This window comes from Sminthopsis crassicaudata, chromosome 1, assembly GCF_048593235.1.
Source record: "Sminthopsis crassicaudata isolate SCR6 chromosome 1, ASM4859323v1, whole genome shotgun sequence".
In the NCBI taxonomy this organism is placed as follows: domain Eukaryota; kingdom Metazoa; phylum Chordata; class Mammalia; order Dasyuromorphia; family Dasyuridae; genus Sminthopsis; species Sminthopsis crassicaudata.
Genome location: NC_133617.1, coordinates 221098735 through 221170823, shown reverse-complemented (window position 1 = coordinate 221170823; position 72089 = coordinate 221098735). Strand labels below are relative to the sequence as shown.

General features: G+C 35.0%; 1 protein-coding gene across 1 annotated transcript; it reads left to right on the top strand.

Annotated features, from left to right (window-relative positions):
- Positions 1-16204: 16204 nt before the first annotated feature.
- APCDD1 (APC down-regulated 1) lies at positions 16205-69550 on the top strand. The gene is made up of 5 exons (XM_074274894.1): positions 16205-17208; positions 30415-30598; positions 39197-39728; positions 64162-64483; positions 67459-69550. Exons 1-5 carry the CDS (start codon positions 17151-17153, stop codon positions 67908-67910), a joined length of 1548 nt encoding a protein of 515 aa, XP_074130995.1. The 5' UTR covers positions 16205-17150; the 3' UTR covers positions 67911-69550.
- Positions 69551-72089: the final 2539 nt, after the last annotated feature.

Sequence of the window (72089 nt, the reverse complement as noted above, 5' to 3'; positions counted from 1 at the left end):
TTATGTTATGTTGTGTGTTAAGGTCCCAGAAAAATGCAGGAGATTTAAGGTTATGGATTCACATCCATTCAAAAACCATATCTCAGCCCCTCCTGACAATGTATTTACTTTCATTCATCTGCCACAGTGCACAATTAGTTCAAAGCAAAGGCAACTTATGAAATAATCATATTAAGTAAATTAGCAATAGATGATGTTCTTCAAAACCCTCCATAAACATTTATTTCATAGAGGGAAATGTGGACATATCTAGGAAATAAATATGTGGTACTTATCTGCCTTAGAGATGAATTGAATGTAGATGCTTTAGGAGAGAACAGTAGATTTAGGAATTTTAAAAGTGTTAAGAAGATATGTCAGAAAAAGGATTTTGGATTTCTAGACCACAGTCTAAAATATAGACATTATTGAAAGACCAATAAGAAAGTATACTTAATGATAATTGGTCAAAATATATTTTCCTGGAGTTTTGTGAATCTGATCAAAAGGGCTTTAAAATGTAGAGAGAGGGAGAAGAAGAAAAAAATTTGTTCTTCAATAAATAGAAAAAAAGAGAACTCTAATTCTAAATGTAATTATGAAGTACCATGGGGAATGACTACTTGGTGACTTAGTGGATATATTGCCTTGACTTGGAGTCAGGAAGATTTGAGTTCAAATCTAGCCTGATATACTTATTAGCTGTGTGATCCTGGACAAGTTACTTAATCCTGTTTGCCTCAGTTTTCTCATCTCTAAAATGAGCTAGAAGGGACAGTCAACTACTCCTGTATCCTTGCCAAGATAACTAAGTGGAGTCATGAAGAATTACACACACCTGCAATGATGAATAACAGTAACAGAATAATTTCTGTAAAGATACGCATACCTAGGATGTGTAAAATTGATATATACATTACATGTATAATTTTATTATAAATGTATGTATATACATGCACATATGTATATATTACATATATACATGATATATGTTGTTGTGTCCTGCTTTCTAGAGCCCCCAAGTTGGGGTGACAAAATGTACTGTTGCTTTCTAGTTTTCTGGTACTTGGCACGACTGACACAGTGTGATCCCACTAATTGAAGCATCTAAAAAATGCCACCTTCTAGTCTTAATTCCTCTTGGATTTGGGATTGGGGCAAGAGTTCCTTCATGATGCTAGGGAACATTTTCAATGAACTTTCACCTTCCTGATTTATATTTTGTGGATATTTGTATTCAGGTAAAGGAATATTAAGAAGGAAATTAGAATGTGAGGGCATAGGATAAGGAGTAATAGAGTTGAAAATGAAAGTTGTCTCAATAGCTTTACTTGTTGTGAGATAGGATCCAGAATTAAATTTATATCCCCAAGTTTATATGCTATGTACTGGACTTGCCTTCTTTTGGTTGTCTGGTGCCTTTTTTAAAAATAGCTTTTTATTAACAAAATGTAGGCAAAGATAGTTTTCAATATTGACCCTTGCAAAACCTTATGTTCCAAATTTTTCTCTCTTCTTTCCCCCCACTCCTCTCCTAGACAGCAAGCAATCCAATATATATTAAACATGTGCAATTCTTCTATACATATTTCCACATTTATCATGCTACACAAGAAAAAAATCACATCAAAAAGGAAAAAAAAAAGATAAAGACAACAACAAAAAAAGCAAACAACAATGAAAAAAAGTGAAAATACAGTGTTGAGATCCACATTTGGTACCCAAAATTTTCTTTCTTTGCAGAGGCTCTCTCTTTCACAAGTCTGTTGGAATTATTCTGAATCACCTCATTGTTGAAAAGGGCCATCAAAATTGATCATCACATAATCTTGTTGTATATGATGTTCTCTTGTTATTGTATTAAATTCACTTAGCATCAGTTCATGTAAGTCTTTCTAGGTTTTTCTGAAATCATCCTACTGATCATTTCTTATAGAACAATAAATTTCATAGCATTTATATAACATAACTTATTCAGCCATTCCCCAACTGATGGTCATCCACTCAATTTCTAGTTCCTTGCCACTGCAGAAAAGACTGCTGTATACAAAGATTTTTACACATCTGGCTCCTTTTGCCTTTTTAATGATCCCTTTGGGATACAAGATTAGTAGAGATACTGCTAGATCAAAGGGTATGCATAGTTTGACTTGATACCCTTTTAGCAAAATAAATGGCCTTATTGCTTGTGATTTTGTGTGTGCTTTATCTACTGTTGTTGGTTGTTAGTGGTATGGATAAAGTAGCATCAGATCTGGGGGATGAAAGTTCAAATGACGGCTCTGAAATTTAGTACTAGTGTGAATTTGTGTAAGACATTTCACATCTCTAGAACTCAGTTTCTTCTTCCATAAAATAAAGGAGAGGGTGATGATCTCTAGGGTTCTGCTCAGCCCCAAATTCTACATTTCTATCATTCTCTGACCCATGCCATATTGAGTCAAGATTAAACTTGAAAAGGCATTAGCAATGCCAACCTTTCCCTTAACCCCAAAGTTTAGAACTTGCCTCAGTATCTTTCTCAAATTCTTTAAGTTCCAGCTCCTAGAAAAGAAGAAAAAAAACCCAAACTCTACAATTTTCAAACTTCTAGCCTTGAAGTAGCATAAAAATTACTAGTGATTTTCATATTTATTTTGTATTTAAAAATCACCTTGGAAAGAAGGGATATAAAAAATCAAGAGAATTCCAATTAAGAATTAGGATAACAATGTGCCTTCTTTTTCAATTCCTGCTCTGTCACTATTTCTATACACTAGAGTACAATTTTATCTGGACCTGCTTTAATAATACTAAAGAAAATGATGGACACAATCAGCTATACCCAGAGAAGGAACACTGGGAAATGAGTGTAAACTGTTTGCACTTTTGTCTTTTTTCCCAGATTATTTTTACCTTTTGAATCCATTCTTCCTGTGCAACAAGAAATTTGGTTCTGCACACATATATTATATCTAGGATATACTATAACACATCTAACATGTATAAGACTGCCTGCCATCTAGGGGAAAGGGTGGAAGGAAGGAAGGGAAAAATTGGAACAGAAGTGAGTGCAAGGGATTATGTTGTAAAAAATTACCCATGCATATGTTCTGTCAATAAAAAGTTATAATTACAAAATAAAAAATATTTAAAAATTTAAAAAATAATACTAAAGAAACCTTATTTGCATAACTCTCCTCATTGATGGAGAATGAGGAATGCTTCATTCCTATATGAGGAGCAGAATTGGCAAGATCTTGAGAGAGAGTAGATCCTAGATTCTTTTGTTTTCTGGCATAGAGACAACATGATGTAATTCAGGCTTTCTTCAGAGAAAGATTTTTGAAGGAGGGTAAACCATCACATATACCTTAAACTAGCTAACATTATTAATTAGGATTCTTATAATACTAGATAATTTCTATAATCCCATGTTTTAGTTCCCCTTTTCTTCATTACTTACTAGCTATATGGCCTAGAATTAGTCATTTAATTTTTCTAAATGTCAGTTTTTTATCTATAAAATGAGGGTACATCATAAGATCAAATGAAAATTTGTATTTATCAAATGAAATTTGTATGTATGTATACAGCTTTGTAAACTTTCAGATCTTCTATTACTATATTATTATTGTTATTACTACCCTGCATGGAGGTTATTTTCCCAAATTCATCCTTCCATCAATCAATAATTTATTAAGTGCCTATATATTCTAGATACTATGCTAGACAGAAGGGATAAAAAGACAAAAATGAATTTAGACATTTCCTCTGGGAGCCCACATTCTAGTGAGGGCAGAAAACATGGACACACATAAGTATATAGAAAAGAAGTATGTAATTGGTATTACTGCATTCAAGTTTGGTCTCTCCATTCTGCTTTTTGTTAATTCACTTCAATTAAGCACTTTTATGAATACTGATGTTGCTGATCTTCCTTTTCATTCCCAATGAAGATTAACCATAAGATAGTGCCTTTTATCTGATGCTATAATTTGATTTACTATATCTCTGTATCTAAAGAATCAAAATGCTCAAATAATAATTCTAAAGATATTATTTCTTATTATGTGGATTATGGTCCATGATCTCATTGGTGGAGATCTAGTGTTGCCCTTGGATGGGAAATATGGCTGATAGTTATTATGGATGAAACTGAATGACTTCCTAACTCTAGCTTCTCAATTATGGAAAAAAGTGAATATTTTTCTTGCATATAATCTTTCTATTTTGGTCTTGACTACAGGCTTCTTAAACTTTTTCTACAGGTGACCCCTTTTAACCTGAGAAATTTGTACATGACCCCAGGTAAATAAGTATATAAAATAAAATATAAAATAAAATTTACTGATAATAAATTATAATTATGTAAAGCCCACATTCAGTTATAAGACCCCATATGTTTCACCTCCCACAGTTTAAGAAGTTTTAGTCTAGAGCTTAATGTCATTTGAAACCTTTTCTTATAAGCTGTTGAAGAAATCTGTTTACTTGAAAATTTTTTTCTCCTCTTGACAATTTATGTGACAATGACATGTGACAGCATGCAGTTCCACATCCCCAATGAACTTTTTATATTTAGTATAATAATTATAAGTAAATACTTAGCACAATTACAACAAGTAGATTCCCAATATGGGTAAGATATTGCTCTGTGCTGTGAGGCAATATGGGGGTAGTAGAAATAATACTAATTTTGGACTCCGAAGATTTGAGTTCCTGTCTTATCTTCTAACATTTACAGTCAACATGATCATAGGCGAATTGTTTCACCTCAATGAGTCTCAGTTTCCTCATTAGGAAAAAAAAATTAGAATTAGAGTTGGAAAAAGCCTTACAGATGAACTAATCCAACTCCCTGATTTTACAAATGAAGAAACTAATAACAACAGATCACATAATGGAAAAAAAGAAGTTTGTAAATGTGATTTTTCAATAATATAGAAAAATATGTATCCTATCTTCAAGGAGTTTACAATTGAACTGGGGAGAGATAAATCAATGGTTTTCCAAGTAAAATGCATGACATAATACCTAACCTATTTATGCTTTATATATTGATTCTGAAAACAATCTATGGATCTTCATAGGGATCATTGGATATTTATTCCAGGCTGAATATCAGTTCCCAGATGACATATTCAGAGATTTATTTAGAAGCACATACATTGTTAAAGACCTAGGTTTTACTTCCCTAGGTTCTATTTTCTTGTGCAATGCAGCACAAGAGCGACAACTGTTTTCTACCAACACAGCTACTTTGTAAGAAGTTGTGTCTACACAATATTCATCAGTTGAATGAAAAATTAAAAATCCAATTAAATACTTAGTTATTTCCAAACATTTTAATGTTTAGTATGTAGGATATAATTTATTCAATTCTGTTGCTTCAGGTCCAGGATTAAAATAAAAAGAGACAATTATAGATCAACTAACAGTTTATAAAAGTTGGTTTACTTAGCCATTGAATGGAAAGAATAATAAATAAGACTACGGCATCAGTTCAGGTAGACACAACCCTGCCTTGTCTCCACATGAAAACCTGTCTAGTCAGCAGGGTGTGTTAGATGTGGTGAGTCAGATGGCAGTGGGGCATATGCCAAGTCTAAAGGGCACTTAGTCTTTCTGGGTTGGCTTTTTATACCTTAGGTGACCAGAAAAGAATACAAATTACTTGATTCTTAGCTTTTTGGATACATCAAGTCTCAGAGACAGCTTTTTTGCCTTTTAAGGGAAAGAAAAATCCCTAGCCTAACTTACGTGTTGGATATTATGCCTTCATAGACAGTATAAAACCATCTAGATGAATGTCTGATTAAAAAAAAAAATCTTTCATCTTAATTAGGTAAATATTCCAGTGATGATCTAAAGGAAAGAATACTGTATTTAGAATTAAATTCTACTTTTGACTAAGAGATGTTGGTAAATCCCTTACCTAGTCTATGTTTTAGTTTTCTCATGTTTTCAAAAGTGTTTAGAGGTCAAAGAAATAGATTTCTAATTAATAGCATTTTTAAAAAAGGAACATTAGTGTTTATGGTTAAGGGGTTGACTTTTGTGAGAGAAGTACTGTCAAAGATATTATTAATGATATGGTTGATTAGAAAAGGAAGTGAACCAGTCATGTGGAAAGAGAAAGGGATAACAAATGAACAAGCCCAAGTCACATAATGGTATCTATAAGAATTTAAAGGACCCTGAAGGGGAAACACTCAGTTGGAACATGGCTGAACAAATTAAAGATACAGTTTCAGACTTTCATAAACTCTTAGATTTTATGAAATCCTATAGAGTGAAGAGTTGAGCACCAGAAGAATAGCTTATATAATAAAATTATAAAGACAAATAATTTTAAAAGCTTCGTTCTCTTCAGTGCAATGATCAACTGTGATTCTAGAGAATTATTAAAGATTATGCTATACAACTTGAGAGGGCTGCATATTGATTAACTCAAGAAGCACAATGAATATACATTTTTACATGGCCAATTTGGAAATTGCTTTGTTTGATCTTGCATATTTCTCCCCCTCAATTGAAGTAAAGTGGTGATTAGGTAAGAAAATATGCTTGTTAACTGAAAAATAATCTTTTAAAAAACCCAACAACAACAGAAAAGATATTAAACTAACCAAAAAACTTCCAGAATATTTTTCTCTTGAATATATATGGAAGATGAGGCAGCTAGGTGGCGCAGTGTATAGAGCACCAGCCTTAAATTCAAGAGGACCAGAGTTCAAATCTGGTCTCAGACACTTAACATTTTCTATCTGTGTGACCCTGGGCAAGTCACTTAACCCCAGCCTCAGAAAAAAACAAACAAACAAACAAACAAAACAAATATATATGGAAGATTTAGACAAGAGTTACTCAAAAATGAGGAGGCATGATTAAGTTGTGATAGGTACCTTTGGAAAGACTACCTACATTGATAAAATAATCCATCTATTAAAGCAACATATTAGAGGCAAACCATGATACTATTAACATATCTCTATTGGTAATTATAAAGCTAGAGGGAAAAATGTCACTACTTAAATGGATTTATAACATTGGAAAGTTGGCTTCTCCATCATTCTAACATGAACCTTATCATCTTGGCATTCAAACTTTATCTGTACTATCTGAATGGAGGGAAGAGTAGAGACAGCTTCCCCAAACATCCATTTAATAAGGGACCCTGGGCAGCCATCTTCTCATTTTCTCACTTAAATATACTTCTTTGTATTTCTCCCTCATACCTTTATGACAGATACCTTCCTTTCCTCTCCCTGCTTTTCATCTCCCCTTAGATTCTTGAAAGTAAGGACTGTCCTTTTTCATATTTGTATTCCTTGCATTTAATACAATCTGGCACTTAATAGGTGCGTAATAATATTTATTGATTGACTGAATGATGGAAAAGAAGAATTTACAAAATGAGAATATAACAACTGAAAAATGAAAGTGATTATTTTTTGGATCCATTTTTGGCAAAAAAAAAAAAAAACAAGATGATATAAATGTCTAGGGCAACTGTTGGTCTTCAAATATATCTGTCCCACATTACAAATTATGTCATGATAAATCTTTAATTATCTAGAGCCCTTATGAAATAAGTTTTTCCAAATATTTATCCTTTAAAACAGCAACTTTTTAAAATTTTATAATTATAAATTTTTTGACAGTATATATGCATGAGTAATTTTTTATAACATTATCCCTTGTATTCATTTTTCCAAATTTTCCCCTCCCTCCCCTAGATGACAGGCAATCCCATACATTTTACATGTGTTACAGTATAACCTAGATACAATATATGTGTGTAAATCCAATTTTCTTATTGCATGTTAAGTATTAGATTCCAAGGATATAAGTAACCTGGGAAGATAGACAGTAGTGCTAACAATTTACATTCACTTCCCAGTGTTCCTTCTCTGGGTGTAGTTGTTTCTGTCCATCATTGATCAACTGGAAGTGAGTTGGATCTTCTTTATGTTGAAGATATCCACTTCCATCAGAATACATCTTCATACAGTATTGTTGTTGAAGTGTACAGTGATCTTCTGGTTCTATTCATTTCACTCAGCATCAGTTCATGTAAGTCTCTCCAAACTTTTATGAATTCATCCTGCTGGTCATTTCTTACAGAGCAATAATATTCCATAACCTTCATATACCATAATTTACCCAACCATTCTCTAATTGATGAACATCCATTCATCTTCCAGTTTCTAGCCACTACGTAAAGGGCTGCCACAAACATTTTGGCACATACAGGTTCCTTTCCCCTCTTTAGTATTTCTTTGGGATATAAGCCCAATAGCAGCAATGCTGGATCAAAGGGTATGCACAGTTTGATAACTTTTTGGGCATAGTTCCAAATTGCTCTCCAGAATGGCCAGATTCTTTCACAACTCCACCAACAATGTACTAGTGTCCCCGTTTTCCCACATCCCCTCCAACATTCATCATTATTTGTTCCTGTCATCTTAGCCAATCTGACAGGTGTGTAGTAGTATCTCAGAGTTGTCTTAATTTGCATTTCTCTGATCAGTAGTGATTTGGAATGCTTTTTCAAATGAGTGGATATAATTTCAATTTCATCATCTGAGAATTGTCTGTTCATATCCTTTGACCATTTATCAATTGGAGAATGGTTTGATTTCTTATAAATTAAGGTCAGTTCTCTACATATTTTGGAAATGAGACCTTTGTCAGAACCTTTAACTGTAAAAATATTTTCCCAATTTGTTACTTCCCTTCTAATCTTGTTTGCATTAGTATTGTTTGTACAGAAACTTTTTAGTTTGATGTAATCAAAATCTTCTATTTTGTGATCAATAATGATCTCTAATTCTCCTCTGGTCAAAAATTCCTTCCTCCTCCACAGGCCTGAGAGGTAGACTATTCTCTGTTCCTCTAATCTGTTTATGATCTCATTCTTTATGCCTAAATCATGGACCTATTTTGATCTTATCTTGGTATATGGTGTTAAGTGTGGATCCATATCTAATTTCTGGCATACTAATTTCCAGTTTTCCCAACAGTTTTTTTTCAAATAATGAATTTTTATCACAAATGTTGGTATCTTTGGGTTTGTTAGACAGCAACTTAAAAAAATTAACCTTGATGGAAATTTTTTCTTTTCAATGTATGTATTTATTTAAAAATAAATTAAAATTTAAAAAAATTATCCTATGCCCCAACAAAACAACAGGGAGGATTCAAAATATGTAACAATAAATTTCAATTTAAAAGAAAGCATATATAATAACAGAAGATATTGTATTGATAACTGTCCATCTTTTCTTTGCTTTTTTGTAGATTTTCTTTTGTTCTCTGCTGTGCACTTGGATGGGAAGATTTCTAAAATAAACTACAACTCTATTTGAATATATGCTCATTAAATGTGAAAAAAAGAAGGAATCACAGATAATATTGACTAACCTTTTTATACAGATAGGGAGAAGAATTATAGAAGTGACTTGTACCTTATGCAACGAATAAATAATAGAGTGAGAATTCTATAGTAACCAAGGTCTTCTGACTCTGAATGCAATGCCCTTTCTGCAATATTTCATTTTTGACTTTTTATGTAGACTATGCCAAACATAATTGAATTTTTCCTGGATGATTCAGGGCCATTATTAGGAAATCATTTTATACACCGGGCAGCTTTTAGGCCCATTAAATTGTGTTGACTGCTTGTCCTGTGCACAGTATTCCCTGATACCTGTGATTTTTCAGTATCTTTGTCATTTTCTTCCTTTTAATAGCTTTTAAATATACTTCTTCACTTCCACAGACTGTCAGCTATCACTTTCCATGGCTGTCAACAATCCCACCTCTAGCATCTCTTGTAATAATCTATAGTCTTGGAAAGCAGAGCACCAAGTATGTTAAAACTGCAATGTAAATATGAGTGGATTTGTAGTGAATGATGGCCTATGTGATTCTTCTTGATCCAAACTGTATGTAACTATTGTGATCTATAATTTGATTCTTTAGAGGCCTGATTTGTTGACATTGTGGATCTTATATTCTGGATAGCTGAAATACAAAGAAGCTGTGTTATCATGCATATATCCAGAACTGGTCTATATGTGTATGCATATATACATATACATATATATATATATATATATATACATACATGAAGATAAACACATTAACCATTCATACATTTGTATAAACATATACATAATGAAATCTTGATATTAGAAGGAATTCATTATCAAAAATCATAGTTCACAGAAAAATGGAGCTAAAAGCAACCTTAGAGAAAATTTCGTTTCACCCCCTATTTTTACAAGTCATTATCAATTAATTTAAAACTTAAAAAGTCTTGGGATCCTTTTCAGTTAACTAGATAAGTAGCAGCAGTATATTTCTATCTAAGAATTAAAACAGAAACCCCCAAATCTTAAACTTCATGTTAGCTTAAGGATGTTGGAAGATTTTTAATACGTTAAGTGATTTACTAAACGACTCACACAGGGAGTTATGATTAAAACTCAGGTTTCTAGGAACCCCGAACCCATTGTTCTTCCCTTAATATCATAGTATCACTCTCCCCCTCCCCGTTACTCCTTTTTATCATCATTATTAGTATTAGCAGAAGCATTAGCATTTATAATAAGGTTTACTAAGCACTTCCCTCACAACAAATTTGAATGATGGACCATGCAGATATTATTCTTTCCATTATACAAATGAGAGAACTGAGGGCAAGTTATTTGATCCATGGTTATTTAATTAGTAACTGTTTAAGCAATTTATTTAGGTCTCTCCTGAATCCAAGACCAAGACCTGAATCCAAGATCTTTCCACTACACTGAACACCTAATTGTTCAGGTCACTAGCCTAACCACATATAGAGTTCACAGAAATTAAAAGTGGCTTTCCCCCCAGATTTACCGTCAGTGAGCTAGAGAAAGATCTTAGCAGAACCCTTTCTTAAAACTGGAATCCAGTAGCGCTAAGAGGAAAAAAAAAACTTTGAAATTTCCATTTTTAGAAATAGTTATTCTAATCAATATAATTTCCCCTAATCATTAACTTTTAAAAATTATTCACCAAATCATTCATCCAATCTTCTATTCAGCAACACTATTTATTGATCATCTACTATATTTAAGTTAATCACAAAAAGTATAACTGAAAATAATGTCACTGACTAAAGAATACTATCACTCTCAATGATGGACAGAAACAACTACACCCAGAGAAGGAACACTGGGAAGTGAATGGAAATTGTTAGCACTACTGTCTATCTACCCAGGTTACTTATACGTTCGGAATCCAATACTTAACATGCAACAAGAAAATTGGATTTACACACATATATTGTACCTAGGTTATACTGTAACACATGTAAAATGTATGGGATTACCTGTCATCGGGGGGAGGGAGTAGAGGGAGGGAGGGGAAAATTTGGAAAAAATGAATACAAGGGATAATGTTATTAAAAAAAAAAAAAAGAATACTATCACTCTGGCTAATTTTATCTGACGGATTCTTTAGAGATTTAAATAAGATAATTTAAAATAATTTCCTCAAGGGTTTAGCATCAACATCCAGCCAATTTAGTTGTTTTCTAAGAATCAATCCCTTGCTTTATTCTGCCTTGCCTCATGTTTTTGATGGAGGTCTTTTTCAAAGACCTGTAACACTCTTACTTAAAATAATTGGATCCATTCTTCAGAAGTCTCTTGGGCTCTCTTTAAAATGTAGCTTAATGTAACAATTCTTATTCCTCCAGCCTCTCACTACACACTGTTGAAACTAGAATGTAAGAGTCTACAAGTGGGTTTCCACTAGTGTTGTGTACTTGTAGATTTCAACTGCCCTAATTGCAAAGTCTCTTTGTTTCCTAAGTGCAACTTAGTACAAAGAGGATTCAGTTGCTTGTCTATAAAATTAAAGGATGAGACTAGATGGTCTTTAAATTTATATGGAAGAACTGATGATCCAATGGAATCAATTGATTGCCTTTTATGCTTCTCATATGACTAAAAAGGAAATCATGTTTTCTAAGCATAGATTTAGACTTGGAAGAAACATTAGAAGCAATCTAGTCTGAGGCCTCATATTTTGAAACTGAGCCCCAGAGAGGGGATTTTTCATTGTAGTGCTTTGTCAATTAGTTAATGATTGCATTATACACAGATGTAAACAATAACAATAGATTATACTTTGTATAAGTTAACTTATTTCCCCCTATTTTACAAAGGAGGAAGCTGAGGCCTAGGGTATCAAACTTATTTTTCCAATACACCCCAGTGTGTGAGTCAGGATTTGAATTCAGGTCTTCCTCAGTCCAGTCTAGCACTTTATCTACTATTTAAGATACCAGACACTGTGGTCCTTTCTCTAAATAAACTTCAGCTCTACTGCAGAGAGCACAACTCATGGACTGGCCACATTTTTCAAATGACAAATGCACGGTTACCAAAAAAGATTATTTTTTTGGAGAACATAGCAAGTGTTCACAAGGTGGTCAGAAAAAGCAACACAAGGATACTTTCAAGGTCTCTCTTAAGAACTTTAGAATTGATTATATGATACAGGAGACACTAACACAGGACTGTTCAGCCTTAGATACTCTCATCAAAGAAGATGCTGTGCTCTATAAGCAAAGCAAAATTGAATTAGTTCAGAAGAAATAGGAGATGCTTAGAGTTAGGGAAGCCATCCCGAATGTTCACAGGGACTATTTGTGTCTGACCTGTGACAGAACATTGCAAGTTTATATTGGTCTGATCAGCCACAGTAGATGATGGCAATTTTGGTCCCCTTGGAGAATGAGTCAACAACCAATCATCTGTTACACCAGCCCTGCCACAGAACAGTCATTTGTTACTGATATTGTGTGAATTCATTAACAATTTTTCCATGCTCAACTATGATTGATAAAAATACATGTGTAGAAAGAGAATAGGTTGCTCATTGGATGGAGCCAGGAAAACCTGCCTGAATTTAAATCCCACCTCAGACACTTTACTCACTCTGTGATCCTGGGCAAGTGTGCTGTGTGACCAAAGAGTAAACTCTGATTGTCTAAATATACTGGAGAAGGAAATGGCAAACTGCTCCACGATCAAGAAAATCCCATGGACAATATTGGCATATTGAGGTAACAGGTTCACAGAATTGGAAATGGCTAAACAATAACATAGTTTGTAGGGTTTTCAGAACCCTTTTACAATACAAGTTCATCTATTTTTCGGTGAAACTTCTATCAGCAAATTATTAATTTATACCTGTAAAATGGTACAGTGGATAAATCATTAGGTCTGGAGATAGGAAGAACTGATTTCAAATCTATCTTTAGGTACTTATTAGCTGTGTGATCCTGAGTGAGTCACTTAAACCTGTTTACCTCAGTTTCCTATCTCTAAAATGAGTTGAAAAAGGAAATGGCAAATCACTTTAGTACCTTTGCCAAAAAAAACCACAAATAGGGTCATAGTTGAAGGGAATGTTTATAGGAGCAAGCAGTTTGGATATTCTGGTAACAGCTTAATTCAACTTAGTTCAACACTTAGTGAGTAGATGAAAATTGAAAAGTGAAAAATAATAGAACATTAGTTCCTTCATTAAAAAGTTTACAAGGAAGGGGCTAGGGCAGAATAAAAGATTTAATATGTACCCAAATAGGTAATGTCATAAAATTTGAGGAAGAGATAATTTGGTTAGAATAAAATATATAATACACTTGAAAGACTAAATAGGGATAGGGATAGGCTCTAGACCTTTGATCTTAGTGTAGAAATATTACCTAGCATTTTTACTTGATGGCTATTTTCATATTTTAATAAAAATGCTGAGGTCATTCACATTTGGAGCATAAAAACTCCTTTACTTTAAATTTAAAACCTACTTAGTTCTTGAGGAATATTCAAGTTCCACAAACTGTATTCTGCCTCCAAAGCCTAGCAATACTCTTGAGCAAATTATCAGGAACAAAAAAAGTCAACTCCAGAAAGACTTAGCAGAGCAAGACTAACTCAAAGTAACGTTGATGCTAATAGGCATTATTATGATTACCATCACTATGTGCACACATTGGGAGCCTTTCATCTTCAAGCTTTGCAAACATTAACACATTAATTCTCATAACATCCTTATGAGCAAAACAGATGGCAAGTTGTATTATACTTTATGTTAGAGATAGGAATATTATAATGATGGTAATAATAACAACAATAATACATCAAAATTTCAATCAGTATCAAATTACTGGCATACCAGAAAAACAAGGAAAGGTGTCTGGAATGGGTCTGCAAGAGATAAATGAGTTTTCTTAAAGAAACAAAAGAAGTTTAATTTTTCCCCCCAAACATTTTCTCAACTATTTTCATTGTGTGAAACTACTGGGCTGTCACTGAAGCCTAGATAGTTCTTGAAGCCTAAGGAGATTAAGGGTTTGAGTCATTCCACTGTTCAAAGAGGCAGAAATCACACTGGGGAAACTGGTACTTTAAAAAGATGTCCAAATTACTGTTGCATTTATTTGTGAAGAAAGCCCTGGCCAATTGAGTGCGATGAGTATGTTCTGGGAATGCTTGTATGTTTCATGGTAAGGAGATGATTTTCATGCCATATGATAGCAATCCTCTTGCAGCAGTGAGAATGAATGATAGTTAAACTATCCTAGAAGCCTGTCTTTAAGTCAATCACTTGTTATAGGGTCATAAATTACAGTTGGAAAGGACCTTAAAAGGCTAATGGTCCAACCCCTTTATTAAAAAAAAACAAAAAAAACAAAAACAAAAACAAACAAACAAAAAAAAAAACTGATGCCCGAAAGAAACTTCCCAAAGTCTTCCCAATAGTAGTTAGTCCAAGTATTATTTGAACTCTCAATATTCTGACTTTCTAACAAAGCTCTTTCCAGAATACTTTCACTAAGTGAGAGGATGTTGAATTAAAGTTGAACTGAGTTGAATTAAGTTGCTATCAGAGTACCCAAACGCTTGCTCCTGCAAAACTGTTTGCCATGCTCTGGGGAATTACGAAATGAGTAGAAAATATAGTTCCTGCCCTCGGGGCTTTTATGAAATAGATCATAAGTGAATAACCCCCTAATACAAATAATGTATATACAAATTCCATTCATTCACTTAGCAAATATTTATAGGGAGGGGTTCTTAAAGTCGAAGGCACAGGGCTAGACAATGTAAATGGAGGTCTTTGGGACTGATGCAGAAGCCAGGTGAGTTTCCCAGAAAAGAATTCTAAATGGACTTCAGAGGGTTCGACAGTGAGTTTTTCATATCTTCCAACTGATCTTTAAAATGACAGATCTATGTTTTCAGGAAGGGGGAGGGGAAAAACAGGCTCATGCTGCCTACACCTTTCTCTCCACAGGTTGGGACCTGTGACATAGGCTCATGTGCTTACTAGAGGAGCCGAGGTACTAACTTGTGGTGGTAGTTAAGACATGCTCTATTCCTGCTAGAATCCTCAGAGCTCCAGCAATCACACTCCTGAGTTCGTTCTCTGTCTGTTTTTGTTTGTCCTTGTTTCTCTATTTATCTCGATTTGTCTTTTTCTTCCCCTCTGTCTCTTGTCTTTCTGTGTCTGTATCTGTTATCTCTGTGTGTGTGTGTCTCTCTGTCTCTATCTGTCTCTGTCGGTATCTCTTTCCCTCTCTCCCCTCCCCATACCTTTTCATAAAAACAAAACAAAACAAAACAATAAATATCCTCAGTCAGATCAGATATATGATTTTCAGCTTTGGTAAGTCAGAGTTGAATTAGCTTTGGACCACCTTTCTCCCACGAAGAACACAAACCAGGATCCTGCCACTGTTGGGATGAGAGGGAAAGTCTACAACTTAGGTCCCCTACAGAGTCCCAGAGCATAGGGGAGATGGGAGGAGGAGGGAGTCATAGAATTTAGAGCTGGAAGGGATATTAGGAAGGGAGGACAAAACTTTGCTTCCTACAACAGCGAGGCTGGGAGTGCCCACCAGCTTCCAGCAACTCCGGGGGACTGGGACGGGGGCGGAGCGGGCAGCTCTTAGAAGCTCCGCGGGAGGCTGGGCAACCCGGAGACAGGAGAGGGGAGAGGGGAGAAGTGGGAGGGGCTGTCCAACCCGCCCTTTCAAGTCTCTCTCCCTCCCTCCCTCTCCCTGGCGGCAGCTGGGGGAGATGAGTGGCGCTGAGTCGCCTCTTCCCTGACCCCTCCTCTCCCCCCTGCCCCTCCTTCCTCCCCCTGCCTCTATTGCCGCCGCTGCAGCACGGGAAATATGAAGAGTAGGTGCAGCTGCAGCACTGGTGGTGGCTGCAGCGACTGGGCTCAGAGAGCGGAGCTGGGCAGAGGCGGAGCGCGCGGCCGCGGACGCCCTCCGAGACACCAAGACGCAGAGGCGGCTACCGGGGTTCGGAACCGGGAGGACTGACAGGGATACCAGCGGTGGTTGTAGACTCCGAGAAGTGACTGCGGCGGCCCCTGAATCTGCGCCTCTCTGAGTGCGCAGTTCCTTCGCACTGCAGCCGCGAGTCCTCCATCCCCGGCCAGTCACTGACCCTGTGACAACCCGAGCTCCTGAATCCAGTCCGGCGCTCCACTGCATCCCCCAGACCCAACTGTGGGAGATCCACCGAGACATCCCCCAGTCATCCCGCTGCTGCCGCCTTCTTCCAGGCAGACGGAGATGGAGTAAGCGGTCCCCGCGCGAGATCAGGCAGAACTTTTTTGGAAACCCGAAGCGAAAACTGGAAAGCCAAGTTTCTGAGAAAGGAAGAAGGAAGCGAAGAGGGGACACTGTAGGGAAAAAGCCATCCAGAACCTCGACTCCGCCGCTCGCCCCTTTTTCTGGGGGCCCAAAGCACCTCCTTTGTCCACCGCCTCGCTGCCTCTTCTGCAGCCTTGAACGCAGCCCCCCACCAAAAGCCTGCGCTGCTGATTGACCCAGGACCCTCCAGGGGCCTCGGCTTGTTGATCGCAGCTCTTCCAGCTCTCTTTCATCTAGCTTGTCAAGTTCACCCAGAAGGGAGTAGTGAGCTTTTCTTCCGGCGTGGGGGTGGAAGGAGGGAAGAAAACGCCAGAACTTTAGCATCACTTTGATGCGAAGAAAGCCCAAAAATTGCACTGGAAGAAAATAGTTACTGACCATCAGAAAAGAAGAGGACAGCCTATTGGGCTCCTGGAAGAGGAAGTGAAAGGGAGGAAGAGGAGTTGGTATAGAAGAAAAACTAGAAATGTCCCATCTCTATTTCAGCCTGGTCAGATACCTGTTCCTGGCCCTCCTTTTACATGGTGAGTGCTAATATTCCCTCTTCAACATCTCCCCTCTCTTTCTCCTCTTTTCTCCACCCCACCCCCAACAAACAAAAATACTGGTAAATATAATGCTCATTTATAATAATTAATTAATTATCCATGATAACAGATATGGTCAAGCTAGGATATAGAATTATTTGGGAATAAATCACAAAAGTATGAATTATTCAAATTACTTAACTTTCCTGGGGCCTCAGTTTCTTCATCTGTAAAATAATAGGTCTGGAACACATGGCCTCTGAGAAACTTTCTAGCTCTAGTCTAGACCTTTCCATGGTCCTATGCTAGTTCTGAAAGGCTCTAGGAAACCTCCAGTTTCTGTCACTCCCACTTTTCCTGCATCCATGTGAGGATTCCTTAAGTCTTTGCTGCTTGAGTGGTAAGGCAAGCTTGTTGACTTCCCCCTTTCTTTTTACCTCCAGGGTCAAAGAGTTTGCCAAAATTTTGGCAAATGTTCTTATTCCTTCTTTAGCATTTTCAACTATAAGCAGAGATGCTATAATTAAATTATGTGCCTTGTGGTCATTTTTTAAAATGTTCCAAAGCCCATAGAATGACTCTTACTGTGGTCCAAGTTTTTTATGGGACTCTAAAGAATAAGAATGATCTTTTATGGAAAAAAGTTCCACGTGCATTTTATCTCTAAATTTCTTGGAAAAGTATTGGTTAAATTATTCATTTTGGTTCTAAATGATAGCTGCTCATTTGATTCAATTCTTAAGTGCCAGTGTTGTTTCAGATTTCCAGGCATACGCATTTCTGAAGTCTTTGAATGCAAGTTGAAAGTAGCAACACATAATTTACCCAATATTTACTCATCCAAGGAAGGTCTTACAGAGATTATCTGAATTTAAGGTGCTCTTTTCCTCATGTTCTGGAGTGATTTGATTTCATTAAATTTTCCACACACCCAGATGAGCTTTGCCAAAGGATCCTAGGCTTCAGCTCAGAAATATTATTTGCCTTTTGGAGGCAAATTCTTTGAGGAAAATTGGACAGATTAAAAAAAAAAAAAAAAGATCAGAATTACATTATATCCCACAAAGTAGCTGCTAGAGCAATATTGTTTGACATAGCAGTAGCAATAGAATATATTGGTAATATTTTGGGGTAAAACAGCTTGCTGTAGTGTCCTTGCTGAATAAGCACACTGCTCTTGACAGAGGATTTGCATTTGAATCCAAATTCTGTCATTTACTAGATATATGCAGTCACTAACTCACTGAGCCTCTGTTGTTTCATCCAGAAAATGGGGATAATACTCATAATACTTAATTTACAGGGTTGTTGTTAGAAAAGTGTTTTTTAAAAGTGTATGTTATTATCTTTAGGATCAGTTCTTGTTTTGCTTCAAAAAAAAAAAATGCAAAATACTGGAGTGAAACACCATGGCTGGCTTGCTGCAAGATGTGTCTCTAGGGGTACTCATTCCTCTTCCTTGTTAACAACTGAGTTACATCACTGGTGATCAGTGGGTATATGTGTAGGTTGTGATTATCATCCAAAATGAAATTATTTTTATCAGGTTTAGGGCAGGAACCTGGCCCTGGAGAAGATGTAGCTCATCTTAGAATCCACTGAATTCTTGGAATCACAGGAAAATGCTTTAACTGAGTAGGTAGATGCTTTCTTTATAGGCAGCCTGCAGACTGCCCAGCTTCTAATGCCATAGGCTGTGTCAGGCTGTCTACTTAAGCCAGACCTTCCTTATAGCCAAGGTGTACTTTCAGACCCAGTGATTTGGAAGTTTAAAAGTCAGAATAGAAGTCTTGCAGTTAGAGGGCAAAAGAGAGAAGGTATAATTATAGGGTTGGACTCCCAGGCCCATCTGCTTAGAATTACAGAGCAGTTTTAATCTTTGGCTGAAACATGAAACAAATCAGAGCCAATGAACAGATCAAAACAGCAGCTGCCACCAAAAGAGAAAGAGAGATGAAACAGGGGAAATTGTCCATTTTCTTTCATCTATAGTTATATCTTGTGAAGGAAAAAAAAAAAAGCATTCTAATGACCTTAAAACAAAAGAACATGGAAAGTTAGCTGGAGTTAAACACTTAAAAAAAAAAAAACACAAAACATCATTACTAATTGAATTAGAAAAGTAATGAATGACAGAATACTTACACTTGCTGCTTAATTCAGGCATAGCATCATTTCCCTGCTGCCATCTTTTTTTAAGAGGTAAATATTTTTAGAGTTACCTGACCTAACCAATTCATGGCTAGGACAGAATATTCTGAAATTTCTTTGAGCATGATGAGTGACCATAGGAACTCAGATGATACTTCAGATTATTTATGTTTCTCTAATTTCTATATGAAGATGTATCTTATGGTCCACATCAAGTTTCTTAGGACTAGAAGATAAGACAATCTTAGAGAAGTATAAATCTTATTTTGAGTGAGAAAGAATCAAAGGATTTGAGGTCTAGAAAATAACATGTAGTCCAAGGGTCCTTAATATGGGGTCTGTGAAAAAATTTTTGATCATTATTATAGTATAGTTGCTTTCCTTTGTAAGCCTCTCTCATTTTTTTGTGTATTTAAAAACATTATTTGTATAAGGGGCCTAGGTCTCACCAATCTGCCAAAGGGAGTCCACAACAAAAGTTGCTCCTTATCTAGTCAAATCCCTTTGATAAGATTCAAACCCTGGTCTTCGGACTATAAATCCATTTTTTTTTTCTTACAGAAGGCAATTGGAGGAAATATTTTGTAAGGGGAAGTAATACTTGGAGTTGTTTCTATTTTTGAGAGAAGAAGGATTAAAAGAAAAAGAATTGCAAAGCTATAGTTAAATGACAAAGGAGATTCACAACATGTCATGCAATTCCAAAAGGAATCTACTTTGGACAAAACTTTAGAATAACCATAATTGATCACATAATGCTGTAGATATATCAATAAGAAGTAGAAAGAACAGGCACAAGGAATTTGCATAACTTCATGCTGAAATGAGAAAAATGATCATAATCAATAAGTCTATATACTTTCAGATGGTATTAGATAATAATTGAGATACAGTGGAAAAATGGAACATTGAATTTCTTATTTTTATTTTGTTAAAGTATTTTGATACAAAACAGGTACCAATCTGTCTTGTACTTTAAGGAAGGTTTTCATGTGTATAGCATATACCAGTCCCACTTTGGTATCAGGGATTTTAGAAAATTTTTTTCTTTGTGAAAGGAATCAGTTATGTAATGGTGCATGCATTTTTAATAAATTAACTCAAATGCTTTGGGAAGAAATGCATTTGGGAAACTTGGGCAACTGATTTTTTTTACCTGAATTCAAATCTTTCCTCCCCAAATATAGGGTTTTCTCATAATGTTTTTGAGGATGATTTTTATTCTGTCTTGTAACTTCAGTTGTGAGAATTTGAAAGTAGGTAAAAGATTTTATAAGGATAAATAGGGAGGTCATAAAGACATTTACATGTAGATGCATGATTTTAGGTTTTAAAATTATTCCTCCTTGACTAAGCCACTGATAGATTGCCTCATGACTGTTTTTTTCATGTTTTAGGGGGAAAATTAAAACCATCATCCAAAAACCTTTCTTACCTACATTATAGTAAAATATGTAATGAAGAGATTATAATTCATTGTTAATTTTTCTGAAAGTTTTTTTAATCTGCAAATTTAAGACCCAACTTCAAATGACAGCATATTTATCAGATTTATTCTTCCATTTGATTAGTGATGTGATTGCATCAGCTAATTCAAGTCAATTCATGATAATATTACAAATGTCAGGAACTCTACTATCAGGTTCTATTGTCTTTTAAGAGGTGGAGGTTGAGACCTAAGATTGTGCAGTGATAGAATCAGGACTACAATTTAAATCTACTGGTTCATAATCAAAAGTTCAAGATAACGAATGTCAAGGAAAGTATGTTGCTAGAAGTTGCCCCCTCTCACTCTTTTCTCAGCTAGTGTAAAAAGTGTAAAAGTCTCAGATGTTAACTTCTCAAATTAGTGAGCTCCAGGATACTCACATAGTTGATTTGTCTGTAATAGAAAGATTTGATTCTAAAATTTGTTACTGATATTGTGAGAACCTCTTTTTAAAAATGGTTGTTATTGATAGAATTGATTCACTTTTTTTCTGGGAAATGAAGCTCTTTATTTAATTTCATTCATTTGTGTCTAAACTTCCAACTATTTCTATGATGACAACTTGACTCTAAAAAAAAATTAAAGAATATTAAGATAAAGGTTTAATAATTAGGGCAAAAAGTATGGCAAAATTTATAGTTTATGGATTTGGGTTTGAATCTTGGCATTGCTAATTATGGTTTGTGTGATCTTGGGCAAGTCAGTTAACCTCTCTGAGTTACCTCATCTGTAAAAGAAAAACAGTAGGCTAGATGATTTCTGAACATCCCTTGCCCCTTGAGATCCTATGTAATTGCTGGAAATATAGTTTGCTGGAAGAATTTCATGATGCTAAGAAAATGTTTTCTTTCCATTCTCTGACCTTTTTTAGAGCAGTAGGAAAAAATGGTGTGAAAACTTAAATATAAAGATAAAATGACCAAAAGCATAAATTTCATGAAAAATCTAGGTGCAAGGTTCTTGTTTTAAGCCAGTGGCTTAGCAGAGACAACCAGAGACCTCCTTCTCCTCTCTCTGCAAGATGAAAGAAGAGGTGGCAAGTGTTTCATAATTACATTCTGGTTTTGAGCTTTGAGCATAAAGCAGAAGTTTGATTAAATTGGCAGTTGACATAGTCAATTTAAAATATCAACAAACTATATATGAGTCATCCTAACGTATATTCATGATTTTTATGTTTCTCAAATGTATGTGTGTATCTTTGCCTCTCTGCAGATCAGGGAAATGAAGATAAGGAAAATATCCAGGTTACTAAAGCAAAAAAAAAAAAAAAATTGAATGAGGGAAAAGCAAGACTGGACCTAAATTGATCACTCTTCTCTATATGTTGCTTATGTGTTTAGTTCTCTTTTCAGTTAACTGGTAGTGAAAAACCACATTGTGTTTTTCCCAGAGATCCCATATAGATAATGGTTCAAAATGATTAAGCCTTTAGATTAGGGATCCCCACTTGGTTCGTGAGTAGATCTATTTTTTAATTCCCTGAAGCTTTGCAATTGCTATGGGGGAGAGAAGTGGAGAAATAGTAAAATTCTTGGAGATAGAGATTGCTAAAAGTAAAAATCATTATGTAGAAAAGAGAAAGAAGGGGACTATTGCTCCTCCCTTCCCCCTGCTGGAAATCCTAGCAAATCACAGCAAGCCCTTTTCTGGAAAGGAAAGAGAAGGAAGGGTTAGTGCCCCCAAGAACTAGTTTGAAGATTTACCAGGAGATACTTTGGAGTTTATACTCACATATCTCCAGATTGGAGTCTTATATATTAAAAACCCAAGAGAACACCTGATGTACAGCCAAAATCAAAGTAACATGTGATTAGTATCCTTTTTTATGATTTTTTTTCTAGCAAAAGAAAAAAATCAAAGCTTTTAATGGTGACTTCACAAGAAATGTGTATTCCACTATACCCCACCCTCATAAAGGGAGTAAGGAAGAAATGGAGAAAAAAGGGCAAAAACAGTTTTGTTTATCCCTGTAAAGATGAAAATTAAAAGCAATGCCAAGAAACTATAGTTAACTAGTATTATCAGAATCACTATTTTCTATTACACTAAAAATGAAAAGCCCTCCTAATATTTATCTAACAATTACTACATCAAAGTATAGTTTGTGGTAATAACTTTATTTAATTGAGAGAGCAATTGCATGGATAAGTAATTACCTATATTTAAACTAATCAGTTACATTTTTACATGCTAGAAAGTTTTCATCTTTCAGACAAGTTTTAACTTGAAATATAGCATGGTTATAGTAGAAATAGAATCGTATTCTTAACATATATTATTTACAATTGGAGTTTCACAAAAGATAATATGTTAAAATTATAGTTCATATTCACAGGTTTTTCATTAGCCTTTTTTTCCTCCTTTTATCTTTTCAATTACTTTTTAGAAAATACTTTATTTTTTGCTTTCATAGCCTTTACCTATATGGATAAATATAATAGAAAAAAGAAAATTCAGACAATAAAAATTGCTGTTCAAAAATGTTGAGGTTAGAAAGTAGAATGACCAAAAAAGGATGTCCAAATTAATTAGACTAATCAGATTGATTAGACTTTTTTCCATTTCTTACTTATATAAACACAGCCTTTTTAGAGATACCTGCCCTATGTCCCACAAAATCTCTTCCTTTTACCCCCAGGGGAAAAATGAGCACAATCTTTTGGGTGTCAGTTTACTCATATCATGGATGAGAGGATCACAAATAGGGAGTAGTGTTTACTATTGTTAGTGTAGATCAAAGAGAGGGGTTGCATGTGTATCATTTGTGGAATAAGTATGCTAAGATCAGCTCTCCACAGCCATCATCTGGTGAATTTAGGCAGTGTAGACAGCCCAAGTAATTCAAAACCTAATGTTCATTTGGTGCCTGGTCTTATGTTCTGACAAGGTGAGCTCTCTTTTTCTTTTTATGTGGAACCTTGTCTTTAAAACTGTTATTACTGAGAACTTCTGCTCCAGAAATAGAAAGTTGTTGTGATCCTAATTAAGATAATTTTGGCAAGATTTAAGGTGTTGGCAAGAATAATCTAACCCCTAAGAGTAAATCACTTGCTCCTGTAAAGTGAAACAAATGCATCAGAATGTAAAAGTATCATTTACTGCCTTGAAAGTGGTAATTTGCTAAGTGGTAGGTACCCTTATGCCCTAAAGACTTCATTTGCTTTCATAGCTTTTATGCAGTGTTGCTCACTCTGCATAGGAGCAAGCCTATTACACATACACCAGAGTTTCACTACAATTCTCTCCAGCATCTATTTCCTGAGACTTAATTGTACTTGAGACTAGTTTTACAACAAGATTATTTGTGTACTTGGTTGGAATCCAATTTGCATCCTTCGTGAACCAAATTCTATTTTATGACAAAGTGTTGTAATTATTGTTTAGTATTTACATAGTATTTGATATTTAGAAAACATTTCACTGATATGTTTTATTAATTATTCCCCATCATACCTATAAGGAAGACTACTATTGATTTTCCCACTTTATAAATGGGATGAGGCACAGTAATATGAAGGATCAGTTGACTGAAGTCATGCTATTGGCTAGTATCTTACAATCCCTTCTTCTCTGAGTATTGCTTAGTCACTTTTCTTTGTCAAGAATAATCCATAGTAAAGTTAAAAAATTCCAGAATCAAACCTTTACAGTAATGTAGCCGACTAAGCACTTTAACCTATACATGTGATGGTTTCCTCTTACATTCTTTACTGTCATAATAGAGGAAATAGAATAAAGATAAACACATTAGATTAAAACAAACAAACAAAGAAAACAAGCAAACAAAACCCAAACTCAAGTTTGGATATGTCCTCAAGTTAGCACATGCCACCCAGTCTCTAGTGCTTTTTATATATGAAGTGGCTGTATAAGGAAAATGAATATTCAGATTGAAGAGCCTGAGGCACTGCTAGATTCCTATCATCAAAGAAAGATGTCTCTAAGAAGGCAGATTTTTAACAATCAAACTGAATGAAGTTTTTGGTTAACTCTTAGTTAACAAAAAAATTCAGTTAACTACAACATCTCATACCCTGAGCATTCTAGTTAACTATTTTTAAAAACTAGATAAATATATATAAATATGAACCCATATAGAGTAACTTCATTATTATCAGGTACTCTTTAAGATTTGGAGGCAGAGGATCTAAATTTCTACTATAAAGCTATGTCTATCAAGTTAGGGGCAAAGAATAAGCATTTATTAATTACCTACTATGTGTCAGGCACTGGACTAATCACTTTTATAAATAGCTAATTCCTTACAACAGCCCAGAATCCTGATTTATTATTTACCCCATTGTATAGTTTAAAAATTGAAGCAAACAATAATTTCCCCTGAATCACTCAGTACCTAATGCCATAATTGTACTGAGATCTGCCTGTCTTTGGGCCTAATGTGCTTGAACCACTCGATGCTTCTATTATTCAAAGACTAAAAAACTAAATACAGAGATAGGAAAAAAGGTAAGATAGAATGTTTAGAATGGACTTGTCTAGTTTGTTAATCAAAGACACATTTATGCCTACATATCTTGTTTATTAGAAATATTTCCTCAAGTGGGAATCCAGAGGTCTTAGATTTAGATAAAATTCATCACTGATGTGATCTATAAATAATTCAATACCTGATTCTTCAGAGCAAAGCTTATAGAGTTCAAGGATTTCATGTTGCTATGCTTAACTTCATTGTTCCTTAGATTAATGCTTTTAAAATGAATTTTCAATTCTCTGCCATTTATAAAAAGTCTAACACCTCCTACAGCTGCTTTCCTTGTTTTCCATACCATTACAACCAAGTGAATATTTGAAGATGAATGTTGATGACTAAATGAATATTGAAAAGGTAGTTAGGACAGTATACTTCATATGATGTATTACAAGCATCCTTTCATTAATTTGAACTACCGATTTTATTCCCTTGTTAATGATGTGTTGTTGCTGTTGTTTTTTCAAATAAAATACTTAAACTTCATTTTTAAAAAAATTTACTACTGTCACTTCATAGTAGGTAGTAACTTATAGGATGCTGGGCCTAGAATCAGGAAGATTTGAGTTCAAACCCCCCCTTGAACATTTAGTAGCTGTGCTACCATGAACTTATTACTTATTGTTTGTCATAATCCACCGGAGAAGGAAATGGCAAATCCCATTTGATATCTTTGTCAAGAAAACTCCAGAGAATATTGGTGTGCTGTGGTCTATGAGGTCACTAAGAATTGGAAATGATTGAACAACAACAAAAACTTTATAGCATTGATTTGATATTATTTTGTCCTGCCTACTAAACTTGAATTTCTTTGATGTTATTGTTATATTGATTGGGTTTTTGTCCATGTTAGAGCCTCTGAATAGGAAGAAATAAAGACGTAGTTTCTCTCTATCTGTCTTTCTGTCTCTCTTGATCTCTATGTGTGCATGTCTCTGTCTCTGTCTCTCTCTTTGTGTGTGTGTGTCTCTCTCTGTCTGCCTCTCTCATTCTCTTTTTCTCTTGCTCTATCCTTCTTCCTCCTCTCTTCCCCTCCTTACCTCTACTTCTCTTTTTCCTTTTTTTCCTATTTGTATTTGACTCATTTGCCAAAAAATTCCTGGGGAAAATTATATAATGAATTATATTATCTCAGAAATGAGCTTCAAAGATTTCTCCCTCAGTTAACTGGTTTCCTTCTAATTTTAATTATAGATGTTTGTACAAAAACCTCTTAATTTTATATATTTCCTTCTGTCCTTTGCTCTCTGCCACTTCTCCTCACCATGCCCTTAACATGGAAGAGCAGCATAAAAGAAGGAGTGTACTAAGCATCAATGGTTAATGTAAATAGCTTCTGTTCTTCTCTACTGCTTTGTTCCTTTCCCTACCTTCCCGCTTCAGTTAAATTATCATGTATTTCTGGGCATCTCCTTCTTTGACATCTTTAGGATCAGTGATTAGCAGGATGTTTTCTAGGCATTTTAGAACCTCTCAGCTATACAAATACCCAACTTTAACCTCTAGATCTCATACCTAGGATAAAAGGCAACTAGATGATAGAGAGGATACATGGCTGGATCTGGAGTTGGGAAACCTAAATTTGACTTTAGACATTGTATGATTTGTGTAAAGCTGGGTAAATTACTGAATCTCTGTCAGCCTCAACTTATCTATACAATGGGAATAATAAAAATAAGAACAACTACCTCTCAGGGTTGTGAGGTTCAAATGAAATAAAATTTGCAAAGTGTTTTTCAAATCTTAAAGTACTACACAAATACTAGCTATTATTATCAATATTATATCTAAATACCTCCAACTGATCAGATTAGGGTTCATAATGAATCAGAGTTCATACTTTAGTATCCTATCCATGGAATGAATTAGTTCCTGCCATTCATTTTCCATAGCCAACCTTGCAGCCATACTATTTGGGTTGCTACAATAATCAACCATTACTTGCATATACTTAATTTGGCATCTTGTCTCCACTGTGTGGAATTTAACGACTAAAGTTAAAAGATAATTGGGAGACTGAGAACAAATGAGAACAGGCACTTCACAGAATAGTAATGAAGGAAATCTGAATTTTGACTCAAGACATGGACTTGAGTCCTGATTCTTATTTCCTCATTGAATGATCTTGAGCGAGTTACCTTTGACCCAAACAACTACTGGCACAGTAGTTAGAGTGCTATAGTTAGTATCAGGAGGAAATGAATTCAAATTCTTCCTCAAATACTTAGCTGGACAAGTTACCTAATCTCTCAGCCTCAGTTTCCTTATTTGTAAAATAGGATAATAATACTATCTATCTCATATCATTGTTAAGAACATGAAATGAAATAATATTTATAAAGGACTTTGAAAACCTTAAAGTACTAAATGAATGCTATTATTTTCTTTAGTCTATTGATTTCTCCTTTCTTAGATTTTGTTAGATTCTATTGCTCAGCCATTTCCAGTTATTTTTGACTTGACAAATCCATTTGGGGTTTTCTTGATAAAGATACTAGACATTTACTTTTCCAGTTCATTTTACAGAGAAGGAAACTGAGGCAAACAGAATTAAGTGTCATCCCTAGGATTGTATATCTAGTAAGTATCTGAGGCTAGATTTGAACTCATGAAGATGAGTCTTCCTAACTTCAGGCCTTGCACTCTATATCACCTTTTCCAATATTCCTTAATCTCAGTGCCTTCCTCTGAGATTACTGAGGTCCTTGAGAATGGGGCTGAATTTTTTTAACCTTTCTTTTGTTTCCATGATGCCTAACACTTAATCGGTGCTTAATAAATGCTTATTGCCTTGACTTGGTCTTCAGTCTTCAAAATAGTATTGACACTCTGTAGCACATATTCAGATCCTATATTCCCTGCCAAAGCTACAGATATCCCATCCTATGCCTTTACTCTCACCTTGCTGACACTTCTATGTCTGGAGTCAGAGATAACTGAGTTCAAATCCTTTCTCAGATACTTAATAGTTTTATGGCTCTGGACAAGTCATTTACCCTGTGTCTCTCTGAGCTTCTTCAACCTTAAAGTAAGAATAATAATAACACCTACTACTGGGATGTTATGTAAATTGCTTAGTATGGTATTATGGCATGTGGGAGCTTCTTAATAAATGCATGTTTCCTTTTTCCTTCCTGCTGTAGGGGGTCTTTACATCTTATTTTAATCCACTAATTCCACATATAGACTTAATCTTATTGTCTATTTATCTTTAAATAGAGCCTCTTGATGCTCTCTACCCATCTATATAAAATAGACTATATTTTTAAGACGCGGTTTGGTCCCCAACTCCCTTTCTTGATGACTTCACCTTCCACTGATCTCTCCCTTTTATATAATTCCTTAGTTATTTCTACTATAAAATGAGCATCAGAAAAGCATGGAAAGATTTATATGAACTGATGTTAAGTGAAATGAATAGAACCAAGAAAATTTACAAAGCAACAACAAGATTATGTAATGATCAACTGTGACAGACTTGGCTCTTTTTAACAATGAGGTAATTCGAGGCAATTTCAATAGTCTTGTGATGGTAAGAGCCATCTGCATCCAGAGAGAATACTATGGAGACTGAATATGGATCAAAGCAAAATATTTTTACCTTATTTGTTGTTCTTCATTTGCTTGCTTTTTAATCATTTTTTTCCCTTTCACCTTTTGATCCATTTTTCTAATGCAGCATGACAAATATGGAAATATATTTAGAAGATTGCACATTTAGCCTATATTGGATTGTTTGCTATCTTTGGGGAGTGGGTTTGGTGAGAGGGAGGGAGAAAAAATTAACACAAGATTTTACAAAGATGAATGTTGAAAGCTCTCTACATGTATTTGGTAAAATAAAAGACTTAAAAAACTGTAAAATGAGCACTTTGCTATGTAAATTATACTTTTGATTTCATGTATATGTAACAGAAAACTCATATTCATTCCTTTTACATATGCATATTTATAAATTGTCTTTTCCCAAGTAGATTGTAAGTTCTTTCACATGTCTTATGCTTTTATATTCCCTGTAGTTCATACAACTTAACATAATAGTCACTTGTTAATATTTATTATTTGATAAAATTGGCCTTTTTAGAAAGGATGTGAGTATAATATTGCCTCAATACCAAGCAGCCCTCAGGAGTGGCTAAAGAGAAGGCCAGGTGTCTCAGGGATTATAGAAGGAAACCAAAGAGAGGCTTGCATACTATTGGATACAGGAAACAACTTTGTTGAAACTACCTCCTTGAGAACTATTAAGAAGATTTAGCAGTAAAACTAACAGAAGAAAGTGTCTATTAGGAATAAAGTTTCTCTGAGTGGATGCCCATCAGTTGGAGAATGACTGAATAAGTTATGTTATATGAATGTTATGGAATATTATTGTTCTATAAGAAATGATCAGCAGGATGATTTCAGAGAGGCCTGGAGAGACTTACATGAACTGACGCTAAGTGAAATGAGCAGAACAAGGAGGTCATTGTACATGGTAACAAGAAGATTATACAATGATCAATTCTGATGTGGCTTTTTTCAACAATGTGATGATGTAGACCAGTTCCAATGATCTTGTGATGAAAAGAGCCATCTGTACCCAGAGAAAGGACTGTGGGAATTGAATGTGGATCACAACATAGCATTTTTATTCTTTTTGTTGTTATTTGCTTGCATTTTATTTTCTTCATTTTTTTCCTTTTTGACTTGATTTTTCTTATGCAGCAAGATAACTGTATAACTATGTATGTATATATATTGGATTTCATATACATTTTATCAAGTTTAACATGTTTTGGACTACTTGTCCATCGAGGGGAGGGGTGGGGGAAAAGGGGTGAAATTAGAACACGAAGTTTTGCAAAGGTTAATGTTGAAAAATTGTTCATGTATATGTTTTTAAAATAAAAAGCTTTAATTTAAAAAAAGAAATAAATTTTCTACTAATGAGACCAAATATGACAAACAAAATGCTTTGTCAGTTCATACTGTTTCCTCTGTACAAATTATTTTAGCCAGCTTTGTCATAGATGGTTCCTGAGCTCCAGAGGCCTACTGACTACATTTTTTCACTTGTCTTTCTTTCTAGGGCTGGGAGAAGGTTCTGCCCTTCTTCATCCAGATAGCAGATCCCATCCTCGATCTTTAGAGAAAAGTGCTTGGAGAGCTTTCAAGGAATCTCAGTGTCATCACATGCTCAAACACCTCCACAATGGAGCACGGATCACTGTACAGATGCCACCCACAATTGAGGGCCACTGGGTTTCCACAGGGTAAGAAGGACAAAGGTAGTGATGGGGAAACCTCACAGAGCACTGCAATGGAAGAGAAATGAAAAATGTTCTTTCTTATCCGTTTGAAGTCTCAGATGCACAGAAACTTCCTATAATATTCAATGAAAACTCTATTCCCTTGTTATCTGAATTTTATCCTAGATGGCATGCAATAAAAAAACAAAATCTGTTAAGGAACAGAGCTAAGTACTGTTGAAACCTTATGCTCAGGAAGAGATTATACTGTAACACAGTTGACCACATAGAGTTAGTGAATGGAACCTTGTTTACTGAACTGTATCCTACTGCTTGTTTATATAAAAGAGGCATTAGCAAGTGAAATTAAGTATCTGTATTTTACCAACCCCTGAAACATAGTTAGCTCCTTATGGTCTAAATACTGTAATCATATTCAACTAATGCAATACATGTGACTTCAAGGCTTTAACAGGAGAGGTCCAGATTTACCTCTACTAGTCTTTTTCTTTGCTACAGATGTGAGATTCATCATTAATTGAGCACTAGATTATAAAAAATAATCTAAAAGTCTAAGGACCTCAGGCCTGTGGCATTTGTTGTCATTTAATGCTTCTGAGTTACCAAGGCTAGATCTCAGTAGGCTGATTTCTTCCTTCCAGGGCACCATAGAAAACTGCCATCATGTCAGAGGTGGTGTGTAGCCAGATGGTTTGGTTAATGCCAAAGGTAGAGAGTGAAATCAATTTGTGATTCAGCTTTTCATGCTTTTTCTGTAAAAATATGTTTCTATCAATGTAGCAGTATAAACACAAACTAATCATTCATAAATTGATATATCTTTAATAAACAAACAACTCAAAATTTAAAAATTGAATACCTTTGAAAGAGATGAAGCATTCAGTCACTTCTTTTCACTATATAATAGATTATTACTTCCTAATAATATACAAAAGAGAAATCTTTTGTATTTTAATCAACAAGTATTTGCTAAACATCTTTGTTAACTGGTGATACAAAGACAAGGTTAAATAATAGTTGAAGCACATGTTCATATCTAAATAAATAGAAAATAAATAAAAGATAAATCCAACGTAACTAAGGTAAGAAACCTGAGCAACTGATAGAGATCCTTTCTGAGGTTACTGGCAGTAGTAACTTTTGAATTTTTTTTTTCATTTTTTGGACATTAGAGTTGTGATCACAGATCTTTGCCACATAAATTGTGCCTTCACTCTTTGTACTTCATTGTAGTTTTTGGCATCTATTGAAAGTTCTTGGATCATATGAGTTCCTTAGTTATTTTCCTAACTAGTCTTTCTTTTGTTAAGAAGTAGTTGCTGTTTTATACAATTTCTTAGACTAGTTCTTTATTTCCTTTTCTTTATCTTCTGTTAGAACAATAGCAACAAAAAAGGAGAAATATCAGTCTATATAATCTTAGCATTTCTGTGATTGTTTTTTTTTTTCTTTTCTGTCTCTGACAACCTTGATTCCATGGTACTGACTTCTTTATCCTTGCATCTTACTATTCATCAATGTTATTCTAAGTAGAATGACTCTAGATTCTTATTAAATAGACTAGTGACTTTCAGGATCTTTCAAGTTTTTAGAGGTTTTGCCATTTTTTCTTTTTGCATAAAATATGTTTAAAATCCAGTTTTAAAATGTTTTTTTTTTTATCTATTTTAGGCATATTGCAGTTGTAATTCTGTTTAGCTGTAGGGAAGAAAGGGTAAGAAACTGTTTAAGGGAAGTTAGATGTTTTCTAGTGTCAATCTTAAAAAATAGTCTTAAAGAATCTTATCTATGGATAAATTATTCCTCTCTAAAGATATTATTTTGGCAAATTATTCATTAATTAAAGTTATAAACATTTTAAAAAAACTCATTGGTGGTTCAGACTTAAACTTTTCACTAAGGTAGCATGGAAAGGCTCTTCCTTATCAAACAGAAAAATATTAAACATTGAAGAGTACAGTACCTCAATTTATTTTTAATAATAGTGATTAAAGTTGCTTGGTGCCACATTCGTTAATACTGATTTCTCTCAAATAAAATCCTTTTGGGGGTGCAGCCAAGATGGAGAAGAGTAGACTCATCTGTCTGAGCTCTTCTAAGTGCTCCCTCAAATCAGCAGCAGATTAAGTCTCTCTCTGAACAGAAACCACAAGTAAATGGAGTAAAATAGATATCCAGAAGAACTTTGGAAGAACTTCAGAAAAGGTCTGTTTCAATAGAGCAGGGGGAGAAGCTGCTGAACTCAGATCACAGTGCAGGGAGCAAGGGTGTTGTGGCATCTGCACACTGGGGAATCTATTGCAAGGGTCTTAGGCTACTCTGTCTTGGTTGCAAGCTGGTGGTTCAGCAGATTGCTGCAAGATACCCAAAAGCAAATACAAAAGGCAAATTGTGAGCCACTGAGCCCAAGAAGAAGGCAGCAGATGGCTGTGCCTACCCAACACCAGAAGTCAGTCAGCAGCATTGGTCCTAAGGCAAACTAAAGCAGCTGTTGCCCATTTGCCTTAAGAACAAACCTCAACCTTTAAAAAATGAGCAAAAAAACCAAAAAACTAAAAGAACTCTGACTATAGACAGTTTTTATGTAGAAAGAGAAGAATAGAACTCAGATCTTAAGGATCTTAAAGGCAAATCAACTCCAGATGAAACCCCAAAGATTGATGTGTTGGTCCCCATTTCACAAGGCTCTCTTGGATCAAAAAGCATCTTAAAAGAGTTAGAAGAAAAATGGGTAAAGAAATGATATCTTTGCAAGAGGGTATGGAAAAGGAAAACCAGAAATGATCTGAAGAAAACTCCTTAAAAAATAGATTTGATGAAATGGAAAAAACATAAAATATTTTTGGTTTTGATTTTGTCTGGTCTTTTGAGTCTGTCAGAGTAGGAAACCCTGGTATGAAAATTCCTACCAAAAATGCAGAAAGACAAGTTTGTTGTGACTTAAAGAGTTGCCCAAAGTACTAAGAAGTTGTGATTTTCCCCCCAAAGTGGGGGCATCACACTACCTACTCTTTCTACTTCCATCTGTTCAAAGGAAAAAAAAACCCACACATACTGAAAAACCTTCTCTCTTCTATAACCAATTCCTTGGCACACATTTCAACATTATTCAGGATAATTATGAGGTATATACATTTTTGGTGGGCATCTTTTGGGGGGAGGAGAGAGCTTGTTCCAAAGCCGTGATTTCACTGGCATATCAAATTTTCTGTGTGAAAGCCAATGCAAGTTCACAACCACTCTGTAATTTACAGATTTAAAAAATTAGCTGGGGCAGTGAAGGGTTAAATGACTTTGTCTGTGATCACATGGTCAATGTGTACTAGGTGCAGGATTTGAACTGTCTCCTGACTCCAGTAAGAACCTTCCATCCACTATGATATGCTGCCTCTCAAGAATAATGAATTTACACTTACTAATTCATCATGAATTCAAAAAGTAAAAGAAATAGTTTGGATGTACAATTAGACACCAAAGTCATATCTCCACAGAAAATAATAGGGATTGGATCACCTACATGTTGCAGAAGATTTCATTTAGTAAGAGCTTCTCAGCAGCACACACTTCTGTCCAACATTCTTCCATTTGCACATCTGGTGCCTACTAAGTACGACAACACATATTATGATATTTTACATGGTCAGTCAGACAATATTTGATGAGCATTTTTTATGTTCTAGGCTCTGAAGGGTATTCAAAGATGTAAAAGACAGCCCTTATCTGAAATGGCTTATAATTTTGTTGGAAGGAGAAAAATTAAATAATACAAGGTAACAATATAAAAACTAACAGAAAACAATCTATAATTTCCATATATGTAGTATAAGTGAACAGTTCTCAAATTTTTGGTCTCAAGATCTTCTGAAATTTATTGAAGTCCCCAAAGGGCTTTTATTTGTGTAAGTTATATTGATTTGATTTTTACCAATTTGCATAAATTACTATTATTCTTAAGATAGTTTTGTTCTTGTAGACTTCCTGAAAAGATTTCAAAGATCCCCAAGAGTCCCTGGACCACACTTTGAGAAATGATGATTTAAATAATAAGTGCTATGAATTTAGAGAATGATATAAGAAAGACTTGAGATAGAGCTTAAATGGTGGAAAGAGAGAAAGCTGATTTTGGATAGATAATGTGAGTAAAATCATAAAAGCAAGAAAGCATAAGGAATATATCAAGAGAAAGTAGTTTAGTTGAAATTGAAATTTTGCTTATGTAGGGAATGGGAAATAAATCTGGAGAGATGATTGAGTTAAGATTGTAAAGAAGTTTGAATACAGACATGAAGAATTTGTCAGCCATTCAATAAACATTAAGTTTGGATTATGTGAATTTTAGCCTATAAACATTAGGAGTCATTGAAGATATTTGAGTAAGGGAATTAAGTGGGATTTTAGAAAGATTAACATGACAGTGAAGTGCAAGTTGAGATATGATACAAAAAGTGATGAAGACTATCAGTGGCAAAATTCCTTATGGAAACTCATGCTTCATAGCCTTGCTCTGGAACTGGGGACAAAACCTGACAGAATATCCTAAGTAATTTTATTCTCATTTGGAATGCCAAGGAAGACATTTTTTCTGTTGTAGTGGAGATGATGATACATGTAGCTTTTGAAAACAATGTATTAATATCATAATTAGAACATAATTGTTATGAACCATAGACCAAAGGCACTGGACTGTTCTTTTGGATAGAACATTCAAAGATTTCCCCTTTATCTGCTGTTAAGCATAATTTCATACATGTAAATTAATGGTAATTTTAGCAGTATATGTAGCACTTATGTAAAATATATTGATAATTTTGGTACAGTAATGATCCAAATCTTAAATTCCTCTTGTCATAGCTTTCATGGCATTCTAACAACCAAAGAAGTGATTTGGCCAATTTTCTTGCCAGAATAAGAGGATCCTTTAATTGAAGGTTCTTGGTCATAATTAAGCTTTTTTTTTTTTTTTTTTTTTTTTTAGCTAACATTAATTGACATCTCCCCTTTTACATGCTAGAAAAAAATACAAGTTTAAACTACCTGGAGATTGAACTCCCCACTACCTACTAATTGTAATACTTTCATATCAAGAGTAAATAAAATTGATCTACAAGTATATATATATATATACCTTGTTTCTCCTATATATAAAGAGCTGGATTTGGGTATTTTAAACTATTGTCACTAAATTTAAATTGAGAAAAAAAAAAAGAGAAATTTGCCAAAGTAAGAGAGGCGTAAAAGATTAGGCAAAGTGCAAAGGAATGTTTTGAGACATATTTAAGGACAGAAATAAAGAGGATCTTCTACAAAGAGGAGAGAAGAAAGAGAGATAGTTGACTAGATGATAAAATGAGATGCAAAATAGGTTGAATGAGCCAAGATGGGAGAAAGGAAAAAAGAATAAGAGCTTCAAGACAGGCAGCTTCAAGAGAAAGCAAGCAGATTAAGACTATATAGCCACTTCATAAATAAGGAAAATAAGTATTTCTGACCAAGCATATTGATTTTGGAATCAGAGTACCTGAATTCAAACCCTGCCTCAGCTGTTTTATGCAGGCATAGCCTCGGTCAAGTTATTTCAACTTTCTCAGTTCTGGTTTCTTTATGTCTAAAATGAGACTGATAAACTAAATACTCTCTAGAGTTCTTTCTGGTTGTAACTGTATGCCATCAACCAATAAATATTTCTTAAGAACCTACTGTGGAGGATTAGGTGGTACAGTGGATAGAGCAGTGGTCCTAGAATCTGGAAGACCTTAGTTCAAATTCAGCATTACACATTTGACACTTACTAGCTGTGTGACCCTGGGCAAGTCACTTTAACCTACTGTATGTTTGATACTGTACTTAAGCACTGCAGATGCAAAAAGAGGCCAAAGACAATGTCTGCCCTGGAAGAGCTTACAATCTAACATCAAAATAAAAAAAAAAAAAAAAAAAAGAAAAGAAGCATATAGCATACAAATGAAGAAAGGAACAATTAATTTGGTCAAAGGAGTGAACAAATGAAAAAAAAAAGTGGAATTCACCATATACTTGTCTTACTGTAATGCAGATAATATTCTTTCTCCCCACTTTCCCCTCCCATTTTCCCATTCTAATTTTGCTATGATCTGCTCTGATTCTCTGGAATGTTCTTTCTCTGCCTCATAGCTGCTGTTGAAATTTCTTCTTATTCTCCCCTTTCCTCACCAATGGCCTAACTCAAATATCATTTCTTCCAGGAAACTAAATGGTTATTCAAATGAGTGAAATCCTTCTCAACTTTCCAACAAATAGAAGCAAATTTGTCCCTTCACAAATTTCTAATGCCTTTTTTTGGTCTTTATCATATCTTCTTTTGAAAATACTAGTATTATTGTTAGAGTTGTGAATTGACCCAACCATTCTGGAGAGCAATATGGAACTAGCCAAAAGGCTATCCAAATTGTGTATACTCTTTGATCCAGCAATATCTCTACTGGGCCTTTATCCTGAGAGATCATAAAAAGGGAAAAGGACCCACATGTGCAAAAATGTTTGTAGCAGCCCTTTTTTGTAGTGGCAAGGAACTGGAAATTGAGTGGATGCCAATCAGTTGGAGAATTGTTGAATAAGTTATGATATATGAATATTGTAGAATATTGTTGTTCTCTAAGAAACAATTAGCAGGATGATTTCAGAGATGCCTGGAGAAGTTACATGAACTGATGCTAAGTGAAGTGAATAGAACCAAGAGAGCATCATACATAACAATAACAAAATTATACGATGATCAATTCTGATGGATATGACTCTTTTCAACAATGAAGTGATTCAGGCCAATTCAATGGTCAAGTGATGGAGAGACTCATCACCATTCAGAGAGAGAACTGTGGGGATGAAGTGTGGATCACAATATATAGCATTTTCACTCTTTTTGTTGTTTGCTTGCATTTTGTTTTCTTTCTCATTTTTTTCCTTTTTGATCTGATTTTTCTTGTGCAGCATGATAATTATGGAACTATTATAGAATTGCACATATTTAATATATATTGGATTAGTTGTCATCTAGGGGAGAGGGATGGGAGGGAGAAAAATATTTGAAATACAAGGTTTTGTAAGGTTGAATATTGAAAACTATCTATGCATATATTTTGAAAATAAAAAGTTTTTTCAAATACCAGTATTATAGTAAATTCCCTTCTTTTCTAAATACTAGTGATATCGTATAATATAAATACTTGATGTAAATGCTAGTATTTACATAGAACTTAAAGTTTTACAAAACACTTTGCATACATTATCTCATTTGATCCTCATAATAATAAAATGTTTTTATATCACTATTTTATAGATAAGGAAACTAATGTTGATAGAGATTAAGTGACTTGCCCACAGTCCCATAGTAGTAAATGATTACAGCAAGATATGAACTCCTGTTATTCCTTATGTCTAATGCTCCACACACTTTTGTGCATGTTTATTTTAACTCTTTTTTATTTTAGGCTCCTCCAGGGCATATGACTATGTCTTCTTTTATCTTTGTACCTTTAGCTACTAACATTGTGCTACTAACACAATGTCTTAAACATAATGAATGGCACATAGTAAGTGTTAGTTGAATGAAATTCAATTGATTTAATATAATACTGTAGTGTAGATGGTCTCAATGACTTCTTTAGTCCTTTCCAGCCTTAGGACTTCATAATTTTAAGTAGAAAGTAAAAGGAGATATGCCTCAGAGAAAAACAAAGTTTGCTACTGCCAAAACTCCAAGACAAGTGAGAAAATCTCCATCCTGCCTCCCTCCCCAAATATTGACACTTATAGAAAGAGCACACAGAATTATAGCAGCAAGTCTCATTTTTAAAAGCAACTTGAGAAGGAATAGTTTGTCAATTCTAGATATGCTGTACAAGTGATGTTTTTTTTTTTGTTTTTTTTTTTACCTCTTATATTTACACCTCCCCCCCCCCCCCGGAAATACTATAGAGTATATTTTGTTAGTTTATTTGTTTAAGTGAAGAGATATGGGAAGAGAATGGTTTGGTCCATGAGTGATGACTTATGGTGAGAACATGGTTCAGTATATAAAATTAGGTTCATGCAAAAGATTGTTTGAAACTTCTCTTTTATAGCAGCAGGGAATGTTTCTATGTTTTTAAAATTAAAATGTAAAGGATATTTTTTCTTAATTAATTTATTATTAGTTATTATTGTATCATATATTTATATCACACAATTAATTAATTTAAGAATGGAACCTATTTTCAGATTTAGAGACTTACCTTTTATAAACAAAGAATGAGATTTGTAGGATTTATAGGATGATGAATGACCTTTTATATAGCTTAAATGAATGCTTGTCTAGAATGATAGCTTTCTGGAGTGAAAAAAGCCTGGATCTGTAATCAAAGAATTTGAATTTGAATGCTACATTTATTATTATTGCTATGATTGTGGATTAACTATGAAACTGCTCTGGGGTTCCCTTTTGTCAACAGTAAAACAAGGTAATTGGGCTAGATAATTTTTAATTTAGCTCTAAATTATATGTTTCTATTATATTTTTTCATTTCAGAAAGTGGTAGTGGTTTCCATTTCTCAATTTTTTTTTTTAATTCTCTTCCTTTTGTTCCCTAGATGTGAAGTAAGATCTGGTCCAGAATTCATTACCAGGTCTTATCGATTCTACCACAATAATACCTTCAAGGCCTACCAGTTTTATTATGGTGGTAACCGCTGTACCAATCCTACCTACACTCTAGTTATCAGAGGTAAAATAAGGCTTCGCCAAGCATCATGGATCATCCGAGGAGGGACTGAAGCAGACTACCAGCTACACAATGTCCAGATCATCTGCCATACTGAGGCTGTTGCTGAAAGACTTAGTCAGCTAGTAAATCGCACATGTCCTGGTTTCATCCCTTCAGATAGCCCCTGGGTACAGGATGCCACTTATGACTTATGGCGAGAGGAAAATGGTCGTGAATGTACAAAGGCAGTGAATTTTGCTATGCATGAGCTTCAACTCATCCGGGTGGAAAAACAATATCTCCATCACAATCTGGATCATCTTGTAGAAGAACTGTTCCTTGGTGACATTCACACTGACTCCAGCCAAAGAATGTTCTATCGACCATCCAGTTACCAGCCACCCCTACAGAATGCCAAGGTATGTCATTCTAGGACCATCAGAAATCTCCCGTTTTACATTTAAGATGATTTAAAATGAGATAAAATCAGCAGACTTTTTGTCCCAAAGTTACTGTTGAGCATAGGAAATGGCATACCAATGGCTGAAGAGGTGAGACCTTTGAATAATGAGGGCAGTAGTTTAAAAAATGAACTGAATCATATCAGGAAACTGGGATATGGAAGATGAAAGGTAGAGAAAGAGGTAAAGGAAAAAGAAAGAAGAAAAAAACAAAAGCAGAAGTGACAAATGAAAAAAATCAAAGTATCAATAATAATAGTAGTAACAATAATCTTAGCTAGCATTGATATAATGCTTTATAGTTTGCAAAAGCACTTTAGCAACAATGTTGGGTAGGTTATTTGCATTTTGAAGATAGGGAAACTGAGGCAAAAAGTAAATGACTTTTCCCCAGAGTTATATAGCTATTAAATTTCAGAGACCAGATTTCATCTCGATCTTCTTAACTTCAGGCTCAACACTTTATCGTTGGTGTCACCAAACTGTTTCTAGCAATGAAAAATTACTATGCTGTGTGACCCTGGATAAATCACAATTTCTTGGACTTCAATTCCTTATCTATAAAAATGAGAGGCTTGAACTAGTTAAACTCTGAAGACCCTTCCAGTTCAGCATATATGACCTTTACAACACATTTTTCTCATAACAGCTTTATGAGATAGGTAATTTAAAAATTGTTATCTCCAATTTATAAATGCAGGAAGTGTTAGAAAGAGACCCATGGTCCCATAGCTAGTAAATGGCAGAGTTAGGACTTGCTAGAAGCTTAGTTAAGTCTCCCAGTTGTACAACTTCAAATCCATGCTATGTCTCACAAAGCATGTGAAAAAACAAGTCCATACATGGACATGTATGGTAGTAGTGATCCTAAAGGGAGAAGAGGAAGGCACAATTGGTAGCCATGAAGAAGGAATATGATCAGGTAAGTGATGACTCTACCATTTTCATTAATAACAACAATAATAATATCCTGCATTTACAACGCACTTCTCCTTCTCTTGAAGAGTTTAATGTTCCTCAGAGCAAGAATACAACATGACCGATATAAACACATAAAGAAAGGGTATCTAGCTGAAAGTACCTGGGCCCCTTTTAGATTCTCTTTTCCCCACAGGGCTGAGCACAAACTTTACTGTGTGCTATCTTCACCTAGTTGCAGAACACTGATTACACAGTTATATAGTACAGATAGTTTGAAGAGAAATTTCATAAGCCTGACCACAATCAGTAGAAGTGTGTGAACTTGGAAGACTGGGAAGTCTGATAGCTATATGTTCAGCTCTAGCCACTTTTAGGTAGGTAGAAATGGAACAGGGAGAAGTGTAATGCAGCCAGGATTAGAAAGGTTCCCTTAGGAAATATTGACTTAACTAGAATGTTGACATTTCTAGGGATTTTTTTTGCCCAAATGCTTTGAATTTGCAAATTTCTTTGGTGATACTCTCAGGAGAACAGTGGCTCCTAATTGGATTGATCTATTTGCTGATAAGGGTATATTTGTGCATGTGTGTGTGTGTGTGTGTGTGTGTGTGTGTGTGTTTATGTGTATGTATGCATGTGTGTATGAATCAGAATAATTTTCTCTCATATTCTGAGACAAATCATAACTGAATGAGATAGCACAAAATATTTCCTTTCTCAAATACTATTCAGTATTGGAGATTGTTATTTGAATCTATCTTATCATGACTTCACATGACAAAAACACTCTCCTTTTATTATAGTTATATAAAATCTTCTGAGAAAGCTTCCTTGCCAAGGATATTTCCTATAAATGAATCTTGTCATGGCTATGTCTTGGCATTTGTAATTGAAATATGTCTGATGAACTAGTGTGCTGAGATACAGAGCCACTTGGAGATCATTCTGAGTTGGCAGCTTGCCAGAATGATGTCAAGGGCCATTTGAAATTTTGTTCCAAAGGGGAATATAAGCCAGAGCTATTTTTTTCTGCCTCATCTGTTTCAAACTATCTGAAAAGAAAAAAGGTGAACTAAGTTTGAGGAAAAGGGAAGTTTTAATTCTTGGTCCTTGTGGCTGTAAAAAAGAACTCCATATACAATCTCTAGACCCCCCTGAAAGTTCTTTAAATTAGTAAAGTAGAAATTTCTAAAGATTTCCCCTTTCAGTAGATTGATTCCTTTGGAAAGAAAAAAAGAGGAAACAAAAAAAAAATCTGCTCCCAAACATGATGGACAAGTCTTTAATGAAATCTTTCAGGGATACTCATAAAATCTGAACATTTGTTAATCAGCCTGAAATTTTCATTTGGGAATTTTGATTGCCAGAATTCAGCCCTCTGATGGGTAATATGTTCTTTTAAGACTCTAGTTTGAGAGGTAGTAGGAAAAAGAAAAATAGCAGGAAAAACTTCTTTCTTGGTCTTAGGTTTCATCTTCATAAATGAAGCCATCTCTCAAAATATATATGACACTCAGAGGATAGGAAATGAGCCTTTGATTTCATTGGTACAGCAAACTCCCAGATAAGAGAACTCTCTCTACTCATGCAGACTGGCGTCTTTTCTATACCTGATAAGTTTTAGTCTTAGAGAATTACCTGGGGGAATTGAGAGGTTAAATGAGTTGTAAAAGATCCCATAGCCAGCATATGGCAGAACAAGGACATGGACTCAGGTGTTTGTTACTCCTAAGTCAGGTCTTTGTCCACTCTGCAATCCTGCCTCTCATGAAAAGGAGAAGTAGGATAAAAAGGATTTGGGAAATGTAGAAAATTCATATTTGCCAAAGCATCAAGCTCAACCTCACCCTTGCTCCTTCTCACCCTTCATTTTCCAATATTTAGCACAAATGTTAATAAATACACTTCACAACATCTGTAAGACTCCATATCTTTTAGGCAATTCTCCAGGACTGATCTGAAGGTTGAATATTACAGCAGAAAGCATGCTGCTGGTTTCAGAGGTAGAGGTAGGATTCAAATTCCAGCTCTACTTCTTACTGAATGTGAAAAGCCTTCATGTCTCTGGATATCAGTTCCTTGATTATAAAATGAGGGGGAATTGGACTAAATGGCTTCTAGAGCTATGATTCTTATGACCCCATTTGTAGAGCACATTCTTTATGAAGCCTAAATCACAAATCTTCACATAATCACCAATACCTAGAAAATTGATTCAGTTTAACTTAATCTCCTCCAAATTGGCTGGAAAAATAACCAAATTGTAGGCTAATTAACAAGCACTTGTTAAGCATTTACTATGTGCCAGGTTTTGTGTTAAGTTCTAAGGTTACAAAGAAAGGTAAAAGGATAGTTCATGCCTTCAAGGAACTCCTCTTCTAATCAAGCAAACAGCTGTGTACATCTAAGTTATGTACACTGAAACTGGATGGTCATCTTAGAGGAAAAACATTAGCAGTGGGAAAAGGGGTGAAGAGGTACCACAAAGGTACCACTCTTACAGAATGTGGATTTTGACATGAGTTTTAAAAGAGACCAGAGAAACCAGAAGGCAGAAATAAAAAAGAAAAATTCTAGTGTAAGAGGATAGACAATCATTCTGTATCATTGTATTATGTAGTTTATGGAGGGGAGCAAACTGTAAGAAGACTGAAAAGGGAAGAAGGGACCAGGTTTGGAAAGAATAATATATTTGGATGTGGAGATAATAAGGGAGCTTTTGAAGTTTCTTGAGCTAAGAGGTTGAGTTACATTGTCATATCTGAGCTTTTGGAAGAACACTAACAGCTGATTAGAAGATGTATTAGAGTGGAGAGAGACTTGATACAAGGAAAACAACTGGTAGTCCAGCCTCAGGTAATGAGGAATTGTCCACAGGAGACAGTTGTGTGAGTGGAGAGAAAAGGATACACTAATAGAAATAACAAGACTTGACTAGAAATGGTCATATGGAGTTAGTGTGAGGGAAGAGAAGTCAAGGATGATGATACAGAGATGGTGGTATTGAAGACTGTAAATCAAGGCATTTAAATAATTTACACAGAATGCCTCTGATTGAGACTTGGTAGTAGAATGAGCACTGGTTACAAGATCTGGATTCCAGTCTGACTTTTGCTTCTGTAAGTTTAAGCACATCACATATTTTTTAGTCTCCTAAAGATTTCTGCGGTTCTTTTCAGTTCTCAAATATTAGGATGAAAGGAGTTAGTTCACCATGACATTCTTTTCTTATGAACTTAGGTTTGTCTCATTTTCTATTCCCCTCTTAAAACCCTAATGGTGTGGCTTCTCAGATGAGACCAGGGAGCCTAAAAATCAAAGGGTTTTTTTAAGTGTTTAATAAGGCTTCTGGCTTCTTCCCATTTCCCCCCACCCCTCTCCTCTCCCCTACTTTCCTATCATTTCCTTTGAACTCCTAAGAGGGATTTTCATGTTGGTCAGTGTCCATTCTCAGAACAGAGCCCATCTGTAGTGAGAACAGAGACATACAGAGTTCTTTGAAAACATCTGAGGGTTAGGAAGATTTTTTTTTCAGATCCTTCTGATTAAAATATGAGAGTTGGCTGAAAAACAGGATGATCTATCCAACCCATGGCACTGCCAAGCTCACCTCAACTAACTCCCTCTGGGAGTACACACCCTCCGAAAGTAAGGGAATCTCAAGCACCTCTGCATTGATTGGCATTAGCAGAAAATAATTTAGTAATTTAGGTATGTTGTTGTATGTCTCCTACCCCTACCCTTTCAGCCATGGAAAATTTCCTGTTAGTGAGGGTCCTTAATCATTGGAAAGGAAATTAAGGGATTTTGTATGATTTCCTGCTTTGGTGGACTATTTCATAAAGGGAGAGATTGATCTGGACTGATGCAGTATTTCAGTGGAATGGATTGCATGACCTCCATAGGAAACTACTGGTCCTATGATTCTGTAGTTAGCTAAAATGTTAATTGCCCAAGGAACACCAAGGTATTTTTCTGAACTTTTACTATCTTGGTAGTCCCCTTAATTCCCACCCCCCAATCTAGCAAAGAAATTTTTGGAAGTATTGAACAGGCTTGCATCTCTATCTACATTAAAATTTGAAATGGGTTCATGTTTTCCCCAAATATAGAAAATTGTCTAAATGCTGGGCTAAATCTCCCAATCTAACTATACTTCCAAAGATATCAGTTCAAAACAGTATAAAATGGAATTCACCATAAAGGTAGAAAGCCCCCAATTCCAGACTTCTAGGGTATGCTGGCATTTTGAGCAATTCAAAGGGACCATTCTTCTCTTGTTGTTCCTCTTGTATCTCTTGGCCCAAAATCTGCAGTAAAGTCATGAAGATATTTTAGATATCTTCTCTAGGACAACTAGGAGTAGCAGTAAATGGACTTATAAATTGGTAATTTTCCAGATGCAGCCAAATGAAAAACCACAGTTTTTCTATGCCTGTTTCAGGCTGCCATACCAGCAGGTTGTTAACCTGGTTGTGGGTTGCGGTGTTTGCTGAATACAGGAAGAAAGACTGGAGAAGCTGCATTTTAAAAGACCGCACAAGCATGCCATTGAAAGGTTATAACCCTTCTTCTTTGAACTCTTTGCCTTTCCTAATTGCTGGTCCCATAGAGACCTAGCTGAAAATGAGTTTAAATGCTAAATTGAGTTTGAAACCACTAGTTCAGACTCTTCTGGAAACTGGACACCATGTATAAATAGAAACATTAAATCAACTTGTTATTCTAAGCTTTCTACAACTTCTCTGTGAGATTCCAAAAACTTTGGCAAGTAAATTACCTTTGGGAAGAATCAGGTGAGCTGGGTAGAATCCCTCATTATGAGGTTGGGGTTTTTTTTTCCCTTAAAAAGGAGGCTTGCTTAAAATATATTTCTAAGAAGATACCTTGTCTGAATTCAGTTTAAAATTAAGGACTCCTATAATGGAAATTGCCCCACTTCATGCTCATATTTTTCAGAACCTTATCAATGGATGGAATAATTAAGTTCATTATTTCAGATATAGAATTGAATATTAATTAAAAACAAATGATTGCTGGGTACATTAGAAATGCCAAAGCCACAGGACCAAACTTTTGAATAAACAGAATTGTGCTTTCTCCAGATTCCTGCAGTGACTTAGCCACAGGATGGTAAATCAAAGGATTTCTCTGAAAACCAGAAAGCTTTCCTCCAAGCTTTGAACCCTTAACATTTTATTCAATTATTTATCAAATAATAGTGAAATATTCTAATAGTGAGGAATGTTGGGGAGAATCAAAAGTAAAACTTTTTGAGAAAATGTTGTTATTTAAAGGGAAAGATATGCTAAATGCTTTTTCTCACGAATTAACTGTAGCTGCTTTCATGATTTAGAACGAAGAGCAGCAGGACAGTGAAAAGACTCCTTGCCTTTGAGTTTTATGGAGAAAAGACTTAGTCAATCCGTCAGTGAACATTTATAAGCTCCTTTTATAGGGCAGGCGCAATGCCTTGTTGGAGATAAAAAGAAATGCAAAAGATAAACCCCTGTTTTTCAGGAACTCCTAATCTAATAAGGGAGGCAACAAGAAAACAAATTTGTACAACTAAGTTCCATATAGGAAAAATAGGAAATAACTAATAGAAGGAAAGGAATAAAATTAAGAGGAGAGGGAGAGGGGAAGAGAAAGTGACAGAGAGACAGAGACACAGAGACAGAAGAGACAGAGAGATTTGAATGAGTCAGTGCCACTGAATTGAAAAACACTTTGGAGGAAGGTATAAATGCCTGGAAATGTGAGGAGAAGGGTAGATTGTGAAGGGCTTTGAACTCCAGAGGATTTTCTGTTTGATTCTGGAGGAAATAGGGAGGTAGTAAAGTTTGAGGAGGGGGGTGACATGGTTGGATCAGTGCTTTAGGAAAATCACTTTAGTAGCTGAACAGATGGTCTGTAAGGAGGTAACACTTGAGGCAGGCAGACCCATTAGCAGGCTATTGCAATAATCCAGGCGTGAGTGATATAGGCCTGCACCAGATAGTGGAAGTATCAGATGAAAAAAGGGGGCCTATATGAGAAATGTGCAAAGGTAAAATCAGCAAACCTTGATAATAGATTGTATATTTTGGAGGGGGGGAGATGAGAGATAGTGAGAAGTTGAGGATGAAGTCTATTAGTTATGAAACTGAGGATGATAAATACCTTCTTACAGGAATAGGGAAATTAGAAGAGGGAGAGAGATGTGGGGGAGAGATGAGTTCAATTTTGGGCATGTTGCATTTCAAATAACTACTAACTAGACAATTGTAGACTGAAAGTCGACAAAGAAGTTATTGCTGAATAAATAGATTTGAAAATAGTTTTTCTCCCAGGCTCCCTTGCACTAGGTACTCTTTCCTCTTTTTCTGTTTTATTTTTTTAGTCAACTGATTCAACCATAAACTGTCCTCTCTTGAGCTCTGTTGTACCACTGATTATACCCAGCCAAGCCTCAACCTTGCATCACTCCCACAATTTGCCACCTTCACTTCTATACATGTCTTGCTGAACATATGGAGAAAATCATGAAATCTTTCTAACTGGATCCACTAAAGATTTATTTCATGCAGTATCAATTGGGCCCTCACTGCTGCTAGGCAATCTTATTATACCTTCCTTATTAACTCACTAACTTATTCTCCATGGTAGCTCTTCCAAACATTTTCCTCTCTCCTCAAATCTCCCATAATTCCCTTCCTCTTACTCTTTCAACTGAGAACCTTGCCTCATATTTTATGGAAAAAAGGGAGACCCTTCTTCATTAACTCCCTCTTTCCCCCTTTTCCTTATCTTCTATCATTCATATCCCATCTCCCCCAACAGAGTAACCTCTTTATCACATGCATTCTTTCAATTATTTTCAGTCATTCCCTATACATTTCTTATGACCTACAAACTTATCCATGTTTCCCCATCCTTAAAAACAAACAAAAAAACAAAAACCTCTCATTTAATCTTTTCATTCAATCATTCTGTATCTATTCTTCTTTTTGTAACTAAGTTCCTCAAAAAAGTGCATCTATAGTAAGTGACTTCTCTTTTTCTCCTCTCAGTTTCTTCTTAATGCTTAATAATCTGAATTCCATTCTTATCATTCCATATTATCTGTTAATTATTTCCTATTTAACCCATATATAGCTTGCTTTGTATTTGTGCGCACTTTGTCTTCCCCTTTAGGTTGTCTTTTGCATCTTTTTGTATCCTTTTATCTATAGTACTTAAAGTTGTGCTTTGTACATAGTAGGTGCTTAATAAATGTTTATTGATTAATTAAATAGTACAGAATTTGTAAGCCTTAGAACATTATTTAAATGTAAGGTATTATCATTATTATTACTATCTCATTCTTTTCATATTTTTGAAGAGTTCAAAAAAAGTACAAAATATCTTAAGGACAAATTCCATGCCACTATTATTCTTTTATACATAATAATATTTTTAGAATAATTAGAATGGGTAAATAAAATGACTTTTTTAAAAATTAAGAATTTTGAAATAATAATTTGAGGATGTAAGCTTTTCTTCTGTAGTTTCACTTAAAGCATCTTTGGAATATCCCTAGGAGCAGAAAACAACATTAGCAGACATTTAGATAGCACTAACTATATACCAGAAACTAGAAATGTTTTATAAATATTTTCTCATTTAATTCTCATAGAAACCCTAGGAAATAGGTATTATTATTATTTCCATTTCATAGTTGAGGAAACTGAGGGAGACAAAGGTTAAATGAACTGCCAGTAGTCACACCGCAAGTAAACATCTGAAACTGGATTAAAATTCAGGTCTTCCTGAGCCTTCCATCCACATATCTGGTGGCCTTGACTTTTCACAGTATTACAAATATATGTCATATATTTCATTCTATTTCCATGAAGTTTTAAATTTTTTCCCTACTTTCTCTCAAATTATACATGATTTTAAGTGCACAGGGAATAGATTTTAGTCCTATGGCTTCATTGGTATAGAAAATTCCTGGACAAGGGAATTTCTTCTACCCTTACCTTCTCCGTAACTTGAATAACAAATAATTTCTCAGTGGATGTTTTTTCAGGTATGTGTTTGTTTGAAGCAGAGGAATAGGGAAAAGTATGCTGAATACAAGAAAAACATGGAAATAACTATAGATAAGAATCCAGTTGGTTATTAGCATCTGAATTTATTAACCTGGTTACAGAGGAATATGGCTGACTTGATGATAGTGGCAAAGGGTGATAGAGAAACATACTGGAGTTATATATGTGGTTGGAATAGTTCCCAGGAATCACTGGGTGTGTGCTGCTGGATTGGCCATGGAACAGAGCCAACAATTTGTGAGAGAATTCCAAGTCCCATTTTCTTCTACCAGTGGAAGACAGAAGAGAAAGCTTTTGGGAGCTGCAGAGCTGAAAGAGGCAAGCTGCCAAAAGGAGTTGGAGAGCTAAGTAGCTGAAGGGGCAGTGGGTGAAGACAAAGTTAGATGCCATTTTGGCAACAGTGGTTGGCTTTTAAAGTAAGTTGTTTCCTACTTATTGTGAAATTTTTCCTATAACCCAGTGGAGATTGCATGCTCTATGGAAATATTGAACTGGGTGATGGGGTCAAGCAGATGAAAAGGGGCTTTACGTTGGAAATGTACACATCATTTGTTTTTATGAATGTTAGTTTATTTAGGGTGAGATATAATGTGTTGCAGACATGCCGCATTGAACAGACTTTTTTGTTTCTGTTTTATAAAGTTGTGAAAATGCTTTATTATTGGCTAAACTCATCTCTGATGTCTCTAGTATCTCAAGTAGAAAAACAAAACTGAAATTGCTTATTTAATGAGTTAATAGAATCAAGAAGTGTACTTTTGGGGCAGCATAGTGGATAGAGCACCAGCCCTGAAGTCAGGAGGACCTGAGTTCAAATTTGATCTCAGATACTTAACACTTCCTGGATGTGTGATTCTGAACAAGTTACTTAACCCTAATTGCCTCCGGGGGAAAAATGGCAAGAAGGATACTTTTGTGGAAGTGAAATCTATAAATATTTAGTTCTTCAGACATTTATTAAAAATCTACTATATGCAGAGCACTATGTTTAAAAAAAAATCATTTTGTATTTGGATAATAGTAGTGGATCTCCCTTTTGTATCCATCCCCTCTTCCTTCTGGGGAGCAAGAGAAGTACAACTTTATTTTTGAGATTATGATCAAATACAGGGTGGATAATATTAAGATCAGAGTCAATCAACTCTTATACTATTTTTCATGCTTTCTCTGTATATTTCTGTAGATGGAAAACCTCAATTTGTCATGTCATTTTTCTAATTAAAAGATAAAAGTGAGATTGGTATCATAGAAGTAGTCATATAGAACATTTGCTAAATAGAAATAAAGCAAATTTATGAAGCAAAGTTGATACTTGTTATAAGTCTGTTTTATCAGTTTTTAAAATTCAGATCATCTTGAGACTAGCTGATATTGTTATCAGAATCCTGATATTTTATACAATAAAAATATGAGAAATTGATTTGGCTAGGCATCTATTTATGACCATTGGCACAAATAAGCCAAATAACATCCTGGGAACCTAGCGGCACTTGACCTTTTAGAAAACCCAGAGATGTGATATTTGGTAATTTTTTTTAAAGTTCCTTTTACATCATTGCCTGCCCCCCTAAGAATTTTAAGAATTAATGATCAAATCAGTTCTATTTGCCTTGAGCAAAATGTTATTTAACTGAGCAGATATTGTTAATGCTGTCCCCAGCGTACTATAATAAAGTTTTCCCAGGACTCCTTAGAAAAAGTGTAAAATATTGAACTAATATACAACTCTATATTCAAATCATCAAAGAGCTAATTAGCTCTCTGAAGCCAAATTTTCTTATCTTCGGCCTATAAAATTAGATATTTTTAATGGGACATATACTCATTTTTGTGGGGTTTTTTGTATTCATTCTTTTAAGTCTCAGTTCTTCCCTTTCCTTCACCATTATACAGAAGGGAGAGATGGCAGTTATAAAGGGACACTATAGAAGAGAAGGGTCAGTTGTCATGTTAATGTTACCTGTCTATACTTTTAGGTGATCTGCTAAAAAAGAAACTTTGAAAAGAAATTATATCAACAACTACTTGCCTATATGGCTTCTCTCACATATATACAAAAAATTTATCTGAGTCATCTATACATAAATTTAATAATCAATAAACATTTATTAAACATCTACTATGTTCTAGATATTGTGCTAAATGCAGGGAGTGCAAATATAAAAAGGCAGTTCTACTTCAAAGAGTTTAGAATCTAAAGACAACACACACACACACACACACACACACACACACACACACACACACACACACAGAGAGAGAAACTGAAAAGTGTGAGGGGAGGTGACATGATGAAAAAGTCCAAGAAATACAAATGAGTGTAGTCAGATGAGAATTGAAGACTGAGAGTATTATTCACAAAGATATCAATAAGGAACAAGTAAGATTTCCCAAATGATATTCAACAATGGACTATATCTTTATCCTCTTACAATTGACTGAAAGATATAGATGTTTTAAGATCCCATTATGTTTATTACTTGAAATGAAGACAAAAACCCACTGAAGAGTCCATAGAACCAGACATTACCACACAGTTTTTGTTTTTTTTTTAATAAGATCTCTCCCATTCATGTAACAAGGTTGTTCAAGATTCTTTGGAAAATAAAGCCATAGAAATAAGCCCATTCAATGACCTCTGATAATAAATATCAAGCAAGTCATAAAAAAGGTAAATGTATGTTCATCAAAAGTATTTGTCAGTCTGATGAACAATAGCCAGTGTAGATTCCAGATTGAGAAAAGACTTCCATGGATGATGAGGTCCTCCAGATCATTCTCTTTGCAGATGTCTTTGTATTAATTACTTCAAGTTCCCAGACTATTTACAACATTTTGAAAGAGATTGGAATTCATTCAAAGGAGTTTGACCTATTTATCCATCCACAAAAATCCAAAGAGATGAAAAATGTTTACCACCCAGATTTCAAAATGCCCATTGAACTCATCCCACCAACAGCATGCATATTTGGGACAGACAATATAAATAGATAATGAGGTAAGCCCAAAGCAAGGAAAGCACGTTATATTACTTTCAGGAAGTTGCAAAGCACTGTCACTGATACTAAGTTTCACATATCATAATATCTAATATCTACTCTTCTAATACAAACATTTTACTGATTTTGCCATACAAAAGAGAGATTTACAGTGTTACTGCAATGCACCAAGGGCAAGGGGAAGTGTATAGTGGATATGAGTAGTTTGTAACATGTAACAAGGGAAAATTTAAAGAATGGGAGTAAAGAGTGCCAGGACTAACCAGTTGTAATGCAGAAAGATGAGGTAGTCATGGGGCAAGAGGATATCCAGATTCAAGGTACTCCAGTGCTTTCCTCAACATGTCAGAAAAGGAGAGAAAGACCACCATAATGCTGAATCCTATTCCCTGCTTCTTCTCTTCCACTGCATGGTGAGTTTTGGGGAGGAAATGGATGAGAATCTTATAGTATAGGCAGATATTGATGTGATATCATCTTTATCATTGAAGGAAACTCCTGAATTGATGGTAGCATAGATCTATCTAAATACAGGGGTGGGTGTCACAAGAATGAAGAATCAGTAACCATGTTTATGCCACTTGCATAAGATAATAAGTCTAGAGCTGGAAGAGGATATATAGTTCTATTTCTTCATTTCTCAATTGAAGGCTAAGGGAAGTTAAGTAATGAAGAAAGAGAGTGAGAGAGAGAGAGAGACAGGCAGAGGAAGACAGAGACAGAGGGATATAGACTGAAAAAGACAGACAGATAGAGAGAGGTGGGAGGGCAGAGACAGGAAAGGGGAGAGAGAAGGAATCTGAAGCTGCAAAATATTTTGTAGGTCTGAAAAAGTAGTCATGCCTCCTGAAGTGAAATACATTGCTGTCATCTAGGTCTTAGTAGCTTTAAGAATGTATTATAGTTAGGAAGTTAGAAATATAAGAACCAATGGCATATGTTGCATTTGGAGAAACATATTATAAAGTTGAGTACATTGAAGGTTCTAGTATCCCCACTTCATATACACCCACTATAGATAGATAGATAGATATGTTAGTGTTAGAACATGAGAGAGAGTAGTAAGAGAAAGGCAGACAAAGAGACAGAGAACCCTGTAAAAATATATTAATGAACATTTAAGATTCATTATGAGCTAATGAGAGCAAGGAAATTTTTCAAGATTTCTCATATTTACCACTAATTATTACCACTATGGAAAAAACTTGAGACTAGTTTGACATTTGAATGGTCAATGAAAGTTGTCTAGCTCTCAAATGTTGTCTCTGTTGCTGAGAGGCAATGGAACAGTAGAAAGATCACCCATCTGGAGTTAGCAGCTATCTGAAAATTCTGGCACTTAGTAGTTATCTCTCCATGTACAAGCTACTTAACCTCTATAAAAACCTCAGTTTTCTCAATTGTGAATTGGAAATGATATTTGTACTACATGCCTCACAAGACTGTTATGAGGAAACTTGGTAAATCTAAAGAAAACATCACTATATGTGGATTAGTTGGTATGGGAGATGGCAGAGTGGTAAGGTAGAATACTTTTCTAAAAGAAATAGAGGACTCTAGAATCAATTTTCCTTCCATTCTGTTTAAGTTGATGAGGGAAAAGGCTTGAAGTGAGAGAAACTGGAATGTATAAGACAATTGCATCCTTTTACATCAATAAAGCTGAAATTGAGTGGAAACATTTAATCTTAAATGCATTACCCCCCCCCTTTTTTAAGAAGTGTTTATCCCTGCCCATTAGAAATTTCATTGAAATTCAACTTAACAAGCATTTATTCAGAATATGAGCAAGAACTCAAATAGGTCCTGACTGAGAAAATGTATGGATAAGATACTAGCCCCCTAGGAAATAACAAACTTCTTGGGGATAGAAGTACAGAAGTGAAGTAGTTAAATAAGACAGCAATGCAACAAAGAATTAAATCCCAGAATGAATGGTATGGACAAATGTTATTGTAGGAGTTAAGGAAAGGAAAGAACATATAAGAACTATATAAGCCCAGACATTTGAACCTCACAACAATCCTGACAGGTTGGTGCTATTATTATCCTTCACAACTGAGGAAACTGAGGTTCAATAAGATGCACAGAGTTGGTATATTCTGAGGCTAGATTTGCAACTCAAATCTATCCTGAAGCTGGCCCAGCACTTTATTCAGAGCCTTCGGCTATCTTTATAAGAGGCAGGGAAAGATTAGTATAGATTGGGGTGGGTCTGGAAGGTTCCAAAGAGGACTTTAGCTTAGGGCTTCTTTTTCCACTTGTGACTCCTTTTCACTTGAGCAATTTTTACGTGATCCTGGGTTTATAGATATATAACATAGGTCTACAAATCAAACATTTACTAATAAAACATCATAATTTTACAGCTCACCTCCCACATTCAGTAATGAGACCCCATGCAGAGTCATGACCCACAGTTTTAGGAAGCTGGGCTTTAGCTGAGCCTCCAAGAATGATTAGGATTTGATTAAGTTTGACCCTATAGAACTATGGACTGGGAGAGTAGTTAAAGTTATCTCCTAACTCTTTTTAGTGTATGATAATCTGAAAAATATTTTAGCCTTTAAAATTCTCATTGATTTGATGGATTAAAATGTGTTTTTCTTTCTGACTCTATCTTCAGCATTGAAAGTCAAGCTAACTTAGCAGGGGAGTATGTTGGAATTGGGTTCAAATCGTGACTGTGTTGCTTACTTACCTGTGTAACTTTGGTCAAGCATTTGTATAGTGCCTGCTATGGGCCAGGCTCTGTGCTGAACATTTTGTACTAGTATCTCCTTTGATCTTTACAACAACTCTAAGAGGTAGGTGAAAGGTCTTAGGTTTTTCTTTTGTTAAATAATTAGTCTGGGTGGCTACTAAGACCTCTTCCACCTCTACATCTCTGAGTTCATGATTATAATTCAGTGATACCTGTGGCTTTAAGTGGGGGAGGAGCAAGGGGAACAGGTAGGTAGCACAATAGGTAGAATATCAGTACTAAAATCAAAAAGACTTGAGTTTTAATATGACCTCAGACATTTACTGGCTGTGTGATCCTGAGCAAGTCTTTTAAGCCTGTTTTCCTCAGATGAGGATTTGTAAATGATCTGGAGAAAGAAATGGCAAACCACTCTGGTAGCTTTGCCAAGAAAATCCCAAATAGTATCACAAAGAGTCAGATGTGACTGAACAACAACATATAAGGGGTGTGTGTATGTGTGTGTGTGTGTGTATGTTTTAATTTAGAGAAATAAACATGGAATCAACAGCAAAGATGCAATCACAGCTGGCACTCTGATAGGACATATTTTTATCTAAACTGTAAATGAACAGTTGGTAACCATAAAAAAGACAATAAAATAGCCATAATAAAGAACTTGTCAGATTGTAGCCTGAAACACGGCTGTTAATAAAAATATTTTATCTCCCAAATGGCAGGAGAGGAGTAAGAATGATGAAAACTGAAGTGCGAAGAGAATCAATCAGCTAGTATTAGTATCCAAGGAACACTCATGATGGGTCAGTGTCTGGCATTGTTAGACTCTGTGGGGGATACAAACAGAGACAAAGCTTGGGATCCATAGGATTTAACATTTTTCTAAGCTAACTATTAAAATGGATAGCTGTGGAAACAGAGGATGAAGAGAATCAAACATGTTAGTGAATTAATAAGCAAACAAGGAAATTTCATTATCATTTTTTTCTTTTAAGGCTAATTTGTTTTATACTCAGTTGTTTTTCTTCTGGAAAACTTTCCAGATGCTTCTTTTTTTCCAAGTACAGAAATCTTATTTGTTTCATGAACTCCTTGGGCATTCTGGTAAAGCTTATGGATCTCTTCTCAGAACAGATTTTTAAATGCACAAAACACAGTGCATAGGATGCCAAGAGAAACCAAACATACTGACACACAATTATCAATATTTTTTAAAATGTTCATGGATCTCAGGTCAATAATTCCTGATAAATTTTTTTTTATTTCATCAGTTCTCAAAGTGTGATTCAAGGACCTCTGAGGAAAACTGAGGCATTTTCATAATAATACCAAAATGTTTGAATTTCTAATAAATAATTATTGTGTAATCCAAATTTATTGTATATTATATTATATTTATTGTATAAACATAAGCTCTTTAGGAGATTTTATGCTTTGGAAAAGTATAAAAGAGTTTTGAGACCCAAGGCTTGAGAACTGTGAATCTGTTTAAGCAGGGAAAAATGATAACTCATTTAATAAATTTTGGTAAATTTGATAAATGATAAAGAAACCTGAAAGAAAAGTTAGTTCTCCCTTTTTGAAAAAAAAATCACTGGTGATGGACCTTAAAACAAAAAAAGAGAATAGTTGAGAACCAGTTTCTAATTCATACTCAACTTATCATAATCTTTAGAAAATCAATAATCTATCTAAATTAGAATATTACTGTGATGGATGATCCAAACAATTTTTACCTCTTTCCTTTGAGGTGCAAAAAGAGCTTTCAATTGACTTTTTCTGGCTCTGCCTCATTATGCATTATTGTAGTATAAAAATCCACAAAATCAGCATTCTGTTATTCTTTATCCCCTCCCTCCATCCTTTTGCCCTACTGAGCCCTGTCTGTCTCCATGGCTAATCTTAACAGACTTGTGGGTTGCTGAGCATTGTTCTATTGAAGTTCCATAAAACCTTCAGTGCCCTAAGGAACAAGTGCATTTCATCTGGCATCATCCTTGTGGTCTGAACTCTTGCCATGGAAGCAGTTGCATTTTTTCTTTAATATTCTTTTCCCAGTTCTCCCCACCATACACATATCTCTTTTTTTCTCTACTAGTTCACAAACTATTGCCTGTTTTTATTTAAATTTCTTTTAAAAAAAAACTTATTCTCTGTTGTTTCATGGATATGGTAACTTTAAGAAGTCTGGAATATATAGTAAACTGAGGCTGTTCTATTCATGATTGAGTTGAAAATGGTTATCTCCTTCTAGCTGTCTCTCCTATAGCTCCTTGTCAAGCCTGTTTGTTTTTCATCCAGGACATGCCCACTAACTGCTCTGTATGAACACCCTCACCCTCACCTAAGCTTGAAGTCTTGGTGTCATCTTCAACTCTTTATTCTTATCCCCTCTGTAGCTTATTATTGCTGAATCTTATTTCTACTTTCACAAAATCTTTCCTGTATGTTTCTTTGCACTCATTTAGTCACAACCCTGCTCCAGGTCCTCATCATCTCTTCCAGACCAGTTCAGTAGCCTTCTAACTGGTTTCCTTGCCTTAGATTTCTCCCTCCTCGAATGCATCCTACAGTTATCAAGATGATTTTTTTAAAAAATCAAGTTGACTGAAGCAGAATTACAGTAGCTCAAAAAATGTGAGGTGCACTAATTTATAGACATTTTCATTCCAAATGTTCATGTGGGTTATTTGTGCCTTCCAATTTTATATTGATCTAATCAGCCATAGTCAGATACACTGTACCTTAACTCTAACATAATAATGTCAATTGGGTTCTCTTTGAGAATGAAGGATAACAACCAACTGAGATCTATGTCACCCATTTCTGTAAAGAGGAAAGTGAATCTCTCTTTCTTGCTGGATCAAATATAAAGTCCTCCATTGGGCATCTCAGGCTCTCTACATTTCCTATTCTTCTATCTTCTTACACATTCCTTCCTTCTATAGATTTGGTATGCCTGACTTACTTGCAGGACTAAAATACCACCACTCTATCTTCCATTCTAGAGGCAGCTGGTTCTAAAGTTGGAGTCAGGAAGGTATGATTTCAAATCTGGCCCTAGTTATATGACCCTAGCCAAGTCATTTAACCTATTTTACTTCAATTTCTTCAGCCGCAAAGTGGAGGTAATAAAATACTATCTCCTGTGATTATTGTGAGGATCAGTACATAGTAGATGCTATATAAATATTTATTCCCTTCCCCCATCCTCACACCATTTTGTACACTTTCTCTCACACTTGGAATCAAAAGAATCAATCTAACATAAACATAAAGACACAACTAATTTCAGTCATTCAAAGCATTTCAGTCATTATTACTGGAATATACATTGTTAAGTCCTCTATCCATGGTGATAAAGTGAAGCCTGTAGAGAGAAAAAAAATCTTTCAATTTATTGGTGCTTTTCTTTTCTTTCCTGAACAATTTTTAAACCAACTGTACACTGTCCTTACTTGTGAATAACATGGGATCACATATTATTCTTTCAACTTTCAAAGATCTAGTTAAGTCTCATTTCTATAGTTGAAGAAACTGAGTCCTAAGGAGTTCAATCACTTGCCCACAGTCACACACAGAATATCAAAAGAGCTTTTTAGAGGTGAACTCTTCTGGGTCTAGAACCAGTGCTCTTTGAACTTGGCCATGCTGCCTCTCTAGCCTCTGAAGTAGAGTGGAAGTCCCTTCAAGTGAGAGACTGTTTCAGTCATGTCTTTGTCTCTCTCTAGCACCTGACATCATTCGGGATCAATTGTAGGTAGTTAATTAATGTTTGTTGTATTGAATTGAATGGAATAAACAAGCATCAATAGGGTTCCTCTAGGGAGAGAGGAAGGAAGGGAGAGAGGGAAAGGGAGAAATATTGAGGGGGAGAAAGAGAGAAATAAAAAGAGAGACAGAAACAGAGGGAGAGAGAGAGAGTAGAAAAAGTGACAGAAGCAGAGAAACAGAGGTAGACAGAAGGAGAAAGTTTATACTGGGAATATCAAAGAAAATGTTTATTCTATTCTGGGCAAGAGGCTGTTCCAAGTAGTAATCTTTAATGAATATCATTGACTACCCAGAAATAAGTACTATTCAGAACCCAGAAATAAATACTGAAGAAAATGGAAGAAGCCTATAAAATCCCTGTCTTCTAGGGAATGATACTTTTAAATGGCTAGAGACTTTGATAGTGCAATATGTTCTTTCTCATAGGGCTCATAGTCATCTTCCTGATTCTTTCTGTCTTTGTGTCTGCTGATTTAGTGAATTCATTTGTAAAAATGTTTTTATCAACCCTCCTGAGAAGTTACAGAATAATGACCCTAATATAATTAAACCTTGGAAAGAAGTGTCATATAAAACCATGTGTCATTGATATTTACTGGCTTTATGGAATTATAGAGAAACTAGAAATTATAACAGATGAAAAAAGTGCCTTCTCTCCAGAACATTACTCATTTAGAAGATTTGTAATTTCTTTCATTTTTAAAACACAGTTTTTCCCTTAACCAGTTATGTAGGTATTTTTAAAAATTTAAAGTTTCTACAGTTGGTATACCTCAAAGTGATTTTTCTTATCATATAATTAAGGTGTTGCTAAGTACTTCTATGACTTTGGAAACATTAGCAAGTGCTTAATAAAGGCTTACAAGTATTTCATGGGATATAGTGCTGGACCCAGAATCAGAAAGACTTGAATTTGAAGGCCACTCCTCATGCCATCCTTATTGTGGCTAACCTTCTTATCCTGGGGAAGTCACACCTTCATGGAGCCTAGGCTTCTTCATTTGTAAAATGAATGGCAGGACTGCCCTAAGAATTTTATGGCATGGGGCAAATGAAATAATATATTATGCAAATAACTATAGCCATGAAAAGATTTTATAAATATCAATTATTAGTATTATTCTTGAGGAATTCTGGTAAAGCACAGTCTGCTTAGCTAGTTCCACCATGCCAGAAAATCTTGAAGTATTGCCTTGATTATAGAATGGGTTTGTCATCTGAAAACTAGCCCAGTCATGCTTAGAAAGGGTCATCACCATAAGGCTGACCAGCAGGAAATGATTTTTTTTTTTTTTTTTTAACCACAGCAACCATGAAGGCCATCTGCTAGGGATTAGTGAGGTTGGGATTATTCTTGAGGAAGAGATGATATCACCCATTCTTATTGTATTGAGGTATGGTTGATTAAAAAAATAGCAATAAGGAGATTTTTTTCTGGTTTCTCTGCTTTTAAAACCTTCAACTTATCAATGCAAAGAAACCCAAATTTTATATCATCAGTGCCAAGTCCTAGGGAAAGAAGTCAAATCCTTGGCCTTGAAAAAGGACCAAATCTCAAATGAACACTCTATGTCAGAAGAAAAAAAAAACCCTTATAATAGGAAAGAAAGAAAACATAACTTTAGTGTGATACTTAATGAGATTCATTCTGCTTATTAAAAATGGTTATAATTTCCCTTTTCCACTTAGTCATCTGGAAAAGCTAGATATACATACAAAAGCATATTAGAAAAAGGAAATCCTAGGGCTAACATACTGTGCAGTTAACATTTCCTATTTCTATTGGAGCCAATCTCATAGCTCTTTGATCCAAGACAAGGGTAATAGAAATGGGGAAAAAAAAGAAACAAAACTATTTACCCTAAGCACCATAAGTAATAGCTAGGGGAAAAGATGCAAGGGAAGTATGACAAATAAGTTACCTCTTTATAAGAGCATCTATAGTTTTTATTTAATGGCAACTTTATCTTTTTTCCAATGCATAGTTCTGAATTTTAGTATTCAAAAACTCCCCATTGTTGACTGAATAACGTTCAGATGTTTTAGTATTCAAGGCTTTCCACAATCTACCTCTACCACAACTTTTCAGCTTTCTCTAGCATTACTTTGCATTCTATCCTACAGGCAAATTGAACTGCTTTCCATGACTTTGACATATACCATGCTCCTCCAGTTCTGTGTTTTTGCTTGCTCTGCTTCTTCTGACTAGACTGAGCTCTACCTTCATCTCTGCCCCTTGAAATCCTTCTTTCATTGCTATTCAGGAGTCCCTATACCTCTAAAATTCTATAATTTTCTATAATTCCATCAAGAAACTTTGGCTCTCTTTATTGGGTATTTGAAAGTACTATGTGATACCTCTTGTATTGACCCAACTTTTCTCATGGATACTCTGAGGGTACAATGTAGTAGTTCAAGGTTATAAGTGACAGCATATCTTGGGAAGAAGGAATGATCTTTCTTGAATACAGATATTGTCAATAGTCAAGACAAAATTCAAGTGGCTCTTTTCTGAGCTTACCAATTTACACAGCACAACCAGAAGGATATGCTTTTATCAGCAGACATTTGCAGCAAGAAAAATCTTGTCCAGTATGTACAGTAGGATAATTTTCTTAGTCTTTTGCTGGTTGTCATCCAGTATGCATAACCATAAAATCTTTATGCTTACGGGCAAGTAGACAAGAGAAACCACAACTTTAATTGCCAACTCAAGGGTTAAAAAGACTGAATTCTTGCCATGCTCAAAGTTTATCCTGGTGATGATGTATTTATATATTCTGATTAAAGACAGTTCTAATAAACTATGTTCAGGTGTTTTACTGTCCCAATTTAATCACTGTAATTTTCAGACAGCAGCACACAAACCACAGGACACTTCTGCCTTCCTTAGATCACAGCTCCCCAGGCAAACAGTAGGCTAGAAAATACAAACCAGACCCCTGGGTTAACAGCAGAAGCCTCATGCTTTCATCTCACCTTGCTGCAGCCCATTTGATCTTGTTATTTATGAGCCACAAATTATGTTAGCCAAGGGAATGTTCTCTTTCATAAATTGCAGTGCCATACTCATTTAGCAGAAGTAGCAAGTAAATGACTGAGAAGAGATTTCCTCTTCCCTCATTCTATGAAATCAAATAAAGTCTTTTATAGTTGCACTTCCTGATATTAAAAGAATTAAGAAACTAGGAAAATAGCATTTATATAGCATTTTAAAGTCTGAAAAGCTCTTTACATACATGACCTCATTTGATTCTCACAAGAGTTCTGTGTGGTAGAATGCTATTGTTTATCCCCATTTTATAGATAAGGAAACTAAGTCTGAGGGAAGTTAAATCAGGCTTTGAATTAAGGTCTTCTTTACTCCAAATCTAATACAGTATCCAATACACCACTTAGCTACCTAAATAAATGCTTCCCTTACAGAAGCAATGACACTGATATTTAGAGTATCCTTGGGAGGAAAAGAGTGATTGTGTTGAATGTGTGGAATTATCTCTCTCAACCTGCCAAAGAGATCTAGTTTAAGTGTCACTAAGCTAAGCACTCTTTCTCTCTCTTCTCTTCTCTCTCTCTCTCTCTCTCTCTCTCTCTCTCTCTCTCTCTCTCTCTCTCTCTCTCTCTTTCTCTCTTTCTTTCTCTCTCTCTCTGTCTCTCTCTCTTTGTCTCTCTCTTTCTTTCTCTCTTCTCTCTCTCTCTTTCTCTCTCTCTGTTTCTGTCTCTCTCTGTCTCTCTTCTCTCTCTATCTATCTCTCTGTATGTCTCTCTTTGTCTGTCTCTGTCTACCTGTCTCTCTCTTCTTCCTCCCTTTCTCCTTCCTTCTGTTCCTCTTCCCCTTTTCTACCCCTTCATCTCCCTCTCTTTCTCATGTTTGTCCATCTATCTGTTTATATCTCTCTCATACTTTCAACCATGTGCACATTTATCATGCTTTTATCCTTAGCAAGTCCTTTATTATTTGATTTGTCCAAGATTCCTATTGTTTTATGGGGATAGTAAAGACATTCCTCTGCCTATATGTAGGTGAGGGAATTAGTGCTGAAATAAAGAAATCAACTTGCCTATTGTCGCAGCAATAGTTAATGGAAGAAAGCTGGAGCTGGAAACCAAGTCTTCTTACCCTTAACCAATTCTAAGTTAGTTTATATAGATCATGTCTGTCACTCCCCCCAGACCAGATAACAGACATTCATTTCTGCATGTTCCACATGTACATTCCAGTTCATGAGGCTTTGCAGATAAATGTAGAAAATCCTTGCCCAGTGAAGGAAGGTGATGATACTATAAACCAGACACCAGAGAAGAAGATCCTGTTAAAAATATATCTTCTGCTTTCTTCTATTAATTTAATTGCCAACAGAGATAAAAGCAGAATATGAATTGAGAACCTATACAATTTCAAATGTGCCAGACTGATAAAAATAAATGGATGATATGCATGTACTAACATCTTCAATGTTGCCTTCAGACCTTTCTTTCTTTCAGGCATTTTCCTTCCCTCCTTAAAAAAAAAAAAAAAAAATTATGAGGGCAAACAGTTCACATTTTGGTTTTTCCTTGTGTGCTTCTATTATAACATTTGTTTTTAGTTTAGAAATCAATTTTGCATGTGGGTTAGGAGGAGACCTATGTTCAATGTGTATCCATCAGGTTTCCAGGCAGGAAATTTTATTAGGTTCTATAGTTCAACTATTTAGGTTACTCCAAGATTAGCATTTAAAAAGATATTTCATGCAGGATATATCATCTGCAAGAAGCCTTTTCCAGTCTCCCCTAGTACATTCTCTAAGATTACCTCCCTTTTATATCGTATATATTTTATATAGACATAATTCTTTACATACTGTTTTTGTGATTAGAAAGTGGACTCCTTAAGTCAAGGACCATGTTTTTGCTTTTATTTGTATCTCTAGCACTTAGCACACTGCCTGGCACATAAAAAGTACTCAATGAATTCTTCTGGAGGGTTGCCTTCCAGATTAGTCCTCTAGCTGCTTCTCTGAGGACAGTGGAATAATAAGTATGGCTAAAATAGGAAGCCAATGTGGCTTGGTTTAATGGGAAGTACATCATTTGTTGTTGTTTGCAACTTTAGTGCCAACCTCAATTCCTCACTCTTCCTCATCTCAGATATTCCAATCAGTTGCTAAGTCTTGTTGCTTCTGCCTCTACAACATCTCTTCTATCCATTCCCTTTCATTCTAGACTACTACAAGAGTATTCTAATTGGTTTCCCTACCACAGGTCTTTCCCCAGCCTAGTTTATCTTATCTATAGTTGCCAAAATTATGTTCCTAAATCATAAGCCATGTCATATTCTACCTCAATAAGTTTCAGGTGCTCCCTATTATCTCTTAAGGCCAAACAAAGATTCTCTTGTGATTATTTAAAACTCTGGCCTTAATCCATCTTTTTATTTATTATATATATTTATATTTTTATACATTTATTTATTTTATTATATTTTATTATTGTACATTATTCCCCTTCCAAAATTTAGTCTAGCCAAACTTGGTCTTCTCACATATAACTCCCTATCTTCTGATTGTATATCTTTGTACTGTCTGTTCTCCACTTCTAGGAGGTACTCTTACTATCTTTTAGAATTAGTTTCTTTCAAAGCTTATGCCCAAGGCCAACTATTTTTCTGGAAGCCTTTTCTAATCCCCTCAGCTGCTAGTTCCCTAACTCCATTAACTTGTGTGTGTATTTAAATAAAAAACACAGATAACCCTATCTATCTTCTGATATATATGTGTGTATATCAAATTTAAAATCCTGAAGGCAGTGAATGTTTTATTTTCCTTTGTATTTTTAATGTCTAACAGGATGGATGTCAATAGTAAGTTTTAAATAAATGTTAATAAATGATAAGTATTCTTTAATAAGAGTTTTTAACTGGGTTTCTTCTCTGGTTTCAGAATCATGACCACGCCTGTATTGCATGCCGAATCATCTACCGTTCAGATGAACACCATCCTCCAATTTTGCCCCCCAAAGCTGACCTGACCATTGGCCTCCATGGGGAATGGGTGAGCCAGAGGTGTGAAGTACGCCCTGAAGTCCTCTTCCTCACCCGCCACTTCATATTTCATGACAACAACAATACCTGGGAAGGGCATTATTACCACTATTCTGATCCCATCTGTAAGCACCCCACCTTCACTATTTATGCCCAGGGTCGCTATAGCCGTGGAGTACATTCTGCCAGAGTCATGGGAGGCACAGAGTTTGTGTTCAAAGGTAAGATGCCAGTTATGAATTAAAATTTCTGTAAGGATTGAATGATGATGCAAGACTTGACCATTTTTGCTGTGGACTCATATACTACCATATTGAAGCAAGAGACAAGGAGGAACTTTTTCTGTTGGCAAAACCTGTCATGTAATGGTTAGCAGATACCCACTGCTAACAGAGAAGTACCAGCTTTGTATCTTGTTGCCTAATTTTATGGGTTAAGGAATCCTGACTTCTAGTATTCACTTTAACAAGATTCAGAATCCTAGCCTAAAATGCAAGTATCATTGGGAGAGGTAATACCTTTACTTAAATTATCAAAAAAAAAAAAAGTGTAAATGACTAATAACTGATCTTTCTTAAGAGCAAGTTTCATGGAAAAACTCATAAAGGCACTTACTGTTTGAGGGTAAAATGTATAGAAAAAGGGGCTCTCCTCTTGGAGGTATTTTTTATTGCTGTTTTTTGTTTTTTATCTTGGGTACAAATTGGGTTATTAACTTGTTTTATGTTGTGTATCTCTTTGGTAATGTGAGGAATTTTATAGATCTCTTCTCAAAATAATATTGGACTTAAAATTATATTGGGAGGAAATGTTCAATTTTAGTTAGAGGTTAGTGAAAATAAAGATATACTTTTTTCCCCATCCAAATTCACAGACCTTCTGATATCCATTCATGGAGACCTATGAACCCTAGTGGATAACTGTATTAAATGTTGAATTGACTTGGAACTTGAGTACACTAAACAGGGAACACTAATGAAACAGAGGAGGTGTTTACATAATGAAGAAGCTTATAATCACATTTAAGAGTTGTAAGACATTTGGAATATATTTTCAAGAGTAATCATAGGATCTCCTCATATGTTTTAAGAAATATGTGTATACATTTCTGAGATCCTGAGTATACAGATTTACCTAAGATCAAAGGAACATAAAATGGCAAATCTAAAAGTGGAAGGGATTTCATATCATCTGATCCAATGCCTTCATTTTATAATTAAGGAATCTCAAGAGATTTTAACACAGAAAAGTTAAATGACTTTCCCATAGTTACACAGTAGGAGAGCAAAAATTTGAACCCAGATTCTCTGACCCCAAATCCAAGAAGTTTTCCAGTGCATAGCAATACTGATATGGGGAGGATGAAAGATACAGAGTATTTCCAATAAAGATTGCATAACCAAATAATTCTTTTTTTAAAATTTCAATAGCATTTAATTTTCTCAAATATATGAATAGTTTACAACATTCATTTTCAAACAATTTTGTGTTCCAATTTTTCCCTCTTTTCTTTACCTACCCCCTCCCCAAGAACAATAGCGATCTGATATAGATTAAATATGTGCAATCCTTTTAAATATATTTCCATATTTGTCATATTGTAAAAAAAGAAAATCAGACCAAAAAGGAAAAATCCACAAGAAACAAACAAAAACAAACAAAACCAGTAAAAATACCATACTTCCATACACATTCAGTTTCCATAGTTTTCTCTCTGGGTGCAGATGACATTTTCCATCCCAAGTCTATTGGAATTGCCTTGAATCACCTCATTGTTGAGAAAAGTCAAGTTTATCACAGTTAATCATTACATAATCGTTTCATAACCAAATTATTCTGATTAAAATACAGCAAAGACATTTTATCTGAATCTTATTTGCCTGAATAAATCTGAGAAATTTGGGGAACTATATGCAAGATATGTGTTGTAGAAGCAGAGAATCCAAGAGCAAGAAATAATCTTAAAGTTCCTTTTTTCAACTTGTAGAGTGGTTAACTTCTCAGGTGTACCATCTTTGACAAATGGTAATCCAGTTTATTTGAAAACTCTCAAGATTAGGGAATTCACAACCAGTGAAGCCCTTAAACTTTTGGATAGTCTTTCCCTCCACAATTTCTGAATACCATTGTTCCTGGCTTTACTTTTCTAGGGCTAAAAAAAATAATTCTTCTCTCTCTCCCCCTTGAAGATTTTTCAGGTACTTGACAGATAGCTATCTTGTTCCCTGATAAGTTTTCTCCAATTACTTCAAGGTCCCCATTACGTCAAGAGATCCTTACACAGCATGGTTTCCAAGCTCTTCACTGGACATGGTCCAGCATAGCAGGGTTTTGTTTTTTTTTCTCCAATGTGGTACCCCAAACAGCTCACAATACTCTATGTGGTCTGACAAGGGTAGGGTGAAACAGAACTCTCTCCCCCTTGTTCTAGACAGCGCCCTCCCACTAATGTAAGCCAATTTGCCATTAGCTTTTTGCTTACCACATAACAATGTTGGCTTTCATGGTGAGCTTTCAGTTCACGAAAATCTCTATAACTGCAACTCCCCCATCCCTTCCAGCTTTGAGGCTTTATATGAAAAGAGCTAGGATTTTTCTCTTCTAAATCTTTATCTACATTTTGTTTTACTGCCCATAGCCTAATTTCTTTCAGATCCCAGCTTATGGACCTAAATTAATTTACATGGCATGGAGAAGTGATTGATGGTAAATCTATTAAAGACCTCAAAACATCCTATGCCATTAAAAAAAAATACAGTTTCCATCATTACTCTTTAGCAGTCTAATTTTTCAATGTATGAATATTAATTCACATAATATTATGATGTAGAAACATTTTATAAGCCATTATTCTCTAAGGCTGTGAAAATCATAATTAGTAGGGGATGTCTATAGTTGCCAGAACTACCAAAGCCCAGTTTATTGACAAGAAGAAGTTAAATTTACCCAGAGACACATTTAATTCTTTTAGTGTGACTGCCATTCAAAGAAAAAGATTCAGCTAGTGCTACATAAGAAGACTCTGATGGAAGCAGAGGCTGGGATGGAGCCTTTCTTTCTCTCTACTATCCCTTAAAAAAGAAGGAAAACCTCATTGGTATATTATATTGCTAGTATCTGCTTTAGAGGACTTCACTATCATATGCTTGCTTCCCTGGAGTAGTGAACTTTTTCTTTTTATCATCTTCTTCCCTAGTGAATCACATGAAGGTCACCCCCATGGATGCAGCCACAGCCTCTCTCTTAAATGTGTTCAATGGGAATGAATGTGGAGCTGAGGGCTCATGGCAAGTTGGAATTCAGCAGGATGTGACTCACACCAATGGTTGTGTTGCCTTGGGAATTAAACTACCTCACACTGAGTATGAGATCTTCAAAATGGAACAAGATACACGAGGTCGGTACTTACTGTACAACGGCCAGAGACCCAGTGATGGATCCAGTCCTGATCGGCCAGAAAAGAGAGCCACATCTTACCAAATGCCCTTAGTTCAGTGTGCATCTTCAGCTCCCAGACCGGAAGATTTAACAGAGGAGAATACAATAGGTCACTATGGGAATGGAGCACCTAAAAGGAATTTCTCTACTGTACTCTTGACTTTGATTGCATGCCTTTGGACTATTCTACATTGGAATACCTTCAGCTAGATTCCTTTATGCTTTAAAAAATATATATATTTTTATTTTCCAAACTAGAATTCCTTGGGATTTGTGAATTTTCCTTCCCCAAGAAAGGATTTTTATTTCCCTGATGCACTTCAATGCCTAAGAATTGCTTTTCCCCCTCAAACTCCACTCCTAACCCCAGAATCATGAATAGCACTTGTTTGAAGTTTCTACTTTGAACTTCATCCAGTCTGTTCCTTGGCCTGAGTGACTGCACAACAGTAATTGCACTTTAGGACTGCAGATGGTTTGTGGGTAGTAGATTCTTTGGGGGTTGGGATTTTTAAAAATTATATTATTTGGCTGTGTTGGACTTTAGTTGAAAAAGAAAAAAGATCCAGCTACAATTTTCACTGCCATTTTCCTCTTGTCATTTCCTTTCCTATCTCTGAAACTGCCTCTCCTTCAAAATCTAACCATCTTGAATAGCCCTATGCAGTATTGGGTTAGTGCAGGGAGAATGGCGTCTTTTTACTTAAGGAAAATGCTTTGGTGTAGATATGTATATATTCAAAGACACAAGGATTTATCTAAATGATCTTTACAAGTTTTATACTAAGAGAGAATTGAAAGCGTTCCTTTCAGAAGTACTAAATGGAAAATATGTGTAATTAAAATTTCAAAGTAATTTAAACTATTTTTACATGTAATTTTTTTAAACTTTTAAAGAATACACTTACTGGAGCATATGTGGCATAGTTCTCTGTTCATGGTTGATAAAGTCAAAAGGAATCTTTGAGGTCAATTTAGTCTAACTCATTACTGTGATTTTGTTGTAATATTAGGTTTGTTCTTGTTTCTGTGCTCTGTACAATCAGGCAACTTGCTGGAATCAGTATGTAAAAAGCAATGCCATGATAAATCAGAGGATAAACTGTAATGTATCTGATATGTGTAGGTGCTGCAAAGTACCACATGAATGCTGATAATATGGTCCTTTTCTTAATATGCAATTTTCTTTTCTTAAAATTTTCACCTTGACTTGTATGACATTTTGTTACAGGTAAGAAGAAATATCTAGATTTGCAGTATCTCTCCTCCCATCAAAATTACATTTTTAGAAGAAATATTTGTTAGGAAAGGTCCTGCTTGCTTTTCAGAGAAGATGTAAAAATCAGTATCCTGTGGGATTTGTAGCATCCCTTTCATGACATATGTATCTTGGCTTTTGTATTAAGTCTTATTGTCATAAGGACTTAACTGGGAGACAGGTAACTAGACTAACCCTCCTAATCAGTAATTGACTTAGTTATCCATCATAAGTCAGTCTCTCCATTCCTCACTCTAACCTTATGCAAAATAGAAAATAACATTTCTGCCCCATTTCTCTCCCACTGAGACACTGGATGGATTTAATGTCTGTAATGTGCTTTGGATTTTTGGAAAGGGATCTGTATTAACACCAAGTATTTTTAAGAATATTTTAAGAATGAAAAAGAAATGAAACAGTTGACAACTGAAGATCTAGATTTAAAAGAATGCTTGTAGAAGGCAAAAAATCAGTCAGGGTTAAAACATTATTCTATTTAATATTAAAACTAAATGCCAGTAATATTGTTTGTGATTTAAAATTTTAAGGATCATGTGAGTGTATACTATTAAATAAATGTATTTCAATTATATTTATAATCATGAAGATTATTAAGATCATGTATTCAGCATAAAAATACTAACTTGATCAATCAAATTTACTTCCTAGTGAAAAGAACTGGAAAAGTGTTAATACTCCTGTAAAATTTCTTTTATCTATGAAGCCGTCTAACAAATGGAGTAATCATTTCATCCTTATAAATCACAACAAATCATATGAAATATATAATATTTACTACCATGGGCCATATCAGCAATTTAATCATGGAAGTAACAGGCTAATAGCTATTGAAATTAGAGACTCTAACTCATAAGTCTGGAAAATTGTTTCCCTATTAAATACTTGCATTTTTTAGAAAAATGTGTGAATATTTATATAATTTATTTTTAAAGTTGCAAGTATGGCAAGATATGTGTGTGTATATATATGCACATATGTGTGTGCATGTATTTCTATACAAAAATTAATACATGCAAACACATGTCTTATTAATGAGAACAAAACTGAATCCATATGGATATAGGTCCTCCCTTCATCATTAATGTAATTTATTTAAAATTATAATCATAATAACACATTTATATAGTTCAGGTACAATGATGGGTTTCTTAGTTGTTAATTGCAACATATATATGTGTATATATACATATATATTTTTGGACTTAATTGTGTTTTACAAATTTAGATTTAAAATCCAGTTGGTGTAGGATCATATAGCCCCTTTTTATCTCTTATTTTATACAATTCTTGTCCATGTCTTTCTGTAAATTATATACAGAGGATATACTTGACATATTGGAAGCTTTCCTCTTGTATTTTATATTTTGTGGGCACCAATATAGTCTACATTTTCCACTCCTTTTAGTCTTGATATATAACTGGACTGCTTTCATCCAAGATATGCCTGGCCATATAACATGTATTTTATTCCATGAATGGAGCACAGACTATCTTATTATAGTTTACTTATACCCATCATATGTCTTCTTTTTGCCCTTTGGGTTGCTTGTAATTTTGAATATATTAAAGTCATGATGTTTTATGAGTCTTAGCCATACAGCATCACCAAGAGAATATTGTTATTAAAGATAAAAATGTTTTCTGGTTGCAAACTACTTGAGATCATTAAAAGCACTGAGGAATTTCTCAAATATAATATAAGTCATTCACTTACTCAGTTCAGCATTCAGTTTATTTTTCATTGGCAATATCCAACCAATAATTCAATCAACAAGTATTGAGTAAGTACTCACAGGCACTGTCCAAAATATACATGTTGGTGGATTAAGTTAGTGGGTTTCTGTTCAGTTAAATATCATTTTCTTGGCATTGTTCATTTTTTATTCTCTTTGTTTTCCTGTGGTAGACAATGTCTTTTGAATTTCTGTGGATTTCACTGAAGAAGTTTAGTAGGTTATGGAGGCTTAATTCAATTAATACAATGGGATCTGTGAATAAGAACATTTAAAGAAAACTTTCATTAATTCACTTTTGCTTGAACTCTGCACAGGACATCTTCCATGCTATAATCAAACATTTTAAATGAGCTATATCTTGCTGTTTTATGACTGGCTTAATATTGAATTGTTGATCAAAGTGATCTCCTTAGTCACATACTTTTACAATATATTGCAGAAGGTGATTCTTTCACTGAGAAAGATCTTATCAATGATGGTTGAATTTTGTCCTACCAAGTGAATAAAGTTTTCTAAATGTTAATGTCCTGCACCAAATTACCCAGACATACTGTTAAGTATCCTACCATTCTTGAAAGAATATGACTATAATATTCAGGAAAAGTCCACACTGAAGAATTTTTAATGACTTTAAGATGGTCTTTCTTATAAAAGTTATAATGATATTCTGCTCCAAACTTTCAACTTATATTCCCTCCAAAGCAGAAAAAAAGGTGCTAGCCAGGCTCATTAGGAGATAAGGAAGGGGATATTTTGCCCCAAGAGTATAGGAGAAAGAAGTGTGACTCTGGCCATAATGAATATTTCTATGCCAGAAACCCTCTTCTTATAACTCTCAGCACATATTATACCTCAGCTCTCTCTGTGTGTTGAGGAGGTGATTCCATTGCCAGGCTTTTATCTTTTGAGTCAGTTTCAGTATCATGTGTTTTCACATAGTGTCACAAGTGACTTGAATTAGGAAGTTTTCCTTTTCTAGATCCTAGCCTTGGAAAGAATAACTCGATCCAATAATGGTCTTAAAAAGTTGCTCAAAAAGTAGGTAAGTGATATTTATAGAATCTGAACTTCAAACTGAACCTCCTAGAGTAGTGATCATAGGGCTCCTAAAAGTCAAAGAATACCTATGTCCAAATTCCTTGCAAATTAAGCAAGCAGTAATTATACATGCATTATAAGAGCCATTATCTACATGAATAATATATTCAGAGATATTCTAAGAATGATTTGCACATTGGCTAAAAATCCTGGTTTACCTAACAAGAGTGCACCAGCTCCCCATGGAAATAGGGTGAAATACTGGCATGTACCAACACCTAATCCAGAAATCAATAAATGGCATCAAAGTTGCCAAGTCAGGACAATTTCATCAAA

Excerpts from the sequence above, each read along its gene's own strand:
- APCDD1 (XM_074274894.1), top strand. The coding sequence starts at position 17,151 with ATGTCCCATCTCTATTTCAGCCTGGTCAGATACCTGTTCCTGGCCCTC. Across the intron at positions 39,729-64,161 it reads CACCCCTACAGAATGCCAAG|AATCATGACCACGCCTGTAT; the intron begins GTATGTCATTCT and ends CTCTGGTTTCAG. Across the intron at positions 64,484-67,458 it reads CACAGAGTTTGTGTTCAAAG|TGAATCACATGAAGGTCACC; the intron begins GTAAGATGCCAG and ends CTTCTTCCCTAG.